This window comes from Gopherus evgoodei, chromosome 2, assembly GCF_007399415.2.
Source record: "Gopherus evgoodei ecotype Sinaloan lineage chromosome 2, rGopEvg1_v1.p, whole genome shotgun sequence".
Lineage (NCBI taxonomy): Eukaryota > Metazoa > Chordata > Testudines > Testudinidae > Gopherus > Gopherus evgoodei.
In genome coordinates, this window is record NC_044323.1 from 25,385,260 (window position 1) to 25,457,348 (window position 72,089).

The 72,089-nt window shown below is 41.2% G+C and overlaps 1 long non-coding RNA gene across 1 annotated transcript; it reads left to right on the forward strand.

Moving 5' to 3' along the window:
- Positions 1–13,577: 13,577 nt before the first annotated feature.
- On the forward strand, positions 13,578–35,580 carry LOC115644841. Its single transcript, XR_003998601.1, has 3 exons — positions 13,578–13,703; positions 18,949–19,052; positions 35,503–35,580. It is a non-coding gene; the product is annotated as an uncharacterized LOC115644841 (long non-coding RNA).
- Positions 35,581–72,089: the final 36,509 nt, after the last annotated feature.

The following is a 72,089-nucleotide window of genomic DNA, read 5'->3' on the forward strand; positions in this document are numbered from 1 at the left end:
CTATCCTAACCCATGATTAGTCACTCTTCCATCTGGAGTGATATACATTTTAATGAAATAAAATGAATATGAAAATCAATGTTCTATTTACGGCCTTTTTCCAAGGTAATCTACGTTCCTTTAAATGGATACTCGATAAAACATTGAATCATCGTTTTGTGTATACAAGTAGGCATACAGTACACTACAGCTTAGATACTGAAAATAGACTAGTACAGTGTGCTTATAACTAACATGTAATAGATGTACAGTGAGTGGAGTTTTCTTTTTCACTGGCGCTTTTCAGCATCTACTGCTTGTTATTATCTTTGCGTTCTCAAAGGTATACAATAGCACAGCTGCAGAGTTCTCAGATATGAAAAAAAACCCAGACCCTCCAGTTCCACTTGCCAAGATCCAAGTCAATAAATATTTTAAATGGGCTATTATTAGTTTCTTAAATCTTGCCTATCATGTGCTCCCTCACTATGGGATCTCAGAATAAATGTCAGGAATATTTAACCGACATTTGGTGAAAATCCCCAAAGAAAGAAATTTTTGTTCTTTAAATCTCCCAGCAGGAATTTCAGAAATTTTTCATTATATTTCCCTTTTATTGCTCAGTAACAAGACTCTGATATGAGTCTGCCTAGAGCTGAGCCCCTCTCTTTCTTTACGAAATATTAGCTGTGTAGAAATCTAATTTTATTATCATTTTCATTTATTTTGCTCTGATAATGGTCCAATTCCTGTTCTTATTGAATTCAGTGGGAAGCATCAGGAGCATCGGGGAGCAGGGCCGGTGCAATCATTTAGGCGACCTAGGCGGTCGCCTAGGATGCTGGGATTTGGGGGGCACCATTTTCTTTGGCAGCGACTGCGGCGGCTGGATCTTCGGCCGCGCCGATCGCCGCCGGCATTTAGGCAGAGGGAGCTGGGGCAGGGGAGTGCGGGGATAGTCACCTTCAGCAAGTAAGGGAGGGGCGGCACGAAGGGGAACTCCCCGCCCAGCTCACCCCTGCCCCGCCTCCTCCTCAAGCACGCCGTGGCTGCTTCACTTCTCTCGCCTTCTCTAGGCGGGAGAATTGAAGCAACCACGGCGTGCTCAGGGAGAAGGTGAGGCAGGGGTGAGCTGCTTCACTTCTCCCACCTCCCAGGCTTGCGGCGACAATCAGCTTAGGTGCTGCAAGCCTGGGAGGCAGGAGAAGTGAAGCAGTCACGGTGTACTAGGGGCACTCGTGCTCGTTCTCATGCATGGAGCAAGGGTGAGCTGGGGTGGAGGGGGTGCCTCAGGGCGGAGGGTGGGGGGTGGGGAGCTGCCGCAAGGAGGGAGCCTCAGAGCAGAAGGGGGGAGCTGTCCTGGGGGAGGGCGCCTCAGGGTAGGGGCGTGGGGAGGGGGGGGGCGCAAGGTGGAAGTTTCTCCTAGGGCACGAAACATCCTTGCACCAGCCCTGTCAGGGAGCATTGGGTCCAAGGGAAGAAATGTCAAGCTTTAGGATTATTTGGAAATGATGGTGTGTGTTGTGTGTGTATGTGTAAAATATATATACATACATATATCTATGTATATATAAACATGTCTAAAAAGTGCAGTGCATTTTTTACTTTCTCTAAGTATTTACTTGTGCTGCTCCTACATCTGACTTATCCAGTGCAATTTTTTTTGTTTGAAACCTTTTTCAGTGAAAAATGCAGATTATACAGCTGCAAAACATTTCACAAATTTGTGTCATTGTTGCCAAATTGTTCATGTTGAAAAAATAGCAAAAACTTCTAATGAAACCTAAATATTTCAATTTGACATTTTCTAAACAAACCTTTTTGATTCAAAATGTCTTTTTGTTTTGAAATTTCCTTCAATTTTATCGTTTTAAGTTAAAAAAATATTTTATCTTTTTTAAGTTAAAAAAATTCTCAAAATCAGAATGAAATGTTTCATTTTGGGATGAACAAAATGTTTTTGTTTTATCTTAAATTAGTTTTTTCAATTTTCTGGTTTGCTTAAAATTTTGATAAATTTTTATTTCAAGTCAACCTAAAACATTTTTTTCAGTTTTTTGGAACTGCCAGTGAATCACACAGAGACAAGCTGGATGAGGTAATATCTTTTATTGGACCAACTTTTCTGGGTGGGAGAGCTTTCAAGCTTTCATGTTCTCACTCACCAACAGAAGTTTGTCCACTAAACCATATTAGCTCATGCACCTTGTCTCTCTAATATCCTGAGACTGACATGGCTACAGGAACACTGCATACAGTGAAACAATCAGTTACTCAGACATTTCTAGCCCATTGTGTTTTGCTAATTTAAATTTGACAGTTTACTGACATACCTGATAAATAAGGAAAAAACTAAACAAACCAGAAGTCATGAAAATGAATTCAAATGAAAGAGCATTCCTCATAACTATATACATATTAGACTTTCAGTTGGGGAACCAACCAAAATTAGAATTACAGTTATTTAATAAATGTGAAATTCCCTTCTCTGCAAATGACCAGAACAAGATCTGTTTACCACTTCAGCTCTGAGATTTAAGTGATGCCTACATTTTCTGTTGGCTCCTTTCAGAGGGATGATTTTAATCCATAGTGAAAATAAAACCATAAATCTCACAGAGAATGGTTCACAATCAGTAGATGGAAGTTAAAAAAAACTTGTACATACATTCAGCAAATTATTTTGAATAGTTAATCTATTCTAGGAGATGGTGATTTGGTTACAGAAAAAGACACTAAATTTGTGTGATAAATTGTCAGTTGCAAATTATTCACTTAGCTCTAATATTCATATTTTACCATCAAAATTAAAAATATGCAATCGTTTTATATAAATATATATAAAGGTTGCATATTTTCAATTTTGATGGTAAAATATGAATATTAGAGCTAAGTGAATAATTTGCAACTGATAATTTATCACACAAATTTAGTTCCTTTTTCTGCATATAAACTAGTTAGTTTATATATATATATATATATATATATATATAAACTAGATAGCTGGGTCTTTAGCACAGTCAGCAACTCTGAAATCTGCCTTGCTCATGGCATTCAGTATATGTCCCATTTCTCTGTAAAATAATGACACTCCTTGGAAACATGCATGCCTTTATAATGAGCCATGAATCCTTACTGCAAGGATATGAAAACACCCATCATGCATAAGGCAGCCAAAAACCTCATTCCCATTTCCATTCCAGGCATTAATGACTATCCAAAAGCAAACTCGGTAAGATGACTGGTTAAGCCTGCAAGCCAGGGTGCTATTTATGAATAATATTCTGCCGACAATTTTTTTTCCTCTGTGCATTTCATGGCTTTTGAAACTGTGACTCTGGAGCAGGTCTGGCTTTATGAACAGCGGGGCCCAATTCGAATACCTGGCAGTGGTCTGGGGCTTTGGTGGCACTTTGGTGGCGGGGGGGTCTGCTCCGGGTCTTCCATGGCACCTAAGGATCCCCTGCCACCGAAATGCCGCTGAAGACCCAGAGCGAACCCCTTCTGCTCTGCTCTCGGGTGAGTGAAAAAAACAAAACAAAAAAAATTAAAAAGATGCCTAAGGGGCAGGGCCCTCTTAGGCACTGGGCCCAATTCCGGGGAATCGGCTTAAAGCTGGCCCTGCTCTGGAGAAATTCCTTATTGGATAGTTATTTATTCACTTGTACAGCAGATAATGACCATCCTGTGAAATAATTAAAAGACAGCTAGGAAGAGAAACAATGATGGCCGTACAAGGTCTACAAACACACAAGAGAAACCATTCCAAAGAAACACTACACAGAACATAGAACGGGCAATTTTTGCAGTCTGTGTTTCTTGAGAAGAGATTAAAATGTTCATCTTGTATTTATTTTAATCTGCCTCAGAAAACTGCAGTGACCACACTTAGGATGACTATACACATTTGTAGAAATCTCTATTAGCTACAGGATATTCATGGCTTGTACCTGGGGTATATATAACAAAATGTATATTTCTTTTTTACACCCAGCACATGAAAAACAATGAAAATTAACCTCAAATATTTTCTCTCACCCTTTAAAAAAGATCAAAGCATTGAGGATATTGACACTTAAGGTGTGATCCACACAGCATTAACAGGGGAGGGATAGCTTAGTGGTTTGAGCATTGGCCTGCTAAGCACACCATTGTGAGCTCAATCCTTGACGGGGCCACTTGAAGATCTGTGGCAAAATCAGTACTTCGTCCTGCTAGTGAAGGCAGGGGGGCTGGACTCAATGACCTTTCAGAGTCCCTTGAAGTTCTATGAGATAGGTATATTCTTATTAACAAACCGTTGAAGTTCCCCAATAATTCTAAAGGAAACAGTGTATGAAAACATATCTCCTTAAAGTTGCTGGTTTTGCTTCCTGTTCTCTTCTTTCTCAAGGGAACTGTGTCCTTTGTCCTATATCTTTTACCATCAACCTAGAGTAGTCATCAAAATTCAAAATTCAGGCAAGACAAATATACCCAAACATAAGGAAGAGTGGGACAGGTTTAAAACAAAAAGAGAAGGAAATGGATCTTTTTTTTTTTTTAAGGCTCCGAACTGATATTTCAGGATATAGGACAACTGTGACAAAATAAGGATGGAAGCTCTTTGTCTGAGATCAAATTTCATACCAGGTGGCGAGCTCATTTATATTTTGGTGCTAGGAGGATGTGCTGTTGTGAAGGTGTCAAGGACATGATCTTATCTTTACTCCACCAACTTTCAGGTATTAGGGATCATTTAAGGGTTGATAGTAGTCTCTGCACAGAGGCATGCCCCTTATGATCTTCTCTGCTTCGTGGAGGATGCTGGTCATGACTGATCACTTAAGCTTCTCTGCTGCATTTTTTCCATCTTTCCTCATCTACAGACTGGTGAGATGAACCAGAAAATGACCCCTCTTCCCACCCCAAAACTTTAGGGAAGTTTGCATCTAGATACAGAACAGTATCTGACTATCATAGTTCAAGATTAGATGCATTATGATCTAACCCAAAGTCCCAAATCTAAGATCATCTAAACCTCAGCTTTGGGAGTGCTCGAATACAGTTGTCGCTATGAACTTTACCCCTCAGGTCCATTTCTGTTTATTAATGTCACCCTCTCCTCTCTCAACTTTAATGCCTGGCTGCTCAGTGCCATATTTGGCCCTCACACTCCTATTGTGCACGTTTCTTATCTTTACTGACAGAAATATATTACACATCACAATCACAGATCCGAGAACAGAACTGCTGGCAAGGTCTGCTGATGTGAAAATCATTCTTTGTTTTGATCCCACTGGGGTGGGGGTGGGGGAAGTGTGGAAATTTCCCTTCCAACTGGTGAGGCAACAGACCTGATTTTCAATCGATCCTGAACACAAACATTCATAAATGATTTGTCAGTAAATCATGCACATTTTATGCTAATCTTTTGATATTTTTATTGTAGGCCTCAGATAGTATTATGGCATCTTATTTCACATTTCATCATAACCATTGACCTATTGTAAAAGATTTATAGCACAAATTTAAAAATGCACTCTATTTTCTGTGCTCCTAAAATCTTTCTCTGCATAATTAACCCATAAACAATTTCAAAATCAAAGTCAAACATACATTGCAGTTATTTTTTAATTAAAAAAATGAAATAAAATGAGTTAGACATTAATAGGTTTTGGATACTTTTTGCATTTAGTCATGTGTGCTGAAAATGCTTTGATTTCAAAGAGAATTTTTGCCAGGTAGTGATTCCATTTTAAGCACTTTTAAGGAAGGACAGTAAAAGGGGGAGGGTAGGGAGAGAAAACATAATGCTGAATCTTAAGAAGCTATTTATCTGTAAGAGCAAATAGATTGGAGAGTGATAACTTGCATATGGTACAACCTATCAGAAAAAAACTCTATTATTCTTTCCTGTGATATTTAAAAGAAAGGATATACTACTACTCTTGATTTTTATTCAGAGAAGGTCCATGTGTTTAGTAAATTCAGTTTGGCAACTGCCTTCTCCACTCCACCTGAACTGCCCAGACCTAGATCATTAATTAGCAGAGCTCCAAAAGAGTATATGCAAAGATTTACTGGAAAAAAATAACAATTTGTTATGAAGGCATTCACCTCCCTTTTTTTATCAGTGTAAGGTGATGCAGGTGATATTTTCTTCACAGAAAAGTTCACGGGAAACCCAAATTTTGCCAATGCAAAATGGTCATGTGTCAAACCTGAAATCCCATTGATTTCTCTCCTTTTTATTAAAGTTTCAGTCAACTGATCATGCAGCAGAAACAATACTATGTGACCTAGGTGATCTATCACAAGACTAACATCAGCAAGTAGTCAAAGTCAGAGCTGAAATGAATAGTTTGTGAACAACACATAGGCTGAAGCCAATTGGCATAAAGTGTTCATTGAACTATTTCAGATAATGAAGATGTAGCAGGGTGGACTCCTGCTCCGGAGGAGAAGGGGTTAAAACAGCCCTGGCAAGGCGCCGTAGCTGGAGCCAGAGGCCTGGGCTGATGGAGGGAGGGGCTGCAGCTGGGGGCAATGCCCCAAACTGAGCCACAGGGCCTAATAAGAAGGTCAGGGAGCCAGAAGCAGGAGGAGTTTCTCTCTGACAGGGAGAGAGAGAGAGACAAGCCTGGCTGCTTGGGGACTCACCCAGGGAACCTAAAGGAAGGCAGGGCGGGGGGAAAAGCCTTAGGAGCTGGGAAGCCCTAGGCCAGCAACTCCCCAGGCTGCAGGGCCTAATTCTAGGCCTGCAAGGTATTGGGCTTGCAGATGGGCAGCCGGAGGGTGAGTAAAAGCAGCCAGGCCAAAACCCCTTTGCCTATGATGAGTGGCTGATACTGCAGTCGGCCCCAGGGCGTGGGGCTAGACAATGACTGGGCAGTAGCCAATACTGAGGCAAAGTGGGGATAGTGGGGTGGGTTTCCCCTGGGAGAGGGGAGACCCAGTTAAAGGGGCGCCGAGGTCCAGGGAGGGGCCCGGGGCCAGCAGAGGACAGGTGGATCACTGGCCTGCAGAAGGCGCTCCGTAGCTGGAATTGAGCTAATTCCCTGAAGCAACCAGCAGGAGGCGCCACGGAGGTGAGTCCACACATTCACAGAAGACTTTTTCATGAAGGACTATAGAAACTACAATGAACATAGCCATTTATAAAATGCATGTTTATGTGAAGAAGGACAAAGCTCAGCTGTGTCTCTTGGCCATTGTCTTATTATGTGCAGATTCACCACCTCAGAGGGGGTTCTAGATGGGGTTTGTGATGGGTTGGACCCTTTGGGAAGTCACCTGATGTACTGAGATACCCCTGAGTCTACCTGTTTTGCCAGCATGGGTCCCCTTTAATCTGTCTTGCTGAGCCAGGCTCTTAAAACCTCCTCTAACACACACACAGGCAGGGCCACGCAGCTGCAGATCAGCTCTGGGAAGACTCAGTTTAAGGGACTTGCTCAGCATTCAGATGTCCACCTCCCTTGGAATGACCCAAAGATATATTATATTCACCTCTTCCCTCAAAGTGGAAGAGGATATGCACAATTTCTCATGCCCCCCCGATCAGTTAGAAATCACATAAACTAGGTTGTATTATAAACCAGAAATACGTTTATTAACTATAACAGGTATATTTTAAGTAGTTAAGGAGGCAGCAGACAGAACAAGGCTGATTACTAAGAAAATAAAACAGAGCACGCAAACTAAGCTTAATACACTAAAGAAACTGGTTACATGGGAGTTGTCACCCTAAGTGTGGTTCTAATGATCTTCTTCACAGGCCAGACACCCTTCCAGCCTGGTCCAGTTCTTTCCCCCTGCTCAGTCTAAGTTGTTTCCAGCAGTCATCTTGGGTGGGGTGGCAGGGGAGAACTGAGGACCTGAGTTAGCTCACTCCCCACCTTCAATAGGATTTGCATAAGGCAGAAGTCCTTTGTTTCCTAGTTTGACCCCCCTTCCCTTACAGTGGAAAGTTACAAGAAGTGGTAGGTAATGTTTTAGTATTAGGTGACAAGACCACTTGACTCTGTAGGGCCCCTGTAGTTGTTCTTCACAGGCTGACCCACAGATTCACAGAAAGACTAAGGCTCTTTTACAGTCCTTTGTCTCTTGCTGGATGATCAGCACTGTTGGGCTTTTTCATTGTTGTACCTGAAGCATTAGCAAGGGAGCATCACCCAAAGTAACATAGCTGAAATACAGATATATAGTCAATATTCCTAACTTCAGATACAGAAATGATACAGGCATACAAATAGGATAATCACATTCAGTAAATTATATCCTTTCCAATGATACCTTGCAAGAGTTATCTTGCATAAAGCATATCTTAGTTATGTCACATTCCTACCACAAGCATATTTTCATAAAGAATATGGAGTATAATGTCACAGGGTTGTCCTTCAAAGAGATACATTTCTTCTTAGAGCTCCCAGGCTAACAAGGGGAGCAAAGCATCTATGGTGGTGAAGCATGCTCCTACTACTCTATTCTATACAGGTTCTTATATACTGAGCACCTCACCATAGTATCTCTTCCCACTGCCCAATAGCTATGCTGCCTAGCATGGAGGGGGAGGCAGGACCAAGTCCCATGAAGACATTGTTTAAACTGCATTTGTGGAGGTTTTTCCATCCTTTGCACACTCACCCAGCAGCCAGTCACATTCTGGACCAACTCTCAGTTTGGGAATACAAAAAATCTGTGATGTTTCAGCTAAGATCTGAATTGAGGAGCAAGACGTAGGGTGTGTGTGTGTTTCTGTGTTTGTTAGAAAGACAGGGTGAAAGGGAGAGTATGTATCTGTGTGTGTGTGTGCACAGAGGAAGGAATGATGCCTTTAAAAAGGGGGGTTGTGTTTGCTCTGATCAGGCAGTTAATTCTATAATTCTCTGTAACATATACAGCCATATTATGACCCTTTTATCCCTACTTCAGTGGAACTCCTTGGGTGGGAGTTACTGCTGACTAGTGTGAATATCAGTGTCACAATCTGACACTCAGGCTGGGATTGAGCCTAAAGGAATTAGGAATCCTTTGAACTAAACTAACTCCCCCAGTTTCCCTTGGAAACCCCAGCCTTAATCTTTCGTCTTACTTACTAGTTCATTTTTTTAATCATCTCTATGCTATTTTTTCCCTTGGCTCATGAGTAACAGGGAGTCTTGTTTCCCTTTGTGAATTCAGGAGAAGTGCCAAAACTCAATTCCTGCTGGAATAAAAATTGTTCTGAAGCTCACCTCCTGGGAGCTCCTGATCATTTTGAGCACCGTGTACACCAGAGTGACAGCTGGCACCTAGTGTCATTTGCACTGGAGAAAAACTGATATTATATGTAAACATTTCACAGTCAAAGCTTAACAGGTACTTAGCTCTGGATCCTATTTTTGCTCTGCCAGAGCCGATGTGGTTTGTCTATGTCTAACAACTACATTATTATGGTTATTGAACAAAACAGCTGCAAAAATTAATGTTCTCCTGCTTCCCATTGGCTTGCTGTAGTTCAGATGGCATCAAATTACAAGTTCTGTTGCTTCTATCTGAGGCTGAGAATCTTCTGAATTTTTAATCCCATAATTATTTTAAGCCTTCCCCTTGTTCCATTATACAGTAGATGAATGATGGGATCTGGAATACAGCAGAGGAATATTGTTCACAGATATGCAAATTTAAATATCTACAGTATGTTGGTGTTTTTTTGTATTTTGTACTACAAGCCTAAGAATGTGAGACTGGGTTTTGGCTTTTGGTTTTACAGAGGTGTACTGCAGGCTTGGGAGAATGGGAGAAGGCAAAGCTAGAGTGCTAGAGCAGATGTTCTCTGACTCTGAGACATACTGACTGCTTGACCAGAAAGAATGGCTCAAAGTTACCTGAAGCAGCACATGGAGCAATTTTCTTTGTGGCTGGTCCAAAAGAGATCATATGCATTGTCTCCTGCTGCCTGCTTCTGGGAATCAGCGGGAGTTTAAGACTGATGAGAGTCTAGCCAGGCTCCTAAATCATCTGACCATACTGACTTGTGGCCACACAATACAATGCGATGTGTTAGCCAGGTTCCCTCCACCAGCAGCCACCGGGTGTAAGTCACCAGTCTGCCTTAATTCTGCATCAGTTGTAAGTCCTATGGGGCAGGTACCATATTATTATTATATGAGGCCTCTAGGTCAAATGCCAATAATTAATAAAAAATAATAAGGGTTTTGTAGGTGTTCAAAGGATATTCCCTCCATGACCTCTCCCTGCACCTTTCATTTCCTCCCATACAAGTCAAGCTAGTGTTTAACCCATGTTTTTCATCAAGGGTTTAGAGCTTGGTCATTTCATCCACTCACATTTTCTGCAAACTTGTGCTAATTATTTTGGCCATACTTCGCATAGAGGGGTGTCAGAAAGATATAGTTGTGATGGGATTTTTCCAGGATGCAACCTGAACTGCGAGACTGTTGAGCCCACTGTCCCACCAGCCTAGGGTATCCTTGTCACACTGTGATGCAGTTGGCAAGATAGAAACCTCTGGCAGGTACTGCACTTACACAGACATCCAAAGGCAGGGACACACACAACTGAGTTATATGAATGCTTCTCCCAGCCACTCATAAACCAACAGTAGAGAGGCCCTAACCAATTTCCTCCAGCTCCCCAGCCTTGCACCCCAGAATATACTGTCATGTCCTGGTCAGAAGTCTGACCAGTGTACGTTCATTAACCAGTCCACCCCTCCCTTGATGTGGAGAGGACATATACTAGCCTTTGTAAACTGAGCTGAGATTTCCCAAGCACTTCAAAGAAAACATCCTGTTTTAGGTAATATACAAAACAGATTTATTAGGTATAGAAAGATAGACTTTAAGTGATTATAAGTAGTAACTATAGCAATCATAGTTGGTTACCTGAAAAATAAAATAAATCTGCAGTCTAAGGTTAAACTAAACTGGATTTGAATCAAGCAGTGTCTCACTCTGACAGATAGTCTTGTTGAATACCTAGGCTAGGACTCTTCTCCAACCTGGACCACCCTCCCCTGGTTCAAACTCTTTGTCCTCCAGATGTGCTTCCTGCTATTGAGTTGTCGGGGGAGTGAGGCCAAGTCAAGATGTCACTTCACCTCTTTATAATTTCTTCCAGCTTGCTGGAAAGATCTATGTTTGTGACGGCCCACATTTGTCAAACATTCTCCATTGCCTATATGTGCTCTCTCTGGGAGGTTTCCACTGTATACAGTTCTTGGGATAGTGGCAATTAGCACTGTCTACTCCATGGTTGTACCTGAAAGGTTGGTTGTGTGTGTTCCCAACCTCACAACATATTTCAGTAACACACACATAGCAAAACTTCATATACAATGATAGCACATGCAATCCAACAGGATATTAATGTTTAACAGATCAAGACTTTTAAAATGGTATCTCACAAGGCATATTTTGTACAAACCATTTCATATTATATGACAGTGGTGAATATGGGGCTTCTAGGGTGTTGCTTTGAGGTACACAGTGCAGAGTGGTTTGGAAGATTTACTGGTTTTTGTGAGCCCCGCAAGTTACAATGATCATATCTCAGCCAAAATATTGAAGGTAGTTAACCATTCCTGTGCTATGGTACCTTTTTAAATGTTGCTTTATGGAAATTTGACAATGATCGAGAATGTAACAAGCCCCACGTGAATGATGGCCATTTTTTTGTTCATCATGTAGTCACGATAAGACTCCAATCCTGGGCCTTGGGCATGACTCAGTGGAGCTAATTGCAGGCTTAGGCCTTAAAAATAATACAAGTTCTGGTGAAACCATCTTGAAAATACTGGGAGAAATCCTGACTTGATTGAAGTCAATAACAAAACTCCCATTATAGAGCTCTAAAGGCTCAGCATTTCCACCCCAGTTTCTAAGATTCAGTGGATCATGGCTTCCACAGTTTAAATACTTTTGCTGCTAGCATCATTGCACTTTTGTATTAGAGAAAGGGGCTTATGGAAGGTTTCAAAACATCTTCATTTATTTTAATGAATAAAATCAGCTCTGTGGCTGCAATCTTGTCATTACTGGTTGGTTGATTTCTTGTCTGTATCACAGCAGAAGTGGGGCTTCTTGGATTCATTCAGAGAAAGTGTTCACTTCATAAACTTTCACTTTTTCCTTTGGAAGTGTAGCATTTTTATTCTGTTACTTTGGGCTCCATTGGAGACTTGGGAAAAATATTTACTATATTTAAACAGGCTAAGAGTAACTGACTAGCATGCTCCAGTGGTTTAGAGACATTTATCATAACTCTACCTGCTGCTGTGACCTTTAAGCCCTGAATAGTTCCTTTTCAATCACACACCCGATCTGTAACATTTTTATATTGCTGCCATGCACACAGATCCAGTAGATAATTATTATAATTACCTCACATATGCAAATGATCTTTTGGGACTTGAACCCAGGTCTCAAGCTCCCACTGTAGTGAAGAGCAAGAAGATAGAGCAACTCCCTTAGGTCACAGGGGCATCAGCATTGACTTGGGAGTCATTAACCTGAACCTTCAATTACGTGTAGAAAATCTGCAAATACCCCTATTAAGAGTTTTTCCCCTAGAGACATTTTCTAAATTTTTAATAGTTTTATTGAAATTCTAAAAACAGCAAGAGGGAAGATTATTTGTGTTAATAAGTAAAAAGCTAAATGCTAGCACCTCCCCCCACAGGAGCTGCCTCAATGTTATTTCTCTTACAGTTAATAGAGGTTTAAGTTTGTGCATAAAGAACTATAAAAAATCCAGCTTTCATACACTTTGATCAGAATTTTGTTAGAAATCATTGAAAACTTAATATTAAGTTAAAAGTTAAGAGCTGAATTGTGTCTGCCTTTGTGCTTTGCACTATAGAAGGAAAGGATACAGAGGCAATATAAAATCTCTATTCCCTTAAGTTCTAGAGTGTTTGAATGAATGCGCCCAGTTGCTCTCTTTAGGCCATAAAGAACATAGCCCATTGTATTAGGATCATGGCCAGGGCCATGACCCTCTCTTCCTCTGTCTGCATAATGGCAACTGCAGGCAGAAGACGATCCAGCAATCCTTTCTGGCTGTAAATGCTTTGGGTATGTCTACACAGCAAAGAAAAACACACAGCTGGACCGTGCCAGCCAACTTGGGCTTGCAGGACTGAGGCTGAGGGGTTGTTTCATTGCTATGTAGGCTTCCAGGTTTGGGCCAGATCCCGGGGTCTAGGACCCTTTGGAGTGAGAGAGTCTACATGGCAATGAAACAGCCCTGCAGCCTGAGCCCTGCGAGCCTGAATCAGATGGCATGGGCCAGCCTCGGGTTTTCCATTGCTGTGTAGATATACGCTATGACCCTGTGTGAGAGACACTGCTCAGCATGCTCCTCCCCATCCAACACTCTCTGAATTATTCTGCCTATGTCTGCCTATCACAGAAAAAATAGTTCAGAGCACTACAGATTGGGTGATAATTGAGACAAGGCCAGAGCTCATCCTGATTTCTTCTGGTAAGGAGTTTCTCATCCAGCTTCCATTCACCAAGAACCTTTTGTCATTTCTCCTGTAAACTGTAGCCTAAATGCTTTCAGCTGCAATGTCCCTAGTGACGCTCATATTCTTATCAATATAGAAGAAACCATGGCCAGATCTGCATGTGAGAGGCATGGATGCAACCTTCTTGCCATTTGGAGATGAAAAAAGTTGCTTCCCATCACCACTGCAACCTGGGAATCTAGCCAATGTGGACAGATTGCTCAATGAGGTATGTCTCCACAATTGCACCTCCTTGACCACCGAGGAACAGACTCCTTCAATAGAGGGAACAATCATACTTTCTGCAGGTTTTCTTTAATTCACAGCCCATCCCTCCCCCCACCCCACACACACTCACACACTTAGCAGCAGCGTTTCCTTTGAGACTTGGGGTTAAGCTTGAGATAGATACTCAAATCCAGATTCTTCTTTCTTTCAGATATTGGAGTAGTTCATGATGGAGCTATCTTCTCTGGGGAGGAGATACTTACAGCTCCATGTCATCCACATTTTGTTGACTCAAGAGGCCATCTAACAAATGTGTTGAAAAGCAAAGCAGAAAGGATTAAACCAACAGGAGTCCATAGTTGAGAGTTCACAGTGAGGAGAAATACCAATCCATGACAACTCTGTAAGAGCTGCCCAAGAGGAATGAGTAGAGTCACCCATGTCTCCTGGTAGTCACACAGCTAAGCCAGGGATCAGTAACCTTTGGCATGTGGCCCATCAGGGAAATCCACTGGTGGGCTGGGATGGTTTGTTTACCTGCAGCATTGGCCTGCTAAACCCAGGGTTGTGAGTTCAATCCTTGAGGGAGTCATTTGAGGATTGGTCCTGTTTTGAGCAGGGAGTTGGACTAGATCTCCTGAGGTCCCTTCCAACCCTAATAATCTATGATCCACAGATTCAGCCAACTGCAGCTCCCACTGACTGTGGTTTGCTATTCCAGGCCAATGAGGGCTGCGGGAAGTGGCTCAGGCTGAGGGATGTGCTGATCACCACTTCCTGCAACCCCCATTGGCGTGGAATGGTGAACCATGGTCAGTGGGAGCTGTGATTGGCTGAACCTGCGGACGCTGCAGGTAAACAAACAGTGCTGGCCGGCCAGCGGATTTCCCTGGTGGGCTGTGTGCCAAAGGTTGCTGATCCCTGCTGTAATATTTACTTGCAACATGTTAGTCTACAGGATCTTAGTTTAAAATTTGCTTTAAAAATATTTCAATAGTGTGTTGCTGAAGATTATAAAATCATTTTTCTAAAAAATCCTTGTATAGATTTTTAGATGCACAATATGAGTATTCATCTTTAGTCTTAAATGCTTGGATCTTCAGATATAGTATTTTAAATAAATCATTCAAAAGTCCACCCTTCTCTAAAATACACATTTTAGTTTTAATTAGTATAGTACAAAAAACGTGCTTCCAAAAAGAACAGGAGTACGTGTGGCACCTTAGAGACTAACAAATTTATCTGAGCATAATTTGTTAGTCTCTAAGGTGCCACACGTGCTCTTGTTCTTTTTGTGGATACAGACTAGCATGGCTGCTAGTCTGAAACCTGTCATTATGCAAGGCGCTTCCAAAGTCTCCCTGTCCTTTTTGTCCATCCTTTTCTCCCTTCGTTTCCCCGCACCCCCCGTTGAAGAGAGCCCTTAAAGAGACAACACTCCTTTCCTTCCAGATAACTGGACAAATGAGTTTCCCTTTCCTTAGTTCTATTTGATGAACTAATTTTAATAGAGTCCTCCATCAAAATCAGTACCTTAGTAAGTTATAAAATCCTTTGTTATGCCTAAAATCTTTGGAAACATATTTTTTAAAGTTGGTGAAATTTCATAAACATGTGTATTGTTATGGAGATCTCACTCAGTAAATTAGTGTTCCCTTTTTCTAAAAGCAATGAACATTGCTATGAACACACTAAACCTCTGTGACTGATTAATTTAAAATAATGTCTTTATTTCAATGAGTTAAATATGCAGTAATCTGCAATGATTACTTTATGAAGGCTTAAGAGTACATTTAAAATATAAAATCAGCTTAGAAACACTAAGAAAATGTAAAACAGAGAAGAGCGGCATCATGTATTCCATAATATTTAATGTTGTATTCAGCAGGATAGTTGACTTGACCTTAATACAAAGTTTTTGCAAATAAATCTCTGACAAACTTCAGGATATATCAAAAAACCTGACATTTTTTTATTCCCAAATTTAGTGCTTTTAATTAGGTACCTTCCACATGTACAATCTTCATCTTCTGGCATGCAGTGGAAAACATGCTCCATTTTCTTTAGTAAGAAATTGCAGAAGAGTGGTTTTTTTTCAAATTTCATTTGCTTCATTTGGGTTCAGGGATTTGGCTGGAAGAGGGTGAGCGGAGAGTGGAAGGGAAGAGAGGAGGGAGACAGTGGAGAGAGGACGGGGCCTGGGCAGAGCAGGGGCGAGACTTGTGGCAGAATAGAGGTGGAGTATGGGCGAGGCCACAGGCAGAAGAGGTGGACTGGGCAGCTAGCCTCCCCAAGTGGCAACTTCACCCACCACCCATGACAGAAAGTAAAAGCAGGTTGACTTCCGCACACCCAGTGCACACTGCAGTCTCCTTAGGCAGGGGCTGTATTCACAGAGCCAAATGAGTCAGTGCAGCACATTCTGCATCAGGAAGTGAGTACGGGGATCTCTGTGGGGAACTGTGTCTCTCTGCCTCGTCCCCCCCTCCCAGGCTGCCATTGGCCAAAGGGGCACAAGTTTAATAATACTGCACAGGGCTCCATAAATCCTAAGGACAGCCCTTAACTGGGCCTTACAATATTCATGCATTTAGTAAGGCTGAGGAAAGTGAAATGGTGATTTTATCAATTTTATAGCTCAGCAAAAGCTGAACAGAATTTATCAGGACAAAGAAAAGGCACTTCTGTAGCCTGAGGACATTTCCCACTGCTGACTATCAAAGACCTGCTGCAAACAAAGGTGGTGTGAATACTTATCAAAAATAAGTTCATCAGAATCTTTTATAAAGAAAAGATGTTAGACAACCTAAATATAGGGGCAGCTATGAGATGTCCCTGCAATACAAGAGGTGCTGTTATCAGGAAGATAATTAAAGAAGAGTTTAAAAGGCCAGTAAGTTATGGCAGACTTATATCAGAGCTCACATGTATACAGAATGCATGAATATTTATCAGCCACCATACTATTTAAAATGTAGCCAAACTGATCATTATGATTTAGCATCATCAAATATAATTGTACATGATCATCTCTGTCAATTCCTTGCAAGTTATTATCTCGTATTAGCAGTTAATCACATACTTTAAACAGGTCAGGATGCATTTTTGTGAACTCTTTAATGTGCATTGGTAAAGAATATAAAGTGCAAGAAAGGCGGAATGTAAACAAAAGCTTTTAAGTAGTTCATTTCAAAGTAAAATCCTGAAAAGCTGAAAGTAGATAGATATTTTAAACTGTGCTTTCCACGGCAATACACTTTTGTTCTTAGGCAGGGCTGAAGCAAAGCAACGGTGTTCCAAAAGCTGCCAACATATCTGGGAAGTCCAAAGTTTTGTGGAAATTGCTTATGGTTAGCAATTCTTGAGGTGCCTCAGAAAGAATACAGAATTATTCCTCACACCATGATCAATAATGTCTCTAGGTAGTTATTACACTATGATTGGTTTTTCAGTCCACTGTAGATAAAGTTCCAACTGCAATTTTGCCATTGACTTCAATGAGAGGAGGATGGGGATCACAGTGTCAGGAAATAGAAATAACAGTGACACAGATGTGTGGACAATTACTGTTTCTTCACTGTGCAAATCGCTAAAAATTATGGCCATATTTTTTCATCACATTGTTTTGATTTTTGATGAAAAAAATTGTTCAGGTTCATTTTTATATTGAAAAACTGGAATATGACCATTTTAGTTTAGAAAAAAGTGTGGACATTTTTTCCCTACCATCTCTGCTTCATGATGTAGCAGATTAACAATTGTGACCTACAAAAAACCCATATTGGAATTGGAGAATGTTGAATAAACGTCTCTACATGAGTGTTCAGAGTCAGGAGTCGTGGCTCAGGGCCACAGATAATCCATCCTCAATTAGAGAAGATTGGCTATGTGCATTAGAAAATCTAAACAGCAGTCTTACATGGTGCACAGCATATAATGACAAGTGTAAAAGATTTTCTTGCATTAATGAGAAAGTTAGATTTCTGTTCAGCATTTCAATTATGCCTGATTTATAAATAGTAAATAGTGGGTCCAAAGCCATTTTAGCCATCAGTGGTCCTTGTGAGGCTGCAAATATCATGCATTTCATACTGTTCAAAAATATTTCAAATCTGCTCTGTATGCAACTACTTTAGTAGTTACTTGAGCCTTTAAAATACGTGTTTCCTGAAAGAGAAGTGAGCAGGAGTAATTACTATTCATTTCCCCCCTCCAACTTAGAGAGTTAAATTGCACTCAACAGTTATTTCTCCCCAGTGCATGATACAGCACAAATCCTTCCAGAGCGAATGCATTGCACTCACACAGTTGGCTTCAGCGGTAGCGGCACTGAAAAAAGCAATGCAGCTTAATGAATGGATGATGTACATACACTTTGTCAGCACTGTTCACTGCAGGGATCTCTTTAAACACTGGAATTGGGGACTTACCCTGGAAGGCCTATTTACTTACCCTATGGTAGGTAAAAAGGATTCATACTTTTTAGGTGTTTTTATTTCTATAACTTCAGAAAGATTGTTTTATTTTTAAACATTGAAAGGATGGATCTATTGAATAATAAAACCTGAGTGTCAAAAGACTTAATCAGTCAGCAAGAAGCCTGTGATGTTTTTCTCCAGCACCATCCCACACATTCATCTGTCTTTAATAAAAGACCATATTAACTGATTTGCTATGCTTGCCTCTGAGTAAGTATCATTTATTATTTTTTTTTCTGTGGAAGGGGTTTCAAGATTTATGGGTGTGCTGAGAAAACATGGAAGGAATCTGCCAGAGGGCAGTTTCTCGGTAGAGTGAAAAATGTACTCAATGAAGTGCACTTATACAAACTGTCCTTGGCTCACAACGTTACTTTCCAAGGGTATGCCTCACCCGGCCTCCTGAGAAACAACTTAGTTAGTAGTTTTCCTCTCCATGCGGTTTGCTAACGTATGGGAACAGAAATGTTGAGGCTTGTTGCAGAAACACGAGTTATCTTGTTAATGAAAGTTCTTCTGAAACGGCAAGATTGTGGGAAAAGATAGAAGTCCTGAAGTTGTGAAACCAGTACTACACCTTGGTAGGTCACAGAATGAAACTGGTGGATTATAAAAGAGTTCCATGGTTTTATATAGTAAATTATGTGAGATTAAAAAATTGCACTCTGAAAAAGTTCTGAATAAATAGGCATAAAGAATGCATTTCTTATTTACAGTGCTCCTGATCTGATTTATTCTGAGATTGTTGTTGTTTGTTGACTTTTTTAGGAATACAGAAGACAACATCCCATTTGTCCAGCTAATGCTGATATCCTTTTCTCAGTAGTAAACGATGGCTGATATCACAGCAGAAGGCAGAAATTCCATATGAGGTCTGGGTCTAATGATGGGAAAAATTATTTCTATATATATATATGTAAATGAAATTACAAATATTCATAAAATATTATTCAGTCAGCTTTACTTCACACTTTGTAATGCATCGTCCCTAATGTACAATGTTGCACCTAAGTCAAAATTCCATCTTTATACCCGCACCTGCCCATGGTAATCTTATGCCTTAAAGTATAAGGTTTGATCCACATTGTTTTTAGGCTCCAGTTCTGCAAATACACTTGTACCCTGATATAACGCGACACGATATAACACGAATTTGGATATAACATGGTAAAGCAGTGTTCCGGGGGGGGGCTGTGTACTCCGGTGGATCAAAGCAAGTTCCATATAACGTGGTTTCATCTATAATACAGTAAGATTTTTTGGCTCCCAAGGACAGCGTTATATCGAGGTAGAGGTGTATATACATGTGCTTGTCTGATTAGCCCCATTGTTTTCAGAGGGTCATGAATAAGGTTAAGCACATGCATAAGTGTTAGCCCCTCAGACTGTAAAAGTATAAATGTCACTAATAGGCATAGAAATGTGGGACATAAAAGGACTGAATAGTTTTATTTTTAACTTTCCAAAGCAGAAATCTTCTCTCCTGCCAATGTTTTCTGATAGAGACATATGTATCACATATCCTCATATATGTAATTTGATATATTATACATGCAGTATACATAAAACTGGTGTGGCAATAGGTTAAATAGGTATGGGATATCATAGAAAAATAGCCTGACTTTGTGCTGAAGAAAGTAGATGGTATAAGACAATTACTTTAAAAATAATTAACCATTAAACTGCAAATAATACATAATGGGACAAGTTCGTTTCAGGGTGCTGGCTTGCCTCTGGGAGGGGCAAGGGATCAAATCCTCTAGGAGTGAGGTTGAGAGGGTGCAAAGCAGAAATTAAAGTAATTTTTCTCCAGCATAACCCACTGGGCAGGGCTGGCAGTGATGGGAACATGACCTGTACTCCCCCTGGGTTGAGTCCCCACAGGGTGTATTGGTCTTTACTGTAGGCCTGATCCAAACCTCACTGGAGTAAATATATTCCCAATGACTTCAATAGATTTTGGATCAGGCCCAAGAGGCTTTTGATTAAGCCACAAGCTAAAGTGCCTTGCTGAATTGGGGCCTAATTTATGTATTAGTGCACCAGAATGGGGTGAATCTAGCCCAGTGTATGCTACTGTACCAGATCATTCAATTTTTGATGATTTAAAATATTTAATAGAAAGTATCTCAAATTTTGTGTAAACTGAATTATATTAATGGACACCCTTCTTTCTATATGAGTCAGCAAAGAAAAACAAATTGGACACTGCAACTCTCCCTCTGCTACTCAAATTAGCCATTTTTCTTCCTTCATTTCTTCCTTCTTTTCCACATACACATGATGCACATAGTTGTCCTCTGACCCTGCTTACCTACTTTTTAGTGGGGCACTCATGACTAAGAATCCAATCTAGAGTGTTAATGTACTGGATTGCTGCCTGTGTTGTAATTAGACAGCACATGGGAAAAACTCATAAGCTATAAAGTATGCACCAGTGAGGGTGCGGCAATTGTTTTGATTAAACCTAGTCTTTTCAAATAGATGAGTTATTGACCATAATGGCTTAAGTACCATTTTCATTACAATTACTGCTAAACAGAGAAGCTTTGAGATGCATGTAAAAGCTAGATCGTTATGGACACAGGTGCAACTAACAGTTTATGCTCTAAAATTAATTTTCAGTTTTAAATCAAAGGGGAGTCCATTCTTTTAAGCTGTATTTAGGACAACTAAAGAAGAAATGACCTGCTAGTACAATTTCTGTAAAAATTAAAGGCTTCAAAGTTAGAGCTGGGTGAACTACTTGGATGAACATTGAAGCTTGCCCACAGCAGCTGCATTAGCGTCCACTGACTGAACCCTAAATACTGAATGAGGTTCTGCTATGCTTCCTCTTGTTGAGCAATAATTTACTCTGTAAGCAATGCCAGTTAAATGAATAGGGCAATGAACAGAGTGAGGTGATACTCATGTGAGTGCAGGACAGCAAACTTGGCCCAATGTGTGTACAAGTTGCAGCAGAGATCCTTCAAGAAAAGAATCTTTGTGAAACAGTGCAAACATCGTCCTATCATGAGGGCTCTATCAAATTCACAGTTATGAAGAATGCATCATGGACCATGAAATCTGGTCTGCCCCTGTGGAATCTGGACTTTTGTGTGCTTTTACCCTATACAATACAGATTTCATGGGGGGAGACCAGCATTTCTCAAATTGGGGGTCCTGACCCAAAACAGAGTTGCAGGGCAGTCACAAGGTCATTTTAGGGGGTCATGGGTATTGCCAGCCTTACTTCTGTGCTGCTTTCACAGCTGAGCGGCATACCATGCCATGCTACCCTTACTTCTGCACTGCTGCTGGCAGCAGCTCTGTTTTCAGAGCTGGGCACCCAACCAGCAGCCGCTGCACTCCAGCTGCCCAGCTCTGGAGGCAGCGCCCTCACCAGCAGCAGCACAGAAGTAAGGGTAGCAATATCCCAACCCACCTACAATAACCTTGCGACCCCCACCCCCCAACTCCTTTTTGGGTGAGGGCTCCTACAATTACAGCACCATAAAATTTCAGATTTAAATAGCTGAAATCATGAAATTTACCATTTTAAAATCCTATGACCGTGAAATTGACCAAAATGGACTGTAAATTTGGTAGGGCCCTACCTGTCACGCAACAGCATTAAGTGGATGCCCAAGAAGAATCCTGCACCATGGGTATGGACTCCCAAAGGGCAGATGGCATAAAAAAGCTAGCAGCTTTCAATAAAGGTCCATGATCTTGGATTCAATCTACAAAGTCTGAGCTGGCTTCATGGGAAAGTTGATTGCCAGGAAGAATCCTTCAGAAGCCAGACACCACATTGCAGGAAGACAGCTTAATATTCCCCTCAGATTGGCTCAGAAAAGCTCAATAATAGCTTCTGCTTGCTATCCTTCTAGTTCTGTGTTTCCATAAGTACTAATAGTGATTGCCGGCCTACTGCGCTAGCACTGTTCTGGTCACATTTTTATTCCATTTTATTTTTATTTGGCTGAGCTGCATTTGCCTGAGTTTCAATTTTGCAGTGAGGTTTTTCCACAATATTATATGATTGATACTGAAAGAGCCATAAGTCACAATCAGAAGTAAGTTCAGGAGATAGGTTGCACCAAGGTTAACCAGCAAACCCAACCTGCTCTGCCACATGTCAAACAAGTATAGGTTGATATTTGCCTCCATTAATATGAAAAAAAGGACAACACCCCATGCTGACAGGCTAAGAAGTGACTAAGAGGAAATATAGATACCAGGTACACAACCATAGGCCGAAGTTCAAGACTTTGATCAGCAGTCACTGGTCCATGGCAAAGTAGACGAAGTCAGCAAGCTTTAGTATTCAGGATGACAGAACAAACAGTGACCACATCCTCAGCTGGCTTAGCATTAGCATTCCCTTAAGCCAATGGCTACATAGCGTGGCATCAGCTGGAAACACAGGCTTTCACATTTTACTCTAGCCAGAGGAAGGTTGGTGAAAGGGAAAAGAGAAATATAAAAATAAACACAGTTTACCAATGCTTTACAGGCAAAAATATTGATGGCCAGGTTTATATTGACTCAAAATCACAAGGAAAAATTAAAGTCTCAATAATCCAAATCTGTAGCTAGTAATGTTGTGGTTTTGAATAGGGGTTGATATGCACATTTTGATTTTATTTGAGTCTGTTTTGAAAAACTGAAAATCCCTAGGAAGAACTGGTGCACTTAGTATCTCTAGTTACAGACTGGAGGGCTAATCTCTTTAGATGCCTGATACAGGATAACTTCAGTTCTGAGACTATTCACACCAAGAAAACAGAGACTACTCCTTTATTATTATTTTATTTATTTGTATTACAGTAGCACCAAAAGACCCTGATTTAATCCTGGCCCTATCGTGTTGTACAGGAACATACTAAGAGACAATCCTTGCCCCAAAGAGCTTACAATCTAAATAGACTAAAGTGGGAACAAGGAATTATTATAGTAACAAACACTGTATTCATGTTTTCAAAGATTCTAAGACCAGAAGGGACCATAAGATCACCTAGTCCAACCTCCTGTATAACAGAATTTCACTCATTTACCCCAACATCTTGTGTTTGATTAAAGCATATCTTCCAGAAAGACATCGAGTCTTGCTTTGAAAACCTGGAGATGGATAATTATCACTTCCCTTGTGTTCAAGTATTCTCATAGATTCCAAGGCCAGAAATGAGCATTGTCATCATCTCATCTGACATCCTGCATACTACAGGACATAACGTTTTCGCCAAATAATTTCTAGAGCACATCTTTTAGAAAAAGTATCAATCTGGATTTAAAAATGGTTAGTAGTGGAGATTTCACCAGGACCCTTGGTAATATGTTCCAATGATTACTCTTTCAGTTAAAAAAAAAAAAACCACTTTATTTCTATTCTGGATTTATCTAGCTTCAACTTCCAGCCATTGGATCATATCTTACTTTTCTCTGCTAGCTTGAAGCCATTATTGAATATTTGTTCCCCATGTAGGTACTTATAGACCAGGGGTTGGCAACCTACCCCATGCGTGCCAAAGGTGATAAGCGAGCCAATTTTTTATGGCACGCAGCGGTGGGCTAAGCGGTTCAGCCCACAGCTGCTCTGGGGTTACAGCTGCTGCCCCATTGCCAGCCGGAGTCCTGGCCACTGGCCCCACTCAGCGCCCGCTGCTGGCCTGGGGACCCCAGGGAACCCCAGGTTGGCAGCGGCCTGAGCAGGCCGGCAGCTGAGACCCTCGTGGGCAGGAGCCGGTGGCCAGAAACCCAGAGTGGTAGCAGGCTGAGCCATTCAGCCCGCTGCTGGCCTGGATTTCCATTCACTTAGCCAGCAGCAGGCTGAGCGGAGTGGCTCAGTCCACTGCCAGTCTGGTGTGCCGGCAGCACCCAGCCTGCTGCCGGTCTGGGGTTCCGGCTGCCGGCCCCACTCAGCCTTCTGCCGGCCTGGGTGAGCAGAACCCCAGGCTGGTAGTGGGCTGAGAGGGGCCAGCGGCCAGGATCCTGGCTGGCAGGAGCTGGCGGCTGGAATCCCGCTGCCGCTCTGGGGTTCCATTCACTCAGCTGGCAGTGGGCTGAGCGGGGCCGGTGGCCAGGACCCCAGACCAGCAGCAGGCTGAGTGCTGCCAGCACCCCAGACTGGCAGAGGACTGAGCTACTCAGTCCCCTGCCGGCCCCGCTCAGCCCGCCAGCGGCCCGCTCAGCCTGCTGCTGGCTGAGTAAATGGAACCCCAGACAGGCAGCGGGCTGAGCCGGGCTGGTGGCTGGAACCCCAGACAAGGATCCCAGGCAAGGATCACATTAAATTGATAAGATCTGCATTTTAATTTTATTTTAAATGAAGCTTCTTAAATATTTTAAAAACCTTATTTGCTTTAAATACAACAGTAGTTTTTATAATAGACAGAGAGAGAGACCTTCTACAAACGTTAAAATGTATTACTGGCACACAAAACCTTAAATTACAGTGAACTTGGTACACCACTTCTGAAAGGTTGCTGTTAGAGACTGTAATCAACACCCTTTAACCTTCTCATTTAAAGGACTTTTCAAATACAAGCGAATACTGAAGGGTAAAAATAATAAAACAGCTTTAATTTATGATTAATTCCGTAGTGCAGGGGGTCAGCAACATTTTTCACTGTAAGGGTCAATGCAGGCAGGTTTCTTGACTAATCACCTTTTGAGGTATAAGGAAGCTGCTCATTTGTTTCACCAAGCAGGATACACACATTGCCACAGATGTACTTGATCTGAAGACCATTGACTTCTTTGGGTTTTGGTTCAGGCCCTGTCTTTAGAAGTAGCTACTAAGCATGCATGCGTAACCGCACTAGCAGATTTTTAAAAGACATACAGAGAATATAGGGGGCAGGATCAATCTTTCAGTGTGCACTCTGTTCTCAAGCATCTTTGCAATTAAATATGCCAGGTCAAATTCTGTGGAAGGTGAGTTCATTAGTAGACTGTATTATTGCACACTTAGTGTGTTTACAGAGCAATTAAACACACGTGACTGGCCTAGGTCAGCTGACTCTGGCTAATGGGACTCAGGCTGTGGAGCTGTAAAATTGCTGTGTGGATGTTTGGCCTTGGGCTGGAGCCTGAGCTCTGGGACCACATGAGGGGAAGGGTTCCAGAACCCAGAGTCTAGCCCAAGCCCAAATGTTTACACTGCAGTAGTTAACCTTGCCGCCAAAGGCCCATAAGCCAGTGTCAGCTGAGCCAGGTCAACCGTGATCATGCCACAGGTCTTTTATTCCAGTACAGATGTACCTTTAGCTGATATTGTTCACATAAGATTATTTCACTTTGAAATTTCAGAGGGTAAAGAAAAATATGGATGATTAACATGGATGATTATTTTTCTGATGGGAGAGCTCCTCACTGAACATCCCACCCATTTCGTATTTGCAGCATGTGCATTTTTTTTGCATAGAGAAAGTATAAACCATCTTCATGGCGAATACTTGAGGAAGGAGTAAGATCCCACTGTGTTGACATTTAAATCCAAATGTCTCAAGGTAAAGCATGAGAACAGCTGTCACTACGAATTAGTTCCACATTTCACGCTGCTGATACCTTTTCAGAGTTTAGGTTTGCCTTTTTTTTTAAGCTGTGTCCAGTCTCACTTGCCCTTTTAATGTTATGGAGTGGCTACAATATTTTATACATGACAAGCCTGAGGGAAGAACCCTTATTATTCTCCCTGGTAACATGGTGAATCGTGAATTAATCTGAGGGAAATATTCATCCATTTCAGGAGGATGCCTGAAACATTGCTGCCCAAATTACACGGCTGTCATTTATTACTGGCACTGAGAACATTTTTTTTTACACACTTGTGAAAGAGCTTTCCCAAAACCACTGAAGTTTATGAATTGCTTGCAAATTTACAGCTGATAAAAGTGGAATTTTCTCTACCTTTTCAGATTCTTGTTGCTAAACTCTGTGGTTTTGGAGTTAACTTTTCTTACATTTCAATTGCCTTACATGGCAATTTAGTCTTACCCACAATGTTTTACATATTCAGTGCTGTTTTACCAGTTCTGTTATTACAGTGGGGAGTGTGGTCAGTATAAAAATATACTTCAGAGACACTCAGCATCAGGGGAAAATACTATCTGCAATTCAGCAATGTTTCTAAATTCCTATTGCAAGAGGAACAGATAAATGCGCTGTGTAATGTTAACACACTTGACAACATAATATAGGAGAAAGCTTGTTGGGTTGCAATATTATATGTTAAGGGCCAGATTGTAATTGCCTTATTCACAGCACTGTTTCATCTTCCAACATACTGAGGAATCTCTGAGGGGGGCTGAGCACTTTCTCAATGGAGTAAACAGGAATTAATGGTCTTCTGTATCTCTCGGTTGTTGCTCTGCACTATGCAGGATCCAGTCCACAAAGGGATAGTTGCCTGAGGAAAGGAACCATAGCTTAGCCCTACAATATCTGCAGAGCATAGAATGTCTCATGTGTTTATCCATATTATGTCTGGGTTAAAATTAGTAAATATGTATATTAAGAAAATAGATATGAAGGAACTTAATCCTAATTTTAATGCAAATTGATTACCAAAGAGGTTGGATGTGCTTTGTTTTTCAGGCACATGTAGCTGCTGAGCTGTTGCTCTCTTTCAGGACAGGTTCTGAACTCAGTTATTACAGCATAAACTGAGAGTACTTCCCCCATATGATGAATGAGTTTCACTGGATATATATCAGAGTAGCCCAGAACACAATCATGCCCTTCAGTTGTAAATTTTGCAGAACAGACATATGTCCTTGAACAGTTTTTAAAGTGCCTAATCACATTTTGAGTAATGTGGGTAAAATTTTCAAAAGCACCTAGATGATTTAGGAGCACAGTGTCATGAGGGAACCATTTTCAAAAGTGGCCTTGGGAAAAATAGAATTTAGGCTCCTAAATCACTTAGGTGTTTTATAGTTGTCCATCATCATCATCATCAATAAAGTGATTAGTTTAATACAGAAGAACCAATGATCATTGCATTGACATGTTTCTCTCTCTCTCTCTCTTTTTACCTTAGAAATCATGAGAATCCTTACTGATCTTCTCAGTTAACTTCTGAACCAATTATCAAACTTTATTCCTTTCATTTCTGGTTTGCATTTTTTAAATCACAAAATGCTCTTAATTGATAGTCCAAGAAGATAGAGACCTATTTCAATCCACAAAAGACACCAGAAGCAATGCAAGTTTCCCACATTGCTCAATGAGCGGGGGAAACAATACCAGAAAATGGGGAAATGGCAGATGTGCTAAATGACTCTCTTGTTTTTATTTTATTTTACCAAAAAGGTTAGACACAATCAAATGTCTAACATAGCGAATATGAGGTAGGATCTGAGGCTTAGACAAGTTAGATGATTTCAAGTTGGCAGGGCCTGAAAAAATATATCCCAGAATAATCAAGGAGCTGACTGAGGAGATATCTGAGCCATTAGTGATTATCTTTGAAAAGTCATGGAAGACAAGAGAGGTTCCAAAGGACTGGAAAAGGGAAAATATAATGCCAATCTATAAAAAAGGGAAATAAGGACAACCTGGGGTATTATAGACCAGTCAGCTGAACTTCTGTACCTGGAAGGATAATGGAGCAAACATCTAGAAGGTAATAAGGTGATAATTAACAGTCATCATGGACTTGTCAAGAACAAATCATGTCAAACTAACCTGATAGCTTTCTTTGACAAGATAACAAGCCTTGTGGATGGGGGGAAGTGGTAGATGTGGTATATCTTGAATTTAGTAAAGCTTTTAACAGTGTCTCACATGACCTTCTCATAAACAAACTAGGGAAATGCAACCTAGATGGAGCTACTCAAAAGTGGGTGCAAAACTGGTTGGAAAAAACATTACCAGAGAATAGTTATCAGTGGTTCACTCTCATGCTGGAAGGGCATGGGAAGTGGGGTCCCACAGCAATCAGTTCTGGATCCGGTTCTGTTCAATATATTCATCAATGGTTTAAATAATGGCAATAATGTGGATGATACCAAGCTGGGCGTGGTTGCACGTGCTTTGGAGGATAGGATTAAAATTCAACATGATCTGGAGAAATGGTCTGAAGTAAATAGGATGAAATTCAATAAGGACACACTCAAAGTACTCCACTTAGGAAGGAACAATCAGTTGTACTCTTACAAAATGGGAAATGACTGCCTAAGGAGTACTACAGAAAGGGACCTGGGGCTCATAGTGGAGCACAAGCTAAATATGGGTCAGCAGTGTAACACTGTTGCAAAAAAACCCCCAAAACAACAAACTTCATTCTGGGATGTATTAGCAGGAGTGTTGTAAGCAAGAGAAGTAATTCTTCTGCTCTACTCCACACAAATTAGGCCCCAACTAGAATATTGTGTCCAGTTCTAGGCACCACATTTCAGGAAAGATGTGGACAAATTGGAGAAAGTCCAGAAAAGAGCAACAAAAATAATTAAAAGTCTAGAAAACATGTCCTATGAGAGAAGATTGAAACAACTAGGTTTGTTTAGTCTGGAAAAGAGAAGACTGAGAGGGGACATAACAGTTTTCAAGTACGTAAAAGGTTGTTATAAGGAGGAGGGAGAATAATTGTTCTTCTTAACCTCTGATGATAGGACAAAAAACAATGGGCTTAAATTGCAGCAAGGAAGGTGTAGGTTGGACATTAGGAAAAAATTCTTAACTGTCAGCGTGGTTAAGCACTGGAATAAATGGCTAGGGAGGTTGTGGAATCTCCATCATTGGAAATTTTTGAGAGCAGGTTATACAAACGCCTGTCAGGAATGGTCTAGATAATACTTAGTCCTGCCATGAGTGCAGGGGACTGGACTTGATGACCTCCTGAGTTCCCTTCCAGTCCTGTGATTCTGTGATTCTATGATTAAGAAAATCTTACTGGCTGTCAGGGTAGTTAAGCACTGGAACAAATTGCCTTGGGAGGTTGTGGAATCTCTGTCTTGGAGGTTTTTAAGAGCAGGTTAGACAAACACCTGTCAGGAATGGTCTAGTTATTACATAGTCCTGCCTTGAATGCAGGGGAATTGAATAGATCACTTACTGAGATCCCTTCCAGTCCTACACTTCTGTGGTTCTATGATTGCCCCACCAATGATCTTCAACACTGAACAAAAGGCACTTTATCTAGAGGAGTGGAAACATAGTTCATTTCCAATGACTCTTTCAGTCCCAGGCCTCTGTCTCCAGAGCCTGATTTTAATAAAAACATCACTTACTGCCAGCTGTAATGATGGTTAGTAATGTAAACATTTCTTCATTAGAAACTGGAATGAGAACTGATTTCACATAGGATAGGCTACTGAACTTACAACTTCCAGTCGTTACCAGCATGGGATGTTCTGATCCAGGTGACCTAAAGCTGAAAGCCTTCATGGTCTCTTCCTAGCATCCTCAGTCAGACACACAGGAAGACATGTATCAACTCCAGAGGAAGTTTTGTGTTGATATCTGAGCCCTATGAGCTCCCCTGATAAGTTTTGTGTACAACGATACCTACCAATCATGCCACTGCTTCTGTAGACCTCTAATCCTGGGCTTTATTAACTTTCTTAAATTCAGCTGAATTTAAGTCAGTCCTTTAGGCTTATCCCTTTGCTAACTACATAGACTGCTGATTAACACCACCATTACAGGATAACTAAATCCATTTAGTGTCACACATGCTTAACAACTATTTATGGCATCAAGGTCACAAATGTTAAAATGTTAACCTGCTCTGTTAAAAGACATCTCCCTATATCCTGTCAATGGACAGAAGACATGTTCTAGGCCCTGCAAGTTCTGGAGTGTTTTTTAAGTGTTCATCTTCAAAGAGAAAAATAAGGTTTTTTGTGTTTTTTTCTCTCTCATGGGATAACTATCATGTTAGCTATCCTGCTGTAAAAACACAGTCAAGGCAAGGAACTGTAATTTTACCATGAGGTAAACTAGGTGAGGTCAAGAAAAGGTGGAAGATATAGCACTGACCTCACTTGGCTACCTCCGAGGTAAAAACTACAGATGCTTTGTCTCCATTTAGGATTTTACACTGAGATAGCTATCAAGCATTTGTTATCTCAGGCTAAAAAATACCACCTTTGTGTCAGTGAAGACAAAGCCTAAGAGAGAAACTACTGTGTGGGCAAGTGTACTTAAAAAAAAAAAAAGGGAAAGGGAAGTGGTTTCAGTCTTTCTGGATTAAGAGGCCCAGGCAGGTTATTCTACTGCATCAGTCAGATAGGTCTGACAGATAGGTACTACAATCCTCTTTGTTTCACTGGGTCTCCTGCTGCCTTTGTATCACTCTGGATTACCTCCACTCAGTGAGTAATTTTGGTATGCTCAGATTAAAAACACAAGCACAACACAAATTCTGTCCCTGGGCTATCCACTTGGTTTCAGCAAAACAAAATATGGTTTCAGCTAATCAGACAAATGATAAAAAAAATACAGAAGGAGAAATTTGAAAAAACAAACAGGGGAAATGTTCAACCTTTAATCTTTCCTTTTTCCCTTCTTAAGCACTGAATTTAGAAATTTGACTAGGGGCTTTCCTGTCTGTTTTGTGGATACATATCTCCTAGACAGTTACTATAAAACCAGAACTATATGGATTTTTGTACAATGTGATTTAGTGGCTTTTCTTTCCCTTTTCCTTTTCCCTGGAATTTCTGAGGCTCTGATATTGTGCTCCATCTGTGGCCTTTTCACACATCTGTCTCTCTCACACACACACGCACATACACCATGGTGTTTCTCAGTAAACCCCTTGGCGTTATTTTATTGTCTTTACAATATATCAGCCACATTTGGAAATTCCTCCATATCAGTTCTTTCAACTTGCTCTCCAATTTCCTTATTTCTGTATAATTGATGCCATATGAAAAAAAATTCTTTGAAATTGATTTCCCCTCCCCCCCTCACATTTTCTCATCTCTCCTTACACCCCTATCCTATTTTCAACTCAATCTTTTTCCTTACTAATAGCTGCTTGCTGGCACATTGTATTATGTGTTGCAATTTTTTTCTGACAGTGCTTGAACTGGAAGGGGGTGGACAAGGTACATGTGGAGTGGGGAGTGCTGATTTTGATTTAACTTTTTCTCAGCTTTTTTTGCTCCTTAGTCAGAAAATCCCTTTTTAGATCCAGCAACAATGGCTGTAACCCCCAAAACCATCCAACTCAAGAACTTGGGTCTCAATTCAGCAAAACACTTAGGCACATACACAGTCACATTGCTTAACACACTTACATGTTTTGCTGAATTGAAGTCTGGATTCTGATGCTGAACATGAGAAAGCTTGTTAGGATTTATCAATCAGTAAGAATTCTGTTATTTTGCAGATTTTTACACATTCATTTTTAATTTTACCTGATTCAGCAAAGCATTTAAAAATGCTTAATGTCAAGCACATGCATAAATGCTGAATGGGGATGGACTTCAGTGTGTGCTTAAAGTTAAGCATGTGCTTAAATGCTTTGCTGAATTGAGACCTATATGACTAATTTTGCAATTTGATTATTTTGCATATCATACTTGGATCTGCTGCAGAGATAAAAAATTCACTTCTGGGGTTGTGTAAAATTCCCCTTAGGAACTGTGAGCTTGCTCAGTTCAGGTTTTGTTATGTACAAAGGGCCTGATCCAAAGCCCACTGAAGCCAATGGAGTTTTTTTATTGACTTCAGTGGACTTTGGATGAAGTCCAAAGTGCCTGGTCTTTCAAGGCTCCAAGCTTTATGGGAGGTGAGGATGCTTAGCTCTTTGTAGATGCCAGCTCTGAAAGAAACAAGCAAAGGTTTGCTGTAAGGTTTACTAACAAGTCAGAACACTTTTAAGAAAACTTGAACATAGTTTCCAGCAAACCTAGGTCAGTTCCTGGGCCTGGAGGAAACCACGTTTTGTTTGAACCCAAAACGCCAAGAAAAACACACATGAATTAAAATGGAAGAAATATTCACAGGATCTCTGTAGAAGGGTGGGACCGGGGCTCAACTCTCCCTGAGGGCGGAGGGTAGCCACACCAGCTCACCACACTCTGTCGGCCCAGGTCCCACCCTTTGCTTCAGGGCTGAGCGTCAGTACACAGTCACTTGGGGGCTCCGGCCTTCTGCGGCAAGGAGGAGCAACAGGATACAGTCAGTTGGGAGCTCAGACCCTTTGTCTCAGGGCTGAGCAGCAATATAACCATCAATTCGGGGCTGAGCAACAACGCACAGTTAGCTGGGAGCTCAGGTCCTCTGCTGCAGGGCTGAGCAATAATATACAGTTAGTGGGGGGCTCAGACCCTCTGCTGCAGGGCTGAGCAACAATACAGTTAGTTGGGGGCTCAGACCCTCTGCTGCAGGGCTGAGCAACAAACAAACAGTCTAGAAGCCCAGGCCCTGGAGGAGGGCAGGGCAATAAGCAGTTCAAGTGTATAAAGCCCAGGCCCTGGCTCAGGGCAGGGCAGCAAGCGACTCAGGGCTCAGGCCCTTCAGGAGGGGCTGAGCAAACAACCAGTCTGAATGGCCTCCTCAGGCCAGGAGGGAGGGGGAGTCTGCCACCCTTGGAAGGGTGGCAGGGGGAACGCAGGCCCTCCCACTCCACTGCGTTCCAGCCCGGGGCCCTAGTAGCGGTTAACACCGCTGACAGTCAGTGGGGATCCTGACCAAAACAAACTGACAAAGGCTCAGGGGAATCTGCAGCCTGACTGGGATCGGCTGCCCCCGGGCCACTTCCAATCTCCCCCTCACTCGGTACCTGCCATCCGCCGGCGCCGTTCAGTGGGTCCCAGACCATGGGTTCCTCAGGATACCGCACGTCGGGAAGTCCAGGCCACCCCTCTGTGTACTAGGTGTGGGGTGGCTCAGGCAGCTCCTCTAGATGCCAGGCATCAGGAAGCTCAGACAGCTCCTCTGGATGCCGGGCATCGGGAAGTTCAGGCAGCAAATCCAGGTACCAAGCATGGGGCAAGTCAGGCCAGCGCTCCTCCGGGTACCAAGCATGGGGCAGGCTGGGCCAGACAAGAGCTCAGGCACCAGCATCTGTCCTCTCCAGCCACCTCCCTCCAACTGAACGTCGGGGCCATGCTTTTATACTTCCTGTCCCGCCCTTGACTTCCAGGGGGCGGGGACAGGTGGTGGTGGCTCTGCCCCCTGCTGCGCCTGTTCTGGCTTGTCCCTCTCAGGTGCGGCACGGAGTGAGGACTCCTCGCTACAATCTCCTATAATTTACTGTCCTTCACCAACTCTATTTTTCTTGTTAAAGGCAATATCCTTCTGATTAATATTTAAACACACAAGAAATATTATTTAAAACACACTTTTTAAACAACCCTCCCCACCCCATTTTTCCCATTGTGAGATATTGGTTTTTAAAGCGAAAGTGATATGTTTATAAACTGCAATAGGAAAATTAAATGAACTGTAAACATATCTTTGTGGAGTGCAGCGTAGGCATAATTTGTGCAAGGACTTCTAATAAAGATACATATCAACACATAGTTAAAATCACTGTGGTTTCAAATATTTAAGTAACCCTCTGGGAAAGGTCGTGATACTCAGAAATCCTAATCCAGAACTCACTCACACACAGAGCAAGAGTGAAAATTCTCAGATATTTTTTTCCATGTTAACAATTTGCAAGAAATTGGATAACCCTATGGACACTGTGGTATCCTTTATGTTTTTCCAGTTTGCCATAATCATGTGACTTAAAAATGAGAAATCCAGTTCTTAGTGCTTTTTGTATCCAGCATGTTTTAGTGCCAGGCAATATAGGAGTCCAAAGATACATACAGCTCTGATCCTGAGAACTGTTGGCTTGGGCTGAGGGAGTGTGGAGCTTTTCAAAAGACTAGGATGCAGTAAGAATAAAGGATATAGTACATCATGTTGCTATAGATCCCAGTGTGCTGCCAAAGGTACACAGATTACATAAAACTCTACTTCTACTGAGAAATAAAGTAAAAGTTGAACTTGACTGAAAGTTAAAATTGGATGTTATTGAGTGAATATACCAACTGGTATCAGGAAATAGACTTCAGTCTCTCTTAACAGCACTACTGGGTGGAAAACACTTACTAGACAGGCTGCTTCCCCTCCCTGCTCCCTTTGGAGTGATTACTTCTGTTGCTGGAACTAGTTTCACTCAGCCCTTGCACTTCCCAGACTGTGCCTGGCCTCTACAAAGGGGTGCAGGGGAAGGAGTCGTCATGCATCCTGAACCTCCCCCACACATACACCATTTCCTCAGGGCTAAAAACTTTTTATTTCACATTTAGGATCCTAATTTTCAGTGTGTTTGCTAGAAGCTGGTGTGAGAAAAGGACAGTTAGCTAGACAAGCACCCTACAGAATCTCCTCAGTAGTCTAAAGAAGCTGGACATTAGTCTCAATGTCTTTAGGCCTCTGAAGAGTAATAATGATCAAGAGCAAATATTGATCCAAAGGGATGTTTTACTTATAACCACAAGTCTCAAAGAGGATCATTACATCCCCTGTGGTGTGTATATCACTGCAGGAACCAAGAGGAGTTCAGAGGATAGAGATACTCGGCCAGATTTTCACACATTAGCTTTTGTTCTTGCACCCAAGATTTCCACTTTAGTAATTTAGTCTTATTTGAACCTGTAAAATTGCAAGTATAAAAAACAGTGTGAAATGATTTGGCCAGCTCTAGTTATAAATTTTAAAAGAGTATTTTCACCTGGGTAAAATATATTGAAACAGTCCAAAGTATTCAGGTTCTTATCCCATGACGATTAGCTTATATTATGGGAGAACAGCCAGGTCTCAGCTGGGTTATGGGTAGAAAACAAAATCGGGCAATATCTGAGACACTAAATAACAATAGTTTGAAATACTGGGAATCTGGTGTCATGTTGGTTTTTGGCATGAAGACAGCTATCCATTTTCCATTGACTATCCTTTTGCCCATTCAGTGAGACTCCAGTGTAAAGTTCCAGAATCGTCGCTTCTGGTAATGGGGGGTGATTTCCAGCTGACTAGGAGAGCCCGCTACATAATGAGATTTCATAAGGAATCATTCAGATAATAACCTCCCTTAAAGACAAAAGACTTGGCATCTACTGCTCTTGTTGACCACCAGACTGGATTTCTTGCTAGTTTTCTTCCTGGGTTTCAGAAGAGACTTCCAGCAGAACTGAAATCTGGAGCTGTTTCAGCTCTTAGCACCTGAGTCCTCAAAATAAAAGGGCATCTGTTTATGGCATATCTCTTTACACATTTTTGGCTATCATAACATTGAAATTTCAAGTCCAATGATCATCAGCTCCAGTTTACAGATATTTGACAGGCTGAACTCACCTTTCTCTCTCTCTCTTTTTTTTTTTTTAGGTTGAATTTTATGGCTTCACAACATTTTCCTTTGGGGTTTCTTCTTTCATGGTGGCACCACAACACTGACCGAGTCTTAAAAGCTGCAGAAATAAACTTTGAAGGTCTTTTTCTTTGTACAGGCTCCATGCAGTTACTTACACATTTTCCACTATGTGTATCATTTTGTTGTGGTGACGTAGCACGTGACTAAAGGATGAGACTGAAAGTTTGGCAAGTGCAGTATTTTCTCTTTTGGGGATTATGATTTCAGGTAAACACACAGACTTCAGCAGATGCTATGTGTTTTCTTTTCTAGAGCCATTACAATGCAACCAACATGAGGAAAAAAAAGCATATCCAGGAAAGTGTGAGGGACTGCAAGTTTTTTTCTGTGGGTTTTTTATAAATAAAGCAGGAGAAGGCCCATTTCATATTAATATTGTGTGCCAATTAATGGGCTAAAACGAATGATTAGGCAAACTTGAATTTTAATGAAAACGGATAGATCTATTTCCAGCTTGAGGACAAGAGTGCAATATCTACTTTTGTTCCATCCTACTGTATATATGAGCTCCCAATCTCTCTCTGTATATATATCCTATATATATATAGGAATAAATACATCTTATTGATTTTCATTACATCTCATCCCCAAAACTCTGGTTATATGGACACATTTTAGAGCCAAATTTCATCTGTATCTTTTTCATATGACCAGTGTCAGGATTAAGAACCCACAAGTAGCCTGCTTCCCTCCTGATTTAACCCCTAGGCAGTCTAATGAGTGTAGCTGGGCCCCAACTGAGCTGCCTGCTTGGCCAAACTATCTGACTGGCTGAGGGGATCACAGTCATGCTTTTAAGACCACCATCACCACCACCAGCAGCGGGGTACTGGCTGCTCTAAGCACTCACTCATGGGTATGATAGTGCCTTCTTGTTCCCAGCCTTGCTCCCTCCTTGTTACAGTCATGCTCCTACCTCAGCCTTGCCTCATTCCAGGTAACCTGGATCTGACCCTTAGCTCCAATTCCTGAACTCTGACTTCTCATTCCTGGCCACTCTCATTCCTGGCCACTAACTCCTGCTCCAATAGTTAGGCATGATTGCCCATGTCCCAGTCTCTGAGAGCCAGGTTTGGATGAGGTTTCAAAGAACCTTGAAGTAAATTGGATAGTGCATGGGGAGACACTGTAGGTTGCTTAGCATGAATATAATATGTTCTCTTCAGCTGATCCTGCTTAGGAGAATTGCAGCTGTATTATCCACTAGCTGCAGCCTTGTGAACTTCTCATCTAATCCTATGAATAAAAAGTTACAATAGACTATCTCAATATTGTTTTACATCCTGTTTATGGCTACCAAAGCAATGTCACAAGTGATATGATTATTTAAAACTACTACTATATGGCTCTCCAAATCTGTCAACTTGGTATCTTCCCAATTCTCCTCAATCTTCCTCTTGAAATTAATTTATTTAGCTAAAAGATTTCATGCTGGCATCAGAAGTTCTCATTTGAATGAAGTTTTATGGATCTTGCATAGCCCCTCCAAATGTTTGCTCTCCTCACAGTATATTACAGTTTCAGTGCAGCAATGGACAGGGACATGTTATAATTTCACTTTGTCAATGGCTAAAAATGTTGTTCTTTTCCACTCAAGGATAACTAGTGTGTGATTGAACAGCTGGCTCATTCATAGTTAGTTTATAATTTAGAATTAGATGCCAGCTCTGATCTTTGGAGGGCAGATGAGCATCCATCACTGTTCTGTGTCAGTTTCTTGCAGTCAAAAGTAGGAGCTTAATAAAGAGTATCATTTCCCCTTTTAACCTTAATAGGTAACAAGTAGTTTGTTTGATGATTTTTGACATCTGACGCACTGTGGCACTATTGTTTTTTCTCACAGTTTAAAAAGTCATGCTGCAAAAATATTGACCTTTTTCCCTATCCACCATTTGAAGGATTCACCATTCTTTTCTTTTTATCCATTGTGCACAAATTACTTCTTGCTTTACTTGTCGTTTTGCAAATGAATTACATCTTGGTAAAGTGACTTGGTAGGTAATGGACCAGATCCTCAGATAGTGTAAAACATTGTTGTTCCATTGACTTTGGTTTACACCACCTGAGAATTGGGTCAAAATCTGCCTATCAATGCAATTGAAGGTATAACTAAGGGCAGAATATGGCCCAATGGTATTTGGCAAAATAAAATGAAAAAAACCTTACATGACAGGGTTCCTGTGCTTTGCTTTGTCTTGTGTGCTTTTTTTTTTTTTTTAATTTGATCCTGCAATAGGCCTTGGCAAGCTGAAAGTTATGGCTGTGTGATCACTTTCTGTTCCACTTGTTTCCTGTCACATCACCAGATTTATATGTACTCCTTGTATGGTATGTTGTAGCTTGCACAATTTGACATATAAAAAATTGTGTGATGGTATTACCTTAACTATCACAAACCCCAAACTGTCTTCTTTGAAGGGCTAGTGACTTTTTTCTGCATAACATATTTTTTCTGATGAAAAATGGCCTTTTTTCAAATGGAACTTTTTGTGAACAATTGTTGATGTCATCTACCTTTCTTGTGTTTCATAAATTTTTTTTTCAATGTTTTTATCAGTTTTTATTTAAAACATTATCAATTTCTCAGTATATGAAATTGTTCAACAGTTTAAAATACATTTGATGAGAATTTCTATTTAAAAATTGATAAACGTGAAAACTTTTTATAAAGAAGCAGAAATAGCTCTGTTTTGAGCCTTGCGCTATAGAAACAATCTTGAAATTTTTCACAACTGATTTTTTTTTCCATATTTAACCAGCTCTACTACTTTGCTACTTTTCTGAACAGGGTCCAGCACAATGGGACCCTGATCTTTGATTGGGGTTCCTGGGTACTATTTTACTACAATAACAATATGTTCGTATATTAAAATAAACATGACTTTTTTCATCTATTTTTCTTCCTCAAAAAATATTCCTCTTGAAATAAGCATTCCTGAATGCAGTGGGTCAGTCTATATTTTGATGATTTTAATCAAATGCGATCTTGACTTTCAATTATGTTCATCCGAAATATAAAACATTTATATTATTTAAATATTTAAAATATAAACCAGGAAAATCCTGATTGAGATTAAAGATCATAGTATATGTTTAGAAGGGTGTTTTACCTGCATAATACTCTCTGCCATAAACTCAAATATCACATATATTTCTGTTCAGTTTCATTCCAGATCTATTGCATAATTCCATTCTCAGAAGCATTCAGTGTTACTCATCCCATAATTTAGTATCTCTCTCTATTGTACTTTAAGCAGCAGACTTTATATCATAATCTCTCCTACTTACATAAGCTGATAAACTACAACTTCCAGAGGACAAACTTATCTTCATATATTTGCATCCCGCGGCCAAAGCCTCCCCTGCCCTCAGGTATTACAAACTCTCTTAGAAGTCAATCAAGGCCTGATCCTACACCCTTAAAATCAGTGGGAGTTTTGCCTTTGACTTCAAATATACGAAAGACACCTGGGAGAACAGGGGACTGCAGGAACAGGTCCTTCTTGACTGCAATAGAAACTGTGTAGAGAAGCTGAGGCATGGATGTGTACTCTATGACAAACTCATTCCCCTTGTACCTGTTATAACTTAGCTGACATTCTAGCTATTGTGTAACAATGGAATAAGATTCATCTAATCAAACATGCCAATTCAACTGTTGCTATGTGGGTAAGCCACCTTCATTTTCCAGAAAGACAAAATGTTCTTTTTCTTTCAATATGGAACTTTGAAGATACACTATGCTTTTAAGATTCCTTTTTTTTTAATAATAAAAGGAAATAGTTAGATAAAAGTTAAAGGTGATTCACTGTCTTATGTAAATTACAGAACTCCATTTAAATTATGGAATTATATAGCGCAAAATATAATAATAATATGAATTGGTATAGTACAAGCCAATTATCTCTCTGTAAAAATATCTAAAATGATTCCACTTAAGCAATAAGGAAACATTTCTGAGTAATAAATAGCATGACTTGGATGATTTTATAAGGTATTAGCTCTAAGTCATGATGATGATCAAACTGCCAATATGGTAATTATGCTTTGAAATAGGAGCTCTGGGGCACCTGAGTGATAGAATGAATTTGAGGTCCATGAGTGAAGACCTCAATGTGAAGTCAATAGAAGTTTTGGTATTGACTTCAATAGCCAGGATTTCACCCCAGATCTCCACTGCCCTATAGACACCAAACCAAATCACACCAGATGAAGATTTGACCCACTATGTTTTTAAACAACTTTCCAGTGCAAAACCTAGTTCCTTAAATCCAGTGGGAAAGTGCCATTCATGCTATTCTTCACAAAATTATGAAGGACTTTCTGAGATACAAAAACCCCACACAAAGGCACACAGAAGAAATCCTTCATTAGATGCCTGCCACTTGATCACCTTTGGCTGTATTTCATCAACTGTCACCAGTTAAGAAAGGTTGGGCATAATCAGTTCTTGGTAGGCCCTCAAGGAAAACACGTGTGATGCAGGAAATAGCGTTACTATCTACTAAATTACACTTCTTCCCATAAGTCTGAATTGAACAAATGTTGCTGCATAGTGTTGGGGGGCTCTCTGTTACAAGAGTTGTTGCTCTTGGAAGAGGAATAAAATCAAGGTCCTGGTTAAAGCTGTGTTCATTAAGATTCCCCTAGTTCACATCACAAAAATATGGATGTTAACCTGGATGTTTTGGCTGAATTCCAATGTGAAAAACTATGTTCTACCTATATAAAAAATTCTCCTGTGGTTTCAATTTGATAAAGCATCCTTCAGCTCCTGTCCTAAAATGTCCTAGGATGTTGCTGTGCTCTGTTGCATTGTTGTTGATAATGCTTTTGCCCTCCTTCTGGATAAAAGGCACTATATCAATGTAAGCCATTATCAATGAATGCAGAGTGGAGGCTCAGTTCGGCTTTTATTTAACAAATTACCGTGTTTCTAACTTTGCAGCTCTTTTGTGTTCAAGTTTCTCTCTCCTCACCTCTCCTAGTTTTTAACTCATGGATGAACCCTTTCTGGCAGCCACTTTATCTTCCTTCCAGCTGGCAGATCAAATAAACACCTTCTTTGGGAACTGATGCTAATACACAAGTAGATCAGAAGAAGGGAATGTTATTTAGCAATGCAGCCAGCCTCACTTCCCTTGCTCCCCACCCTCACAGATGCTGATTATAACTGCATTCCTAAAGAAGGCTGGACTGGTAACTCAACCTTGAATCTCTTGTATGGCAACAGACTGTAATGTTCCGTGCCAGACAATGTTGTGATGTTTACAATGAACACTTAGGTACCCAGGGTGTTGATACCTCTGATCAAACATCTGAGTCCTCCCACTCCACCTCAAATGACTTGCCCTCCCAGTGGCTGGAAAGTTATTTTCAACTATTTTTGTTTTCAGTTTAATTGCAAACTCTACTCTTTTCAGTTCAAAGGCTCAGTGATGCCTATGAGACACAGCCCTTCCTTGGGAGGTGGAGTGAAACTGCATTCTCCCAGGAGGTGCCCCAGGAGGCTATCCTAGAGCTCCTGAGTGTGCAAAGGCAATGGGCCTACTGCTACCCCTTCATGGGGTGCACATTACTCTCCCTTTCTTGACTGTCTATCTCTGATGGCATATGTGTAAAGTGGACAGAGCTATGGTTTCCCATCAACCCATGTCCCTTTTGGGGCACTATGTGCTCCTTGGAAGAATAGGGAGAGAGACTACTATCCAGGCTCCCCAGAGCTCAAGGACTACAGTTGTTGTTGGCCTTTATGCAGGCTGGGTTAGGGGGAAAAGAAGGCTCTTAGCACACTCTGCCCTTGCACACCATCATGCTCAGCATTGCAGTAACTAATTTTTGGGCGCAGTAAAAATCACTTGGATTTGCAAAGCCTGCATTAGGCACCTAGTCTCCCTGTACAACAAATGGGGAGAGATAGGCCTCTGCGAGTGGCATCCACAGAAGCTAGCACACTAGACAGGAGCCATCTATGCTAGCCAACAGGATATGTTGATGAGAGGCGTGTCAGGTGGCTTAGGAGCCTAATCCGTTTCTTGTGAGAATAACTTGGGCAGAGCCTAACTCCACTTGAAATGTCTGGTGAGGTAGAGGAGGAGGAAGGAGGATTCTTATAAACTTTAAGCCAGGGGCTCGGGTACTCACCTAGGATGTGGGAGACCCTGCTTCAATTTCCCTTTCTGCCTGATGAGGAAAAAGAATTCTAATAGAGGTCTTCCACCTTTCAGGTGAGTGCCTTAACTACCGGACTATAGAGTGATTCTCGCTCTGGCCAGATTAATATTTAATTGAAGCGGAATGGCTGTGAGGGGGGTCCCTGGCACCTCCTCCCACTGGCCAGCCATTTGGTGTGGAGTTAGGCATGCTCATAACGTGTCTACTGTGTCAGGCCCTGCAGATGATATGGGTAGAGGAAAGCCTGTTTTCCCCTGGTTTGAAGAGTGCACTGGGCTTAGGTGGGAGATAGGCATCTGGACTCCTGGAGTGTGGCAGTAGCATACATGCCCATAAGCAGAAACATAGGACATTTACAGTGGAAATCTAGTCACTAAGTGAATTTAGGTGCTTGCAAGGTTAAGCAGCAGCCAAGCAGTGATTTTGTGTAGCAAAACAGTCCCTAAAACTGGGATTTAGGCACCTAAATCTGGGCTTTACATACCTAAATCTGTTTGTGGATGTGGCCCTTAAATCTGTGTCATAAAATATCTCTTAGCAAGATTATCATTTTTGGTACGTTTGATAAACAGTGGCGTATGCCAATAAAATGCAGGTATTTTCAGCATTGCCAGGAAGGTGGGAAATTGCTTTTACTAGAAGCAACACAGAGAAATTCTACCAAGAACTACATAAATCATATGTAATGATTCTTAACATTCTGACGGTAATACTGTGTTATTGTAGTACATTGAATTCAAAGTGCAGAACTGCAGTGTGCTTTGCTTTAGAATCTCATCTACTCAAAATATAGTACAAAATATATTATTTTTAAAAAATATGAGGAGTAGGTGGTAAATATGCCAGCACAGAAATTTCCTTAGCTAAATTGTAATTGTAGGGGAACTGGTAGCAACCCTATACTTAGATTGCCTAACACTTTTTGACTATAAAAGTTTCTCCTCTTGCAACTTCTTTTTAAGAAGCTCTAGCTAGCATATCCATTGTTTGCAAGCCTTTGAAATGCATTAGGACTGGGGTGGGCAAACTATGGGCAGTGGGTTATATCCGGCCCCTCAGGGCTGGATCCAGCCTGTGGGATTGCCCCCCGTAGTGCTGTGGGTCCCATGCTGCTCTCAGAAGCGGCCGGCACCAGGTCCCCGCAGTCCCCAGGCAGGGAGGCAGAGGGCTCCTTGTGTTGCCCTGGCCTCCAGGCCCTGCCCCCCTAACAGCTCCCATTGGCTGGGAACTGTGGCCAATGGGAGCTTGGGGGGAGGTATCTGGAGGCACGGCAAGGGCAGCACACGCGGAGCCCTCTGCCTCCCTGCAGCGGCTCAGGGTTGGATTCAGAGAAGGCATGCAAGAAGCCTACCCTGGCCCAGATGCATGCCGCTGCCATCCTGGAGCTGCATTAGACAAGCTGGAGCCCAAATCCCTCCTGCACCCCACCCCTCAACTCCCTGTCCTAAGCTCCCTGCCTGCATCCTGCACCCCTCCTGCACCGCAACTGCCTGCCCTGAGCCCCCTGTCACACAATTTCCCCACCCAGATGTGGCCCTTGGCCCCAAAAGTTTGCACACCTCTGCATTAAGAGGAAATCCGTTGGACTAGTGAGGTGCCTTTTCTTTATCCCATGAACTTCTGTTCAGATTTTACTCAGGTTTACTTGTGTTTGCTAGCAAAATGTTGGCAACGTGACAAAATAATAACTAAACATGAATATGCTTAAGTGCTGGGCTCATGTCTCTGCCAAAGTAGCTGCAGCAGTAGCAACAGTACACACTGTCCTGGGAAGCCTCAGAGCTGCTGTAGGGTGGGGGTTGGAACAGATTGCCGGACCAAGTTCTTTGCAGCCCAAGCACTTCCAGACTGATGAGTCCCCTTCTGGGCTAACAGCCTGTTGTCAGCTAATGTAGCTAGTCCTGTAGCTCAAATGATAGCAGTCTATGCTGACATTTCTGCAAGCAAACCCTGATGCTGCATGAGGGGGCGGTAGAATTTGTTTTTACCTCTTTTTTCTTTAAAAAAAATAATAGGATACTACATAAGAAGGGTGAAAAAGCACCCTAAGTTAAAAGAACATTCAGGTTTGTCAAACACTCAAAAGTTAGAAAATATCAGATTTATAGTTGCCTCTGCAACCTTAACTCAATTCACATGTGTATCTGACGTATGGTACCGTTTTTAATGACATGATCACATGGTATTCTTTCAACAGGACCCCTGACTCATTCTGTGAATGGGATGGGTACACAGAGGGGCAGAATAAACCTTACATATGTAACTGGAAATGTCACATTTACAGTCTTTCAGGATCTTGACTTTATAGCTTAAATAACATTATTTTAATGTGGCTTTTCATGTAATCCTATTAACACCCATTTTGCTGAGTGAGTGTGCTAAAGAAAAATAAGTTTGGGAAAACATCCAATAATGCTTACAAATGCAACAATGCACATTGTTTTAATTTAAGTTTAAATACTAATGATTTAAACAGCTGACTACAATTGCACCAAACAGAACGATAGGGCTCATATTTCTTACAAGCAAGAAAAGGTCCTCCTGGCCACTGAAGGTAAATGCACATCTTTCAGAGAGGGCTGATTATTTTTTTTAATCTGTCTTCTGAGGAATACCCTTAGGCCAACAATTTGACCTACTGTACGTTGTTTCTTCTAAAGCACTTTGCCAATTTCTTGCATTTTAATTTGGAAGCTAATGTCTGTCAATGCTCTTTATAATGGAAGTAGCTCAGCACTAATGAACCAACATTCGGGCCAAAAGACAATGAAAGAGTTCTATTTAATCTTTTCAAAGGTTTTATTACAAGCCAAACAAATGATTTACTAGTGCCTTGAAAGAGTCTGGGTAATGGGAAAGGTTATTTTTTAAAATGTTAAAATATTGGCCACTGTGCAATGAGAGACATGCTTTTAAAGGGTGGTTTTCAGACTTGATTGACAATACACATTTTAAAAGATATCCTTAATATTTACATTTTAGAAGAAAAAACTGATTTAGCTTAATTCCCTGTGAGCTCTGAAGGGTTAACTCACCTGTTCCTTTCAGACATAAGGAAACAATGGCACAGTCTATCCATTTAGATATGATTTGTTTGACCACAGCTGATTGGCTAGGAGTGCCCTTGGCCTTTCCTGTTTCTTTGTTTATTGAGGGCCTGGTTCAGCCACCTGTCTTGTGATGTATGTTACTCACAAGTAGCCCCATTTCATTACATTGTGCTGTCTAGTTTAGGCATCACCCAGCATTGCTTTCTATGTGGTCTTGAGCAGCCCTAGAGAAGCACTCTGACTCATTCTCTTAGAATTCTGGGGTGTGATGGGCATAATCCACCAGAACGTAAGATGAAGGAGGGTTCACAAATTGTATAGTTATTTGGGACAGCAAGTGGAAAAAACAGGAATGGGGGAGAAAGTTAGACATACAATAGAGGGGAACTGGAAAGGGATACTGAGGAGAGAAACCCGGCCAATGCCTACTGCTGCATGATGGAGTCTCAGTCAACTGTCCCAGAGAAAGAGAGAAAACCCATGTTCTTCCAGAAGCTGGCTGATAGAGTGGAGGAGGGGAAGGCAAAGCTATTAGTATCCCTTAGCAAAGCATTCTGAAAATGGGAGCAGCCAGATGAAACACAGATTCTTCTAACTCAGGCAGGTGCAGGGAAAATGGTGCTGCAAATGGAGTGCTATGGGAAACAGCAATGGAGAGGGACATGCGTAAAGGCTGTGCAGGTCAAAATGTGTTGGCAGAGTGAAGAGAGGCAGCACCTTGGAAGAAGATACTGGGTTGGGGACTACAGGCACACATACTGTGGCTGGCTGCCTTAAAAAAACTATGGACTCCTCAGAGGGGAAAAGTCTTTGGGTATCCTGAGTTCTGAAAATTTATGGGAAAAAGAGAATGAATGCAACTGCTGTTGAAATAAATATTCTTCGGAGAACTGTTCCAGTCTCTGTCTTCCTTTTTCCTACCATATGTCTGTGATGAACACACCAGGAAGTACCTGCTGACAGCCTCTCACAGTTCTTGTATAGCCAGATGCTGTATGCCTGCTACTATACTTCTTTATTAATATAGACAGCTCCATTAGCCAGTGCAGATGGTGATCTAGAGACTTCTCCTCCCTGCTCATCCTCACTCCTACTCAAGTGTAGAGCTACGATAGGGTGGGGAAACCTTCTCTGAGTGAAGATACTAGAGCTGAGTGAACTTCTTCACCCAAATGCAGATTCAGGTTGACTGAAAGATTTTGTGATTTCAGGTTGAAATTGCCAAATTAGGGGATGCTTTAAATAAAAAAAAAGTCTAAAAATGTTTAATTTTGCCATTTTAGAAACAATGTTGAAAATGTTTCACTTTTTTATTTGAAATGCCTTTTTGTTCTGAATTTTATTGCAATTTTATTTTAAAAAAGGTTTAAAAACTTGAACATGAAACATAATGTTTTGTTTGACCCAAATGAAATGAAATCTCTTTGATTCTTTTGGTTTGCTTAAAATATGAACAAATTTAATTTTGGGTTGTCCCATAATGAAGTTATATTTTGGGTTAGGCCAATGGACAAAAAAAATCAGTTATTTGCATAGCTGCACCCTCTCCCTTCACCTTAGCAACTAGAATAAGGACCAGGAAGAGTTTGGACAACTGATTTCAATAGGACTATTTTCAGATTTACTCAACATATAGAAAGAGGGAAATGGAAGAAACTGGAGATGAGCCCTCAGTTCTTTCCACCTACATTTGAAAATATTACCGGTAGCCTAACACACAGAGGTAACGTCAAGCTCTTTTATTAAACCTCACTATAACTTTATTCTTTTTATGGAATAATGGAGTGGTGCATTGCCATGGTGGGTGTGTGAGGGTGGGGGGTGGGGATCGGGGATGAGGAGGTACTGCTGTCATTTCTTTTTATACTTCATTATCTGTTTGATTAATCTGACTTTCATTCCACCATAGTTTAACAGCTCATTTGTCTGGTGTGTTATTAGTAAGTACATTTTATTATCTGGCATATTAACTGCCAAAGCTCCAGAGACCATGACACAAACCTATGAACTGAAACATGATGTCTCCCCGGACCATTGCTAAGCAGCTCCATAAGAGAAGGACATAATGGACAGACCGAATATACTCTCTTCTTTTCCAATCAAAGTCAAAGCATGTGTTATTTAGAAGTGGATAGATTTAAATCATTTACAAGACACTGTAGTCTTCAGATTCCCTGTGTGTTCATATTACCGTCTATGTTCGCCCTCAGACCTCACACTATCTGAGTTATAAAAACTGATCTCCTTCTGGTTAACACCTGTTTATTCTCTTATTTATGTCTAACCATAACACTGTTTTGTTTTATAACAATGAGATTTATCAATATAGTCTAAGTGGCCCAGATAATAAGATAGAAGATTGTATTTTCTCATAGGAAGTGAGCATAGATTTCATTTAGCCCTTCTAGGCTTGCTCCTGTGCCCTCTGGAGTCTAGCAAAACACCCATTGGCGCCAGTGATGCAAAAGCAAGACTCTTGCGGTTAAAGGCCTGTTCTTGCACCGCTGAACTCAATGGACATTTTACCATTGTTTTTAGTAAGACCAGGATTGGGCTTTTAGTAGGCAGAGAGGAAGTATGGTGCCATGGGCAGAGCTAGGGAGAGAAAGCAAGGAGCCAACTAATTAGCTAGTGTTTGTATAGCATTTTGATTAAGAAGCAATGAGCAATAAGAAAATGCTATACTAAGTAGTGTTTAAACTGTGAAATGATGCATTTTCCAACTCTCATTCATCTGGATCTGTGGTGGGCAACCTGCGGCCTGCAGGCCACATGGGGCGCATCAAGGTAAGCTGATTGCAAGTTGTGCGACATTTTGCGGACATTGAGTGTCTGCAAGCATGATCCTCCACAACTGCAGTGGCCTCAGTTCACCATTCCTGGCCAATGGGAACTACAGGAAGCAGCGGGCCACAGGGACGTGCTGGCCACCGCTTCCTGCAGCTTCCATTGGCCGGGAACTGTGGACCACAGCCACTAGGAGCTGTGGGAGGCCATGCCTGCAGATGGTCAATGTCAGCAAAATGTCTCACAGCCCTCAATCAGCTTACCAGAGGGCCACAGGTGGCCAACCATTGATCTGGATAGGTTCCTTTGTGTTTGCTTTCTTATACACATTACTGATATCAAGTTTCAGTAACAAAAATGTGAATTTCAAACTCATTTGCAAGTACTTATGGGATCTGAATTTTAAATTCCAAGACATAAGTATGTGCTGGAAATATTTATCTACTCAGAGAACAGAAAAAATACCGTGTCACGTAAGAGATCAATTTAAGCAATGCTACTCAAATTCTGAATAAGTGGTCAATTGATTTAAAATCTGAAAATATTTGAGTGAAATTAAACAATGAATAAACTGCAGAAATATATTCAGCACATGTTCTGCAAACAGTTTACATTTGTCATCTGAAATATTGCCTTTGAATTATTCACTCAACTCTGACCATTAAGAAGTTAAATGTATTGCAATTTGCTCAGTTACATGAATTGTTCTCTTGTAGTTGCGTGCACATAACTATTACTGACATTAATAGGAGTTACATACAGGATTGGACTGAGTGTGGAGAGAGTGAAAAGGCAAATGCAGAGAAACTGAGGAAAAAGGATGAAAGAAATTTGAATGAAAAAATGCACATGAGTCAGATCCTCAACTGGTGGAATTTCAGTGCAGCTGAGGCTCTGGTCCAATATTAGCTACACATTATATAGAACATCTACCTGTTCCAATTCAGCTTTTGGGAGATGTAGGTCTTCTACTTTTAATACTTAGTGCAGACTTCCCTTAAGCTAGAAAAATGCAATTAAAAAAAAATTAAGCACTGTAGAAGAAAAATAGATTAAAAATACAGGTTAAAAATTAATACATTTTAACTCATTTTGAATCCCTTCCATAATAAGAGATTTACAAAACTGCAACCTTCATCAGCTTCACTCCTCCCTATTTAGATTCTTACATGTCATTCCAATTAAAAAGATGGGCTGTGTTCTAACAGCATGTTAGAGATTGTCTTAGACGATCATATGAATTTTCTGTTGGGAGTGACAGAGTTAAGTCATTTTTGTCAAATACGTATATACTACAAAGAAATGGGAACATGAAAGAGAATTAGAGGAGAAGGAAACAGATAAAATGCTAAACATTTACTCAGCATCTGTCTTTAAAAATGAAGATTGAATTTTATCCAAACCAGGAATCAGATTTCCAGGGGAAGCAGATGAAAAATTAGAGTTTGCAGAATGCAGCAGAAAAATGCTTATTGAAAGGTTACAGCCTTTTAAAATTGACAAGGTTCCTTGACTAGATTACATACATCCAGGAGTGCTGGAGGAAGTGGGGGTGGAAACTGAAGAAGCAATAGCAGCATTTTCACAAGTTCACTCAATTTTTATTCTCTTCAAGATTCAGAGAGAGATCTGAAGATTGAGAAAATGGGTCACATAATTTTTTTCACTTCAACACAAAAAAAAAAAGGAAGGAAGGGGGGCTGTGGATGTAAGAAACCTGGTTCAATCTGTTTGTTAGTGTTGTGGGAAGAGACTGCAGAAGTATAAAAAAGGGAAAGTGACTCCAAGTATGATGAAGGATAAAATGTCACACTGCGCACCACTGTCCAGTTAAGGACCTCCAGCCTTTCTCTGTGTGAGAGGGATTCTGTATAATATATTCAGATTATCGAGGATGTTACTATTGTGGTAGACAGGGAACATCAAACAGTAAGAATCCACACACCCCCTGCTAATTTCTCCACATGATATTTAAGTGTACCACAGAAGCGTCTTTTAGACCATTCCATGTTGGTCTTCTAGAGAGACAGACAAGATGGTAGACAAAATTTTCTAATATGCATTCTTTCATCAAATTCAAACAGGCCAAACACTGAAATAAAACACCATTCCAAGATGCAGATATACTTTAACTTCTGAAATGTATCCTGGCTCAGAACTATATTACCAGTGTCATATCCAGTTAACTACAGATATGCTAACTCACAAGTCGCAATGTAGAACCACTTCTAATGTTCTGGCTAGAAATTCTTACTTGACAGCTACATTTGCCACATATTTTAAGGAAGGTTTGTATTCTACTTTATCTACTTGGAGGTCATGATACAATTCCAGAGCTGGTTAAATTCTAATTCCACAAGGTTGCAGTATTTATTGTCAAAGAGTTGTCATTCAGTGATGCACAACAGTAATGTTTCTGAATGGCTTAAAATTGAATAGTGTGTAGTCTGGTGCTGCTCGAATAAATGAGAGTGGGGTGAAGGGAAGGGTGTGTGTAAAATTGGTGGGGCAGTTCAAGCAAAGAAGGTTATATGTATCCTATATGCAGCCAGAATTTGGGTAGAATCAGATTGACACAGTTGGAAGCAGCCATCACAACATGGAATCTGTAGCTGCCAGTTAGCAGAGCTCAAACAGAATCATCTGTGTTTCCTTTTAATGAGCTGCTGCAGAAATGTTGCCTCTGTCTAATGTGCGGACCTCATGGTTCATTCTCACCACGCTTTGTTTACTGGTACATCATCTTTGCTAGCTACCGCCTGCAACAGGCAATCTGGGGATGTGTGACTGTATGCTGACTGATAGCCATGGGGGGTAGCCACAGGCCACATTAGAAGTTTTATGGCACAGGATAAAAATACGTCAGGTTCTTGAATCAGTGCTTATCTTCAGAACTGTGGAAACTCCACAGAAGTATCATGGACTAAACTGTGAAATTTTAGAATGCACAGAGCTCATCATTAGTTTTTCAAACACATTTCACAATGTTATGTAACAGATGAAGAACAGTGGCCAGGAAGATAATTAATAAAAATATAAGATGAGAGGCTATAGTGATACAGATTAGAATATAACTAACCAATGTTCCAGTGTAGGGCAAGGCTTCAATATACTTGTTGAGTGTCTCTTCTTCAATACGTTCTTCATGGCACTAAATACTTGAAATAGGTGAAAGAATACTGCTTCCGTGTGGATGTGAAAAATAGACAGAATAGGGAGAAAAGCAGATGGGGGCAGAGAGAAAACAAAACATGTGTTAGGATGTTCTATTCCCTTCATCCTGTTGTGTGCTGAAGAGCTGCAGGCAACCTTTTGGATAGCCTTAATAAATGGCTGCACTTCTGGTAAACAACAAAAACTAGATCTTAAGAACATAAGAATGGCCATACTGGGTCAGACCAAAGATTCATCTAGCCCAGTATCCTGTCCTCTGACAGTGGCCACTACCAGGTGCCCCAGCAGGAATGAACAGAACAAACAATCATCCCCCCAGCTTCTGGCAAACAAGAGGCTAGGGACACCATCCCTGCCCACCCTGGCTAATAACCATTGATGAACTTATTCTCCAAGAATTTATCTAGCTCTTTTTTTAACCCTGTTATAGTATTGGCCTTCATAACATCCTCTGGCAAAGAGTTCCTCAGGCCTCCTCTGCGTTGTGTAGATCAGTGTAGTTCCATTAAAGTCAATAATGTTACACCAATTTACACCAGCTGATGATCTGGCCCAGAAAAGTGTTTCCAAAGTAACAAAAGCATCATCAGTCTTATCTGCTTAGAGGCCACTACTATTCCCTGGAGATCATCCAAATTGAATATATATTTATATACATATCGATTTAAATAGATAGCAGGTGCCAGACATTGGTTACAAGCTTTAGACTGTTCCCACGCTCTTCTAAACAAAAACAGCTCACATGGACTCCAATTTAATAGAGTTATGGGCTTGATGAATACTGGGGAAATTCCATGACCTGTGTTATGCAGGCAATCAGATTAGATAGTCATAATGGTCCCTTCTGGGCTTAAAATCTATTAGAACTAAAGAATCCTTTAAATTACTAAATTAATATATAACCCTGTGCAAAGCAATATATCTACTCTAAAAAATTGTACTTCTTGCTACCAAGCCTGATTTGATGCCAAAGACTGCATGATGTGAATTTCTTACATTTATATAGCAACTTTCATGCAGAACGATCCCAATATACTTCACAAGTAGATCCACAGATGTGGCTACTTATATAATAAGGTGCTATGGGCTTTAAAAATTTTCATGAATAGTATCTGTTTATTTTCATGCATTTCTTTTTATTTTTATAGATTAACATTTTTACAATTGAGTGACATGGAGGAGGAGGGCTGAAATTCAAAAAGTTAAAGCTTTATAACCATTACAAATAAATTGTCCATACCCCTTGTTAAAATCTACAAAGTAAATATCTTTGAGTCAAACTCGAATAAGTTCTCAAATAGCATTTTTCTTACTTTGCCTATCTGTACATTTTAATAATTGATGAAAATATTTCTATATTGGCTTGTGTGTTTATGGTGAAATTGATGTTTACCAACATTTACCCAATAAAAATCGAATTCTACCAAACCTAAATATGAGCAAGGCTGTTAGAAATTGTCCCTTACAAACCATAAGAGTGACTTTTAATTACCTCTGAGGCAAAACATGGCAACTATTTAACAGTGCACAGCAACTTTAAATCATAGTCCAGGGCAGGAAGTGATTATGCCTTACCTGACTGAATCTAGGATTAGAATATTTTAGGCAATCAGAATTGATACAACTTTTAGATAATGTTTTCACCTCTTAGCTCAGAGAGCCGAGATAGTACAGTAGGTCTAAAATGCAAAATGTTTGGGGAAATTACATTGCGGGAGTAGGAATTATGGCTAATTATTATTTAGACTAGTGTAACACCCACCATGTGACAGCTGCTTTCTAAACACAGAGGAAGACACAACGATGGATGAAAAGGATGGAAATAAGGAGCACAACATACCAAACAAATGATCATTCAAAAAAGGAGCAGAGCCACACTAAGGAAAACTGGAAAAGACTTTGTGCAAATCCCTATACACTAAAAGTGCTGAGCATAGCACACCTCAGCCAAAAGAGCCCCTTTCCAGGTTGAGAAGACAGGTCAGGTTCTAAATATGTACATTTTCTGCCAAAAAGAGACAGCTGTGCATTTTGGAACATGATCTTCTATCCAATGGTTATACAAGGAGTCAATTAGCTTAATTCAGGTACCTCTTGTGCTTCCTATGATGATGGTAGTTTAGTCACTACTGCCTAGAGCTGTGCAAATAACTGTTGTGTTTTTTAATTTGGTTTACTGGCAGTTCAGAAAATAATTTAAAAATTTATTTTTGGAGATCCAAAATGATTTTCCTTTCACATTTTCAGCAAGTCAAAAGTACAAAAAAAAAATTTATTTCAGGTTGAATGAAACGGTTTATTTGTCCTCCAAATGAAACATTTTGTTTTTAAATTTTAGCTTTTTAAACATTTTAAAATAAAATTAAATGAAATTTCTAAACAAAAAGTAATTTTGAATCAAAGAATCAAAATGCTTTATTTCAAAAATGCCCAAATTAAACATTTTTGAGAGATTTTTATTGTAACAACAATTTGATGAAATCAACACAAATCATAAAATATTTTAGTTGACCCCATCTGCATTTATTTTTCTGAAAAAGTGTTTCATCAGAAAAATGGCACCCAATTCTGCTACTAACCTGCCCAAAATTTAACAGGGGGGTAAAGGAAACCATTTCATAACCCATTACAAATCTCTCCGCCCTCCAACCGTTACTACTTTGCCAGCATAAGTTCATTCTTATTTGTGCTCATCTGCACTTACTGTGGGGAGCACATCTGGCTCCCAGCCTGCTCACTAGGCACCAGTTAGCTTAGCTGGGCCCAGCAAGGCTTTTTCATATGGTTATGCTTCCTGTTTGGGCAGGGGAGCCCAGCAGCCTGCTACTTGAGCCTTTCAGTGGCAACAGCATAGCAGCTGCTCAATGTGTGCCACATGCAGCTGAGCTTGCCTTGCTCTCACTTCTGCTTCCCATTCCATCTCTTGCTCAAGTCCTGCTCCTGCCTGCTTTAGTCTAGACCTTGTCTCTTGTCCCTGATTCTGACTCAGATGCTGACCTTTGGCTTACATTTCGGTCTGGTGTTCCAAGTCCTAGTTCCGGTTCTGACCTTTTGGTTTGGCTCCTCGACTCCGACTCTGGCTTCACCCTTGAACCAGTAGCTTGTCATTGCTACAAACTGCCACCACAACTACCAGACAAGATCCTGCTCCAACAACAAAGTAGGGCTGCCCACATCCCGGCAGCTTACATTTAGAGCTGCTCCTTGCAGTTTGCCCATATGCTGGTCTAAGCCATTATTTTTAATAACCCCATTAGGGCGACAAGTAAAAAAGCAATAAACGTAATCTTGAACATTTAACCTAGAACTGTCAATCTCTGTTATTTCCTAAGGGACGAAACTGAAGCAAAGCTAGGAAGCTTGTGCTGATTATTATACAACATGTTTTTTGTACAAGTACAAATCCAGTCTGGAATACTCGTAGTTTTCCTGTGTTTTCCATTTTGGATTAGAGTTATATCTTTCCATTTCCTTATTCCCAGTGAAATATTTCTTTTTTCATAGCACCTTAAGACCACTCAATGACTCCATTACTGCAACATGAAGACTTTTAAAAAATATTATATAGGTCTGATGAATCTCTTTCAACACTTTGGCAAGATAAAATAAAGAACTTTGGAGCTAATTAAAGAAACAGATGCAGGTAATTCTCAACTTCAGATGTCAAGGAAAGGAAAAGAGAATTATCTGTTCAAGACTGTCATGATGCCCTTATTTTCATATGTTGCAATTATGAATTTTTAATAGTATATGGAAACAATTAATAGTTAATATATTTGTAGAGTTATGACACATGTACTCGATACAATCGTTTCTGGGAAAAAAATGTTTAACTATAGTCTGTTGGTTTGATCCTGAAACCTTTTTTCTTGTGAATGCAACAGTACAAACTGATGTCAGTTTGGGTACTACATGAGTAAGTCAATATTTTGGAAAGTTAGACACCTAAATCAAACATTTCAGTAACAAAATTAAAGTGGAATCTTTGTTTTTTCAGAGGCGCTGAATGGTGTCATATACAGAAACATAGTCTATCTTAAACAGGAAGCATTTATTAAAGTAACCAGCTACAAACTACAGATACAAAAAATATTCTTCCCCACAGCTTGAGTTCCAGTTTTGTGTCCTTTCTTTATCAATTATCTCACCCTGTCTGCAACTGTATACAATTTTCAGAGACATCTACTGGATGAATAATATAATGCCAATAATTGTATAATTCCACTGAATACCCACAGCTCCCACTGACACTTCTCCACACCCGTGGAGGGTCTGCGCAGGATAATATTCTACTGCTCTTTTGAGAACTGGTATGGAGCCTGTCTAAATCACCAGTGATGGTTTACAGCTTCAAGGAAATATGATCAGGGCCTGGCCATGCTCTGGGTTGTGTGATGCCATCCAGTAGCTAGTGCTTGAGGAAAGTATTATAAACTAGCCCAAGTTTACAAGCAACTCAGCCTCTACTTGATGAAAGTTTTACAAACCTTTGGCAAGCCTAGCTCAAGTTTGGGTTTGTCATGAAACCCCAAATCAGGCAATAGCTTTTGTTACAGCAATCTCCCCAGCACTAATTAAAACCCCTAATGCCTTTCTCACCTATAATGTACAATTTCAACACTCTAGGGCAGGAGTCTTGAACTCAATTTACCTTAGGGACAGTGCCAGTCCTCAAATCCTCCCAGTGGGCCAAGAATGTCACTCATGCTTCCCAGAACCTGAACCCAAAAACTCTGCCCCCAAACTCTGCCCCCCACTTGCCTAAGGCTCTGGGAGGGAGTTTGGGTGAGGGAGGTCGTCTGGGGTAGGGGACTGAGATGCAGGATGCCGGATCTGGGAAGGAGTTTGGGTGCAGAAAGGGTGAGAGGATGGGCTCTGGGAGGAAGTTTGGGTAGGGGAGGGAGTCTGAGGTGCAGGCTCTGGGATGGAGTTTGGTGCTGGGTGCAGGCTCTGGGCTGGGGCACGGGGTGGGGGTGCAGGAGGAGGGAGTGGGGTTGCAGGCTCTGGGAGGGAGTTTGGGGGCAGGAGGGTGTGTGTGGAAAGGGGAGGAGGTCTAGGCCCTGGGAAGGAGTTTGGGAGTGGAAGGGAGTATGTGGGCAGTGGGTGCAGGGGATGCAGCACTTACCTGGGACTCCAAGGTGGGGCAGGCAGAGGGTCCTCCGTGCTCTGCTGCCCCCAGACACCATCCCCGCAGCTTCCCATTGGCCGCAGGAGTGCTGGGGGTGGGGGCAGCACATGGAGACACAGGCATACCCCAGGCCTGCAGGGCGGGCCGACAGCCATGGGGAGCGAGTGCACAGGAAGCCACTCAGCGCCGCTGCTCTGCCAGTGGTGGACAGGGCCCCAGGCCATTTTAAATCACTCAGGAGACATGTGGAGGAAGGGGGGAGAGAGTGCCCTGGAGCAGCAAGCAGGGCCAAGGGAGAGACCCAGCCCCAAAATTGCTGGAGCCCTGTGGGCCACACTGGGGAGGTTCTCAGTCGACTGATGGCCCACGGGCCAGGACTTTGAGACCCCTGCTCTAGGGCTCTTTCCTCCATGGAAATTTCCTAATAGAAGTTTACATGCACAACGCACAGAGAACATAAGGACGGCCATACTGGGTCAGACCAAAGGTCCATCAAGCCCAGTATCCTGTCCTCTGACAGTGGCCAATGGCAGGTGCCCCAAAGGGAATGAATATACAGGTTATCATCAGGGCCAACTTCAGGGTTTTTGCCGCCCCCAGCAGCAAAAAAACCCCAAAAAACCAAAAAACCCACAATCATGATCTGCTCTACCGCAGCCGCTTCAGTCTTCGGCAGCAATTCAGCGACAGGTCCTTTGCTCTAAGAGGGACCAAGGGACCCGCTGCTGAATTGCTGCCAAAGAACCAGACATGCTACCCCTTCCCCGTCGCCACCCCAAGCATCTGCTTGCTGGGCTGGTGCCTGGAGCCGTCCCTGGTTATCTTCAAGTGATCCATGCCCTGTCACCCAATCCCAGCTTTTGACAAACAGAGGTTAGGGACACCATTCCTGCCCATCCTGGCTAATAGCCATTGATGCACCTATCTTCCATGAATCTATCTAGCTCCCTTTTGAACCCCTTTATAGTATTGGCCTTCACAACACCCTGTGGCAAGGAGTTCCAGAGGTTGACAGTGTGCTGCATGAAAAAATATGTTCTTGTGTTTGTTTTAAACCTGCTACCTATTAATTTCATTTGGTGGCCCCTTGTTCTTGTATTATGAGATGGAGTAAATAACACTTCCTTATTTACTTTCTCTATACCACTAATGATCACGTCCCCCCTTAGTCACCTCTTTTCCAAGCTGAAAAGTCCCAGTCTTATTAATCTCTCCTCATACAGAAGCAGTTCTATACCCCAAATCATTTTGGTTGCCCTTTTCTGAACCTTTTCCATTTCCAATATATCTTTTTTGAGCTGGGGCAACCACACCTGCATGCAGTATTCAAGGTGTGGGTGTACCATGGATTTATATAGAGGTGATATGATATTTTGTCTTATTATCTATCCCTTTCTTGATGATTCCCAACATTCTGTTCACTTTTTTGACTACTGCTGCACGTTGAGTGGATGATTTCAGAGAACTATCCACAATGACTCCAAGATCTCTTTCTTGAGTGGTGACAGCTAATTTAGACCCCATCATTGTATATGTATAGTTAGGATTATGTTTTCCAATGGGCATTACTTTGTTGATCTAATTTCATCCTATAATACATATACTGGTAATACACTGTTCAACCTGTAGTTCTCAGCACACACTTGCACTAATTTAGGGAGAGTCTATTTTTTTTCCTTTTAGATTTTGTCTTACTGATAGGCAGTATATCTTTACACTGCATTTTAACCAGCAACTTAATTTGATTAGTGCATTATGAAAATTATGCTCCTATTTAAAAGGGCTACATTGGTTTTGAATCCAAGAGACAATGTGAATCAGATAGGAAAAAAGCAAATTGTATCCTTGTGAAGTCCATAGTATTGTGTTGCTCTGAAAAAATACTATGTTTGACCACATTCAGCTAGCATTTCAATCATATATGATTTATTGTACATTTTAGTCTTGGACTTCCTGAAGGTTAATTTCCTTGAGTGGTGTCTCTACTTGAAATTCTGAATTTTAGCAGAAAATTTTCCAGCCAATCTCAAGATAATTTTGTGGTTAAAAAGGGACACTGTCAACTAAAAGTCCTTTTTTGTGTGTGCAAACACAATTCTTTACATATTTTATTACTAATGCCTTAACCTTAAGAATTTAAAAATCAATTTACCTGTCCATATTTAGTCTGTTTATTTGGGCATTTATCTTAGGCTCGACAATGAAAACTGAGGAGAGTTACTTACTTGGATGTATATAAAATGCTAAAAAGGACACTTCCCCATGTGTTTTAGGCACACTGGGGAATACTTTAAAATGCTATGAAACTAATGATGGTGCATAAATGAAGTACATCAGCACAATGTATTACAACCCTACCAGCAAACCAGGCAATTCAGAAGCTTAAATCCCTCTCCAGCAATTCCCCACCATTACAATTATATTCCCATCAACTCCCTGACCATCCCTTTTCCAATACCTGTAAAAATAGATGAACTATTCAGTATCTCATTAGTATAACCTACCCCAAGCTTTCAAAAATAAGGAGTCAGCCCCCAATCCCAAATCATGAGATTGTCTTAAAATCATCACATCCTAAAAATAATAAAAGGTAGGTTATATTTATGTAGCTTCTGGTCTCAGAGCTTTTAAGGCTCACATTATCAAGATTTTCTACACAACCACGTGGGTAGTAAATTTATTTGTTTAATTATTTTTATTAATGTAAGCTGAGATTCTTGGTAATCACGTGACTCCAAGAGCTGGAATTTTAAGAAAATTATGATTTATCATGGGACGTGAAAACATCATGAGAGTTGGCAACATTCAATGTGTCCTGAAAGTCCCTGCTTCTACCAAGTGGGGAGAAAATTCTAATGCTGGAGGGTCCCTCACAAGGAACATCCAACCATTGGCTTCTTCCTGTGTTTATCAATGAGATATCAGCATTCCTTTGATCTCAACTGTACTACTTTTAGTTTGCCAATGTCTGGCTTTTAAAAATTAGGAGATACTTATTTAGGAACATATGTTTTCATTTTCCCCTTCATTTTTGAAAACACTTTTATTGGCCTTTATATTTTATTATATATTTAAAAAAATAAAATTTAAAATTTGGGCCAAATTTAAGTTGACAGTTTCCTTTCAAGACCCCGACCCCCCCCCACAAAAAACAACCAACCAACCAACCAACCAAACAAGCAAACCATAACACTGTGAGGTTAGATAAAATTACAGCAATATGGATATAGTTATTGTTTGGATATCAGTTATACGTTTCTCTGTCACCTTCTGTCTGCACTGCAGCAATGCAATGTACCAGGACATGAAGCTATCAGCCTCAGGAAACTCCAACTAATAGAGAACACAGCATAATGTTGTGGAAAATAGTGGAAGAGGGAGAGATTCCAGAGGACTGGAAAAGGGCAAATATAGTGTCCATCTGTAAAAATGGAAATAAGGACAACCCAGGGAATTACAGACCAGTCAGCTTAACTTCAGTACTAGGAAAGATAATGGAGCAAATAATTAAGCAATCTATTTGCAAACTCCTATAAGATAATAAGGTGAAAGGTAACAGTCAATATGAATTTGTTAAGAACAAATCATATCAAACAAATCTAATAGCTTTCTTTGACAGGATAACAAGCCTTGTGGCTGGGGGGAAGCAGTAGACATGATATATCTTGACTTTAGTAAGGCTTTTGATACTGTCTTGCAAGGACTTTCTTATAAACAAACTGGGGAAATGCAACATAGATAGAGCTACTATAAGGTGGATGCATAACTGGTTGGAAAACAGTTCCCAGAGAGTAGGAAAGGCATATCGAATAGAGTCCTGACGGGATAAGTTCTGGGTTTGATTCTGTTCAATAGCTTCATCAATTATTTAGATAATAGCATAGAGAGAATACACTCATACAGTTTGCTTATGTACCAAGATCGGAGGGGTTGCAAGTGCTTTGGAGAATAGGATTGACATTCAAAATGATTTGGACAAACTGTAGAAAGGGTCTGAAATAAATAGGATGGAATTCAATAAGGAAAATGCAAAGTACTCAGCGTAGGAAGGAACAATCAGTTGCACACATACAAAATGGGAAATGACTGACTAGGAAGGGATACTGTGGAAAAGGATCTCGGGGTTATAGTGGAGCATAAGCTAAATATGAGTCAAAAGTGTAACACTGTTGCAAAAAAAGCAAAGGTCAGACAGATAGGTATGTGTTAACTACTTATGCTAAGATATCTGTTGGACCTTGTGTTTTGCTGTGACACTCTGAGTGCCTTTCTCAGATCTGAGGAGGAGCTCTGTGCAGCTTGACAGCTTCTCTCTCTCACCAACAGAAGTTGGTTCAATAAAAGATATTACCTCACTCACCTTCATGGGTGGCATGTGAACCACTCATTTGGAGAGATTAGCCCCTGCCCCTGCCCCTTCTGCCTGAGGCCCCGCCCTTCCACCCCCCCTCCTTCAGCACCCTCATCCCTGGAGTGCTAGGTGGCCCCAAGGTCTCCAGCCACCCCAGAGTCCCGGGATGCCTGCAGGCCCATCCCAGCTCCAGCCTCTGCCTGCTTCAGGGAACAGGAGCAACCTGGTCTGGGGCCATGGGGGAAGAGTGGGAGTCTCAGGGCAGAGTGTGTTTGGGGAGGCTTAGCCTCCTCTGGCCTGTGATACCCACCACCCGTGCCCATGGTGTCTCTCTAATTACTTTGTTATGATACTCAATCAGCACAAAATTCAACCATGGTGGGGTAACTTGGCACAAGCGCCTCCACTCCACTTAAACTGAGCATAGGGGCTGTGTGCTGTGTGCGGGACCGGCATCTGAACAGCCATATGTACGTTGGAACTTGTTCCTGGTATGCCAGTGGTGCTCTGGAGCAGTAGTTGTGGGAGGGAGAAGAGGGCTACACAGTAGCACAGCACAGCACCCTGGCCTCCCTGAATACTCAGGCTTTATGCAGTTGGACTGAAGGTAAAACATAGGATGAAACATAGGATGAAACCCCAAATTCAGGGCTATGGTTCTGTTTCACATACAGGCAAGATGTGACCTGGCTGCTTAGGCGCACTATGCCCTATCCACAGATTGAGAGGAGGATTGCTGCCCCTTACCCCAAGTTAGTCTCATATAAACGCCTGGTTCCAAGGCTTTGTGCCTGGGCTAGGATTTCACAATTAGACAATGAGAATGGCTGACTTCAGTCACTGACTCCCCAACTTCAAAACCTGCAGGCATAAATGAGGCAATTACTTCTTTAAATAATTTTCAGGGCACTTGTTTTGGAAATGGGAGACATGAGTTTTAAACCTCCTCTGATTCATGTGGTTCATTGTGTCCTGTGAACCTGACTATTGAACTGTGGATGCATATTTTATTATTGTGCTTTAGAGACTAAAATTCAGAGACTACCAGAAGGCAGTAAAAGGCACCTGGGAAAGTAAAATATATCTGAAAGCTTTTTAATTCCTTATAATAAAAAAGGGAACATGTGTAATAATTTATCACTTTCCAGAAGGCTTTTTTACACTCTAACTAAGGATCAGACCCATATACTATAAACAACTTCTTGGCCCACTCAGAATCTGCAAATCCAAAAGCAGAAATCCAAACGGTGGACTTCTGCCAATTGTCTCACAATGGGGCAAATTGCTTTGTCAGTATCAGGCTGGCGGCAATGGGGAACTTCTGCCAGAGTTTAATACAAAAGGCTTCCTGAGCCAGGAAGATAGGCCAGTCTTTGAAAGCTTGAATCAACATTGTGGTAGCCTCATGTTACTGGGCTGCTTTTGTGATACTATGCATCTGCTTTAGTCATTTCCCAATTCCCAACTTCGTTTTTCTAAATCCTTTCTGATCAGATTACATGCAATTAAATTACTTCACTGAGCAAATCATGTTCATACATTTGCCTTATTGATTGTCCAGAACAGTGCTTCATGAGTCCAGCATGCTACATGGCTCCTGCAAAACTCTGCAATGCAATAAGATGATTTATTTTAATGGACGATCTATTTATGATGGAAAAATAAATCTAATTTCAATTACAGGTCTAATGAGAGTGACTCATGAAAACTGGAACTTACATTTTGTGTGGATCAAAGAAACAATGAAGAATGATTATTATTTGTAATGCATTCCCATTCTATTATTATTTGCTAATAAAAATTAATTTTATTCAGCTTTTGCTAGAGATAAATTTGCAAAGGAGAAAGGATAAATAAGCTACTCTTGCTTGTATTTTATGAGACATCTATATAAAAGAAATAACTATCATGGCTGATAGATGATGTGGGCATTGACCCTGATCAATGATATGAGGAAGAAAAAGATATCCTGCTAAATTAGGTCTACATTTACTCACAGGTCTTTTCACAGCTCTATTTCTGTTAGGAGTGTATATTTTAGTAAAGACCAAATGAGAGGCAGAAATGAATTCTGAAAGATATATGCTTGCTGAAATGGACAAGTGTGGACCCCTGTGCCCAGGAGAGGTCCCATTGATCAAAATGTTGAGGGCCTCATCATGGGATATGGGGACTCCAACTGTAATCAGGAATGGGGTACCTGTTGACTTGTTAATATTCCAATCACTGTATCTTACCAGCAAGGATACTGCTAAAAAATCTCTCACTCACTAACAAAAAGAAGAAATAGTCAAAGGTGCAACAATTGATAGCTTTGTTATTTTAGTTATTTGGAAAAATTAAGGGCCACATTGTGGCCAGTTTCTATACAAGTATGCAAGGTTTAGAGGAGCAAGGAGCTCTCACCTTGATGTTTGGCTGCACCAGCCGCAGTACTATCCTCACATCAGGGACATCCTCTACAATAGCAGAATACTCTAGGGCAAGCCACTCCAAGAGATGTCAGCCCCAGAGGAGAATTGTATGCTCCATGTCCTAAAGAGCTGTAGCAGAAGAGGTACTCCATGTGCTGGAGAGCTCCAGGAGACAATGATTGTCTCTGAGGCACAATCAGGGCTACTCTAGGCATTCTGCCTCCCCAAGCACAGCAGGCAGGTTGCCTTCAGCGGTTTGCCTGCAGAGGGTCCCCTGAAGCTGCGGGACCAGTGACCCTCCAAAGGCACACCTGCAGGAGGTCTACCGAAGCCACGGGACCAGCTGACCCTCCCCAGGCAAGCTGCCAAAATCAGCCTGCCTGCCATCCTCGTGGCGCCGGCAGAATGCCCCCCACGGCTTGCCGCCCCAAGCATGCGCTTGGTGTGCTGGGGCCTCGAGCCGCCCCTGGACACAATGCCTTCAAGTGTTCCCATGATGGCGATCCAAACTGGCCCAAGTCCCAGTTCACATTTGTGTCTAAAAGCTTTAAATAATGATTTATTTCCTAGTAGAAGGAGAGAAATAGGAATCTTAAGGAGTGGAGGCAGCAGCAATGAAAACACATTAAAGTCAGCTGACACTTTTAATACAAAAATAATCTCTCAGAACAAGTTCATCAAATAATCAGAGCACAAGAAAAACAAAAGCTGCTTTATTTTAATCACAAATACCTTGTGCTCAAATATACAAAATATGCCCATAACATGGGTCTCTCCCCAATTTCTGTATGAAATAAGGGAAGGAAAAGTAGATTTTTTTTGATACTACTGAAAATTAAATAATCATTACACACAAAGGTACAGATGGGCCCAAGCCGCTAAACTCTGTAGTAAGAAAAACTTTTCCCTAGACCAGAACATTTCCATTCCAGGAACACCACTCTATTTTCAGCATCTTAGTAAACAACTTTAAATCAGGCCTTGCTTTCAGCTATGGTCTAACCCCCACTTGGAGTTTGTAAGCTGTTGGAACTGGAGATTGAGCCTATGGGAAGTCTTACTCTAGGGCCTACAACAGTTATGGCTGCCAGATCTGGCTGACACTATTTCCCAGCATGCCTAGAGTCAGGGGTTGAGGCAGAATGGACTAGAAACTGTTGCTGAGGCCAGTATGGAGGCTTCTGCATGGGTTAATATGGACAAGCAGTCTGCTGTACCAAGGATGAGACAGGGCAGCTCAGCCCCTCAATGGGTGGGAACAGACGGACTCAGAGACAAAGAGACTAGTTTTAGTTTCAGTTATGAATTGAGAGAAAAGCAGATCATCTCAGGGGGTCTCTGCTTAATCCCCTTTCCTCCACAAACAGAGTCTTGGGTCTGCTATGGGATCTAGTGCATAAGCCAGGCAGCTTCACCCCTGCAGAGAACAGTCGCCAGAATGGCAGAGAATCGACCTGGTGCCAATCACCAAGAGCCAGTCAAGGGCTCCAGAGGACTCCAGACCAGGAAGGAGGAGAAGACCCAGCCCCACCCATAGGCAGGGACACTGTATGGCAAATCTTTTTTATTTAAGCTGGCCAGTGTTCACAGCACTGCAGCACTTTTCTCCGGAGTCATCCTCAGTGTGCCATCTGGCCAGCATGTTCCTGCAGCCCACTGCTCCCCACAGCTCCCATTCGCCGGGAATGGAAAACTGCAGCCAATGGGAGCTGCCTGCGGCCAGTCAATGTAAACAAACTGTCTTGTGGCCCGCCAGCGGTTTACCCTGATGGGTCGCATGCAGCTCGCATGCCGCAGGTTACCCACCATTGGTGTAAGGGCTACAATAGTAATTCATGTTCTTAAAACTTTGCCCCAAACCTGACTCTTCTAAATCTTTTTGAGATCCGAAAACCTTAAACTAACTTTTTTTACATTTTGGTCACCACTCTACTTCTTTCTTTGGCCATGACTGTAAGCAAAAATACTGAAATACTATTAGACAACCATTTCAAATGTTTTTCAGACGAGGCCAGCATCAGGATTAGCTGTGAATCATACAGCTATCCCTGTTCTGACAAGGCTTACTTCCAAATTTCCAAACCAAAGAGGTATGAATGAATCAAAATAACTAGTTTTAATCTCAACTGTATGAGGGAACTATATAAGAGCTTGATCAAATCCCAACAAAGTCTGCGGGAGTCTTTCCAATGATTTCATTGGGCTTTGCTATATCAGTCCCTAAACGTACATTGTAATAATACATCCCGTGGCTCCCAAAAGAGCCATTTACCAAGAGTATAAATACTGTGAACCCGAGTAGAATCTACTTGAATTTAGTGAAGTAGAGCAAGAGTCCCTAATTTCTAGAGTGCATTGCAGTGCGTAAATTGCAATTACATTTATAACGAACTTCCATGTAGGCAAAACTTACAGGTGACATGGCAAATCCTAATTCTTATATTAAGCTCTCCCTATATGTGTGAAACTCCCATTGACACCAGTGGGAGATCTGTGCTTCTTCACACAGCATGATCGTAGAGTCAAGGACCAATGTGTACTTACAGAGAAGTTGTTCTGTCAAAAAATATATATCTTGATTAACAGAGGCTTCCGGTGTACTTGGCTGATGCTCAGTTTCTAATGTTGTAAAATAAGGATTAAACCTGAGCTTGACATGCTGGCCATAACTATCACTGATTCATAGTAAATAATTAGCACGAATGGTCAACATGAGCCAATCCATGGGCAATTAGGCAGTCAATTAAGGGCTTCTGTGCAGGAGAAAAATCTCTGGCTTAGCACAGTGGAAACTATTAATTTCTCATCAACTCTGAAACTCCATTCAGCCTTTGGGTAGTTAGAGAGGATTTCATTTAACTGTGGTACATCATCATTAGTTGTATGAGTATATCATTATTTTCTATTTTCTGAACCACTGATTCTTTAGAACTACTTAAATTGGTGCTAATGTCCTCTTACACTTATCAAATGATATCCCCACCACCACTTCATGTCTTCTGGGCACAAATTCATTTTTGCCTGTTAACTTTTTTTCCTTTTAGAATTATACTAACCCTCATTATTGGAAGTTTTAGATCTTTTCTTTCTATTTAAAAAATGTGCTAGCATCTCCAAACACTTTCAATCCTTGGGATACTATGATACACAATATTATTATCAGGCACTCCTCAAAAACAATTTTATGTGATCTGATTCACCAGTGCATTATTTCAGTTTTATGCTGATGTGACCCAACTGATTCATATTACATGAGCATAAAACTGGAGTAATCTAGTGGTGAATCAGGTTGTTGCATTACAAATAGACAGGAAATGTGGACAGTTTTCAATCTAACATTCAGTCAGTTCTGCTTTCAGGCCCTGATCCAGCGCCTATAGAAGTCAATAGGAATCTTTCCTTTGACTTAAATAGAAACTGTATTGGTTCCTCAGTTACCGGGGTGCTCTCTTTGAAGTTAATGGGCAAGAATCATTGTTGCCCAATACAGATTTCAGTCCAATAAGTCAAATTCTTGTGTCCATAGAAGTCAATGGCAAACTTCCCAATTATTCCAGTGAGACCAGGATTTGGTACAAGTCATTACAAAGAATAGCCTTCAGAATAAACAAGAATATAACAGAACAAAGTAAAATGTTTAACTGTCTCATTGAAATCAATTGCAATCAGTTAAGATGCAGTCTCTTGGCCCAAGCTTTGGCTAGGACTGTTAGTTCTTTGAGCCTAATAATCATAGAATCATAGAATAATAGACTGTAAGGTCAGAAGGGACCATCATGATCATCTAGTCTGACCTCCTGCACAACGCAGGTCACTGAATCCCACCCAACCACTCCTGTAACAGACCTCTAACCTATGTCTGAGCCACTGATGTCCTCAAATCATGGTTTAAAGACTTCAAAGTGCAGAAAATCCTCCAGCAAGTGACCTGTGCCCCACACTGCAGAGGAAGGCAAAAAAAAGAAAAACAACAACAGGGCCTCTGCCAACCTGCCCTGGAGGAAAATTCCTTCCCGACCCCAGATATGGCAATCAGCTAAACCCTGAGCATGTGGACAAGACTTACCAGCCAGACACCCAGGAAAGAATTCTCTGTAGTAACTCAGATCCCACCACATCTAGCATTCCATCACAGGCCATTGGGAGTATTTACCGCTAAAAGTCAAAGATCAATTAATTGACAAAATTAGGTTATCACATCATACCATCCCTTCCATAAACTTATCAAGCTTAGTCTTGAAGCTAGATATGTCTTTTGCCCCAACTGCTCCCCTTGGAAGGCTGTTCCAGAAATTCACTCCTCTGATGGTTAGAAACCTTTGTCTAATTTCAAGTCTAAACTTCCTGATGGCCAGTTTATATCCATTTGTTCTTCTGTCCACATTGGTACTGAACTTAAATAATTCCTCTCCCTCTCTGGTATTTATCCCTCTAATATATTTATAGAGAGCAATTGTATCTCCCCTTAGAGTTCTTTTGGTTAGGCTAAACAAGCCAAGCTCTTTGAGTCTCCTTTCATAAGACAGGTTTTCCATTCCTCGGATCATCCTAGTAGCCCTTCTTTGTACCTGTTACAGTTTGAATTCATCCTTCTTAAACATGGGAGACCAGAACTGCACACAGTATTCCAGATAAGGTCTCACCAGTGTCTTGTATAATGGTACTAACACCTCCCTATCTCTACTGAAAATACCTTGCCCGATGCATCATGAGATCACATTAGCTTTTTTTTTTTCACGGCCATATCACATTGGTGCCTCACAGTCATCCTGTGATCAACCAATACTTCAAGGTCCTTCCCCTCTTCTGTTACTTCTAACTGATGAGTACCCAGCTTATAATAAAAATTCTTGTTATTAATACCTAAATGCATGACCTTGCACTTTTCACTATTAAATTTCATCCTATTACTATTTCTCCAGTTTACAAGGTCATCCAGATCTTGCTATCTCGATCCTTCTCTGTTTTGGCAATACCTCCCAGCTTTGTGTCATTGACAAACTTTATTAGCACGCTCCCACTTTTTGTGCCAAGGTCAGTAATAAAAAGATTAAATAATACTGGTCCCCAAACCAATCCCAGAGGAACACCACTAGTAACTTCCCTCCAGCCTGACAGTTCACTTTTCGGTATGACCCATTGTAATCTCCCCTTTACTCACTCACTCACTCATGCCCGTCACCCCAATCGGGGTATGGGCCGACTACAGATCTCCAGAGTCCTCTATCCTGGGCCATTCGCTCTAGCTGGTTCCAGGTATAGCCCATTTTTTTGCTATCAGCCTGAAGGTCGCGTCGCCAGGTGTTTCTTGGACGGCCTCTTTTCCACTTGAAGGCAGAAAGTGAGAGAGACACTTAGGTCAGTGTGCCAGGAAGTGCTTGGAATTAAGAAACACCAGCAGAAAGAGTGGATCACAGCAGAGACCTTGATCAAAATAGAAGACAGAAAGAAGAAGAAGGCAGCAGTCAATAACAGCAGGACTAGAGCAGCAAAGGCCAAAGCTCAAAAAGAGTATGCTGAAGCCCATAGAGCAGTGAAGAGGAATATCAGGAAGGACAAGAGAGAGTATGTGGATGAACTGGCAGCAGAAGCGGAGCAGGCAGCATACAGCAGTAATATGAAACAGCTGTATGATACTACCAAGCGACTGTCTGGAAAGTTCAGCAAGCCAGAATGTCCCTTTAAAGACAAGCAGGGAAAATCTATAACAGGAATAGAACAACAGATGAACAGATGGGCGGAGCACTTTGAGGAACTCCTGAACAGACCAGCACCACCAAATCCACCAGATATCAACCCAGCCAACAGGGACCTCCCAATTAATTGCGATCAATCAACCAGAGATGAGATCAGAAAAGCCATCACCATGATGAAGAATAGGAAGGCGGCTGGACCTGATGACATCCTAGCAGAGGCCCTGAAAGCAGACCTGGATGCTTCAGTGGAAATGCTGTACCCATTCTTTGAGAAGATATGGGAAGAAGAAGTGATTCCGGTAGACTGGAAAGAGGGATATCTCATCAAAATCCCCAAGAAAGGAGATCTTAGCAACTGTGCCAATTATAGAGGAATCACACTCCTGTCGGTGCCAGGAAAGGTCTTCAACCGAGTCCTCTTAGAGAGAATGAAGGATGCCGTCGATCCACAGCTACGAGATGAACAGGCAGGTTTCCGGCAGAATAGATCATGCACGGACCAGATAGCAACGCTTCGCATCATAGTCGAGCAGTCTATGGAGTGGAACTCCTCGTTGTACATCAGCTTTGTTGATTATGAGAAAGTGTTTGATAGCGTGGATTGAGAGACCCTCTGGAAGCTCCTTCGGCACTATGGCATCCCAGCAAAGGTGATCAACCTGATCAAGAACTCATATGACGGTGTACACTGTAGAGTGATGCATGGAGGGCAGCTTACTAACAGCTTCCAGGTGCAAACTGGAGTCAGGCAAGGATGCTTGTTGTCTCCACTTCTCTTTCTCCTCGTCATCGATTGGATTATGAAGACATCCACTTACGAGCATAGGAACGGAATCCAGTGGACGTTGTGGACCCAGCTTGATAACCTGGATTTTGCTGACGTCCTTGCACTCCTTTCACACAGTAAACAGCAGATGCAAGAGAAGACCAACGTAGTGGCAGCCACGTCATCACAGGTTGGCCTCAACATTCACAAGGACAAGACCAAGATCCTTAGGATTAACTCATCAGCAGTGACCCAGTCACACTGAATGGAAGCCCCCTGGAAGAAGTGCAGTCCTTCACCTATCTAGGTAGCATCTTCCACCAGCAGGGTGGCACAGAAGCAGATATCAAAGTAAGGATTGGTAAGGCAAGAGCAGCCTTCTTACAGCTCAAGAACATCTGGAGCTCCAGAGAGCTGTCTTTGGCAATAAAAATTAGACTGTTCAACTCCAATGTGAAATCAGTCCTACTGTATGGAGCTGAAACCTGGAGGACAACCAAAACAACCATCAGGAAGATCCAGACCTTCATTAATAGCTGCCTCAGAAGGATTCTCCAGATCCGCTGGCCAGACACCATCAGTAACATCCACCTCTTGGAGAGGACCTGTCAACTCCCAGCAGAGGAAGAAATCAGAAGGAGAAGGTGGGGTTGGATAGGACATACACTACGTAAGCAGCCAACTAACATCACCAGACAGACACTGCGGTGGAACCCCCAATCTCCCCTTTAACCAATTCCTTATCCACCTTTCAATTTTCAGTACGCTCTCCCACATATATAATAAGACTTCATGGAATACCTCCACTACAACTGTATGAATAACACAGCAATAAAAGTTAACTCACAAAAGCAATTAGTTAATTTTCAAAATTGTTGAACACCCACTATTGAGGCCAGTGTTTCAGCTCCTGTGTAGGCACCTAGATGAAGTGTCCAGATTTTCAAAAAGATCTAACACTCAATAGCTCTCACTGAGAACAAAAGGAGATGTATGGTGCTGATTACTTTTGAAAATTTGGCCCTACAATGCTATTTTATTATTAACTTTACTTTTTGAGTTTTTTCCTTCCCAGCTGTCCGATCCAGTCAACTATGGGCTAGCATTGTGCTTCTGTGTTGAGGAAAACTTTCACCTTATGTATATACAAAATAAAATCCCTAAATTGAGGGGCTTTCAATGCAATGTACTATCTGACAGACTGAATTTAAAGAAAAATCTCAGATTAACATGCATTTCTTATAAAGGTTCCATTCCATACACCCTCCCTTCCATCCCCACATCTGTTCTTTGCAATTCTTTTCTATTTACAGTGTTTCTCTCTGCTGCCTGTGGTAATTTTCATCTTGAACCAGTTTTTATTGATATCTAAAACAGAGGTGATTGATAGGTAAGTATACATTGTCTTCAATCAAACCATAATTTCAGCAGGATATTATTCGGCTGTACAAAGTACTACATTAGACTGGATTTCGGATAGTGTTTCCAATCTGTTTGCCATGCATGTGTCACCCATATTAATGAACACACTAGAAATACAAAGACAATGAGGAATGTTATTTATCTACATGTATTTAACGGAAAAAGGATATTGTGAGAAGTTAGATTGTACCTTATAGGCACAGCCAGAGCCAAGTCATTATGGAATTCCTCCCTGAACTCCTGCAGAATGCAGAGACTACACCTGAGATGCTCAAAGATAGTCAGGTATCTTTACCTATTGTCTAGTAGCATATGTGAGTTTTACCAGAGAAAGCTACTGGTGATGCTTTTACCTCTGTTTCTTTTTTGTCTTTTACCTGATACTTTGTATTCTGTTGTAGCTGAGGGAACCCCATCACTTTGCTAAAAATATCTAATAATGACAAAGGACATATTGTTGCTGGTGTCTCATGACAGTCACTCTTGCTGTATATTACTTGGAGGAAAGATATTTAATGGAGATTGTTTTGGAATTTAGAGTTAGACATATAGAATCTGGACCTTTTAAGAAAAAGGAATAATACGGTCCAAATGTCATCAATGAAAACTAATGTGAAATGGAAACAAAACATTGATGGTGAAATTACATTGAGCCTGAAGTTTGAGGAATGGAACTGAAGAAAGGGGTTCATGTTCCAGGAGGGACCTAGTTTGGTGGAACCGCAGGGGCTCTGGAGTATAAAGTGGGCAAGGCCGTTGCCAGACACACATAGGCTTCTCATCATGTGCCACTGGCTTTTATGCATGCTTTATGCAGATCCCATTCCTACAATTCTTCCTGCTTGGTTCATTACTTGTTAATGAAACAGATCCCTTTCTGAAACCTCATGTGTTTTTGTACCAAGCTACTTCTCTCCCCCCGCCTCCCTACATACACAAAAGAGAGACACACAAATATAGATGGAGCTTGACCATGTTTTGGTTGTAGTTACACTGATGTTACTGGCATAACTCCATTAAAACCAGTGGAGCAACATTAGTATAACAATTTATATGAAATCCGATTCAGGCACATACTGAGGTTTGACACTGGAGAGTTGTTTTATCATGCTGAAGTTCCTCATAAATAGACCATTAGAAATGCAATATACAAACCAGTGAAAAACAGTCATTAATAACATTCAATATACTTCACTGAAAAATTCCACTGGCGTAAGGCTTTGGTATTGCTTCAAGAATGTTAATATCTATGTCCTTTTAAGGAGCTCAAGTGGTTAAGCATGCTGTCATTTTTCTTAAGCTGTCTCTCTAGGTATTAATTCAAACATAAAATATTATGCTGTCCAAGGTATTATCTAATCCTTTGTCCTTTTTATATTGCATGATACAAGTTACTATGATACCAACGAAGAAAGCAGCTCTGCTTTACTTCACCTCAGTACAGAAAATGCCTTAAAAAGTGTCTGGTTTCACAATCCTAGGAAGGCTGAAGTTAATACTTCTAAACTACATTGATTTGCAAACATGTATTTCCTTCTTGTACTGCGTGGAATTATCATTTGGACTGTGTTTTACCTGG